We start from the raw sequence: 72,089 nt of genomic DNA, 5'->3' as shown, positions 1-72,089 counted from the left end.
AGGTTGTATGTTAGGAGATAGTTGAGCATATTTCTACTTCGCGCCAGAATGAGGCTAGTCTGATAGGTTTTTGTCTTAAACTGTTAGTGGTTAATGTTGTGTTCACACTATTTTTCCGTTTTATATAGTGCCAGGCCTTATTTATTGGTTACTGGTTATTGTTTTGCTTTTCATATATTTACTGGTTCTTGTGATGCTTTTATTTTTTCTATGATTTCTGTTCATGGTACTGATATGTAGCCTCTTTTTCTCTTTTTTCCTCTTTTCGTCTTTTTGAGCCGAGGGACTATCGAAAATAGCCTCTCTACTCTCTCGGGGTAGGGGTAAGTCTGCATACACACTATCCTCCCAGGCTCCACTAGTGGAATTTCACTGGGTCGTCGTCGTTATTGTTGTTGTAACCTCTAAGTTTGTTTAAATATACTTTGGCCCTATTTTAAAACTATAAATACCCCATTTCATTCTTTTAATTTTCACACAAAATTCTCATATATCTCTAATTCTCTATCTCTAATTACAATTAACGTTCTAGCACTCATATTAATTTTTGCATTTATTTTTATTATACTTGTGTTGCTATTTGTTATAATTTTAATTATTATTATTATTATTATTATTATTATTATTATTATTATTATTAAAAATAGCTCCTAAACTGGTAAAAAAGTGTGTAATAGATTGACTAAGGGCACTCTTAAGGAGGGGGCCCTCGTTTTGAAATAAATCCTAACCAGTACGGCTCTAGACGTTATATATAAGAAACGTATAATCCTGATTTTCAAGATTTTCCTAGAACAACCGTTAGAAATAATGTTTGCGATGATGAAGTAAATGAAGACTTGCTGAAATATTGGAAGGGATGAAACTTGGCCTTCCATAAATAATTCAAGAAGACGATGATGCCTATAGTGAAATACTATCTATCGGAGATAGCAGGGACGCAGAAGAACAAATGCTATCAATTTCAAGTGAAGAACCAATAGAAGTTATTAAAAAAATTCGTAAATTGTAGTTTTATTTTAATAAGTATTGAAATAAAAGTATTGAATTTTTTCATCTATTAAAGTTTGTTTGTATTTAAATATATTTTTTATTTTTAATTTAAAATTACCCTTAAATACCGGTACCACACCCTTAGTACCGGTAGGGGTACTGGTAGGTACCAGTAAAAGTACCCTTACCCCATACCATTAAATCCCCTTAAGAAAAGTACCCTTAAGGAACTCTTCCCTTACCCTTACCGTCTGTGTACCCTTAACCCTTAAGAACCAGTACACTCCCCTTAGACAACTTTATTAACACGTATTTGGTCAGATCTTTGTATTTCGGGCCATAAAGGGTAATTTAGTCCTAGGGTGATTTGTACACGGTATAAATACATACACAATTTTGAAAGGGGATTCAACCTAAGAGAGTACTGAGAGAGCTACTACAGTTTGAAGACACGATATTTCATCAATTTTCTTACCAACAATCGGTGCAAAACAAAAATTTGTATCGTAACGCTATTTTTGATGTTTTCCTTTTCTTTAAACTTATATATGATGAATTTCTCTATATTTATGGAGTAATTTACCATAGGATTTGACGAATATGGTATTTTAATTGCTATTTGTGAATTTAACTCTAGTTTAATTTTTTGAATACGTCTATGGAGCTTTAAACTGATTGCAATTTTATTCACCGGGTTATTTAATCGAAAGAGGAATATTTTGGTGATTATCTTTGCATTATTTGGTTTGATGTAATTTAGTGATTCTTCTAAGTAATCAAGAGAGATTCTTGAATAATAGATTAAACTAGTTATGAGAATATTCAAGAGACGTTTTCCTAAAGACTGACTCATTAATGTGTTCTAGCATATCTTCACAGTGCTTCATATTAGTTTATTTCGTAGATTTCAGATTTAATCGAGAGAGGAATATTGACCTTATATTTAAGCTAATCATCGAGTGAATTCGTGAGGATCGTTAAAACATTAAAAGTGAATTTAAAAAGAGATAGATCCCGAAAAGGTATCATACACCTATTCTGTCCTGACCCTTATTTTTCATTTTGCTTACAATCCGTTTTAACTCAATTCTCACTCTATGTGATCAAGTCTAATTAGTCATAATATTAATTTAGTAGTTAACTATAGTTAGTAATTACCTCAAATTAAAGGTGTTTAACGGGCCGGTTTGACCCGGTTATGGACCGAACCGACCCGGTAGTAAGGGGCTGGCCAAGGCTGGGTTAGGACGGGGACCGGACTTTGCCGGGTAAATTTTTGGTACCGATTAATCGGACCGGTATGACACGTTATAGTCTAGTCATATGTGTATCGGTTAACCGGACCGGCCCGGACTGCTCCAAACCGATTTGGCTGTTTAATTATTTTAACCATTTAAGCATCGACCACGCCATAATTACTATATTGTATTATATTATTATGTTTTTGTAAAATAATTTTAAACTCAATAGTCCTCTCCAAGAAGTAGTGTCTATATTACTAAAATAATGTTCAAACTTTAGTAAGTTTAGCTTTTTTTAAAGTTGCGTGTCCCCATAAAGTCATAAGGATATGTCCAATCTAAGATAAAGCACGCTTATCTTTGTATTTTAAGCTATTTTTTTTCTTGAAAGTGTAAAAGCCTGCTAATTATGGCTACTGAATTAGAATCTCCCTAATTACGAGATAATTTAGAAAAAAAATTTGAACACAGTGAGTAATAGCAGACTTCTTCAATCGTGTTTGAGTTGGAGTTGGCAGTAGGGGTGGTCTATGCATCCTTTATTCAAACACTATTTTTATAAGATTATTTTTTTATTTTTTATTTTTACTTTAGTTATATATATATACACACACAAAATTATACCCAAGCCCGGCCCGACCCGGTAGGCCCGAAACCATTCCGGTACATTTTTGACCGGATGGGGCCGGACCCGTTAAGCCCGGTTTGTCGGGAGAAATTTAAAAATAGCCAGATGTACAAGTGGTCATTCAAAAATAGCCACAGTTTCAAAAGTCATCAAAATTTAGCCACTTTTCATGTAAAGATAAATCTGAACGAAAATACTGTTCAAAATTTGGAAAATACTCTAGTATAATATACTGGAATTTCAATATACTTTGCTGGAACTCCAGTATTACAGCAAAATATACTGAAACTCCAATATATTATACTGGAGCCAGCAACGTATACTTGTTCAGCATAATATGCTGGAAGTTCATACACAGGTGCACCTAACTCTAGTATATTATGCTGGACCGGTCTTTGTTGCAGTAAAATAGTGCCTATTTTTCAATGACTTGGCAACGCCGGCTATTTTTGAAGACCAGTCCAAAAACTAGCTAGCCCGTGCTATTTTTACCGGTTCGTCGAACCCCGAACCCAACCCAGATTGGTGACCGACCGGTCACTTTTTTTCTCGACCCGGTCCACCCGTTTGTCACCTTTACCTCAAATCAAGCATTGATCATCCTAAATAGCAGTAAATCAAAAATTATTTGCACATTGTTCAAATTCAATCATGTGAAGACGATAATTATACGATACTATCTTTGACTGGCGAGCATAAATTTTCTTATGTATATTGCGCTCGTCAGATTTTAGCGTTGTTGCCGGGATTTGGCAATTAATTATGTTCAAAACAGTTTTTGGTGCTAATTTAAGAGTTAGGTTTTATTTTATTTTTCTCTTTTTTATTTATTAACTTGTCTTCAAGATTTTTTTTGTAATACTTAACAAGTGCCATGGAGAAAACTTGAAGAATTATTCTTGATATTGAACTCTAAATATTGTGAAGATGGAACACAACCACCTTAAGAAAACGGTTGCAGAGTTAACAGATGAACATTATCACAAGTCTGTTGTATGATTTAAATGTAACAGAAATCATCAATGGGTTGACTGCCAAGCAGGTAAGTATTCCTCATATGGTTTATTTTTTGAACAGTTCACTTTGTTTCTGGTATTCGCATGTTTCGTTGTGCACAATTTTAACTCTGGATGAAACGAATGCCCTTTTTATGACTGGAATGAAAGCGAAACGAGACAACCACCTCAAGAGAAGAATGGTAGTATACAAAAACTTATGTATAAATTCATGAATAGTATTGAAAAGAGATTTATACAAAATACCATTAAGAACCTAACGACAAGTGAGTCAATTAGTAAGTATACTATCAAAAAACGCATTGCTTTGTGATGGTGAATATATGGAGGTGATACCCTATGAGAATGAGTCTACCCAAGAGGATGCGCTTTTACAAAGAGAAGTTGTCGCTCTACAAGAGGACTTTGATTCAATTGAGACAACTAAAGATGACACTTTGGTTGATTGTGAAGCAATAAAAGAAGAGTTCGAACCTCCATCCACCTTTTCACATTTACAACTTTTATTAGAAGAGAACGAGAAATAAATGGTCTTGGACATACTAGAGGAATATTCTTATGATCTTTCTTCTTTGTTTTCTTATTATAACTTTGATCATGTGAACTTTATTTTTGGAGATTTATAGGAATATGCATAGATTGATCCTATGAAAGAATGCAAGAACAAGTTAACATAAATAATTGACCGCTCAAAATGGGTCAGGAAAGAAAGAATAGCAGCCCTTGCAAATATTCACAAATGAATTTGGTCTAATGAGCTCCATAAAAAAATTTCAAAGAGCAAAAACGAGGAATGAATTTAGAATTAGGGGTTAAGTTCATAAGTTATCGGAAACGAAAAAAATACAGGAAAAATTTCTTTACCTCTTACTTTTTACTTGTATGTCTTGGGGACATGCCACAATTTAAAATGTGGGGTAGGAGATGTAAATATGTGTGTATTTTTTTTCGTGTGTGTTTTTATTCTTGGTTAAAAAATTTAATTTTTTTCCGACGATGAATCTCCTTAACCGTTCTCTTGAGGGGTTAACGTCAAAATAAAAACGAAAATAAAAAATAATTAAAAATCCAAAAATATGTCTCTTATTTTATTTTTTCATAGGTAGTATAATAATTTCCTCATTATTTTTTCTTTGTGCCGCAAGATCGAACCACATCTAGTTGAGGTATCTTCATATCCCATAATTAAAATATAAAGGAGCACTTCCCCTACAGAAGATACCAGGATTGAAGAATCCGGCATATATATTGACTAAAATTGTTGATGTTGACAAACTGAGACTATATACTGCCTCAATTAGCTTTCAAAATTAATAATGTAAAGACACCACATTAGAGATTAGTTATTTTATTTTTCTTTGTGAAACTGAGAGGGAGATTGATGGGACAATTCTTGTACATTGTGAAAATAAAGAAAGAAAAAGTCAAAAAAAGAAGACAAAAGAAGTAAAAATAGACAAATATAATAAGTAAAGTCAAACAAATATTAACTTTGTTTGTCTGCAAAAAGAGAAAAATGTAGTATGAAGTAGATTGTGAGGCGGAAGAATTCATCTTCGAATTCCTTTCCTATGTAAGTAATTACATCAGCATGGTATTCAAATGTCTATAAAAAGGCCTCTCCCATTTCATTTGCATATCACCCATCACACCTTCTTCTCTTCTTTCAGTAATAAAAGAATGTTCTCTATGTGGCTGTGGAGTAGGCAAATATTATCGAACCACGTAAATCTTGTCTTGTTTTGTCTTTTAAAATTTATTGCTTTTATCTTTTAATTATTTTCCCCTTCTATTAGCCTGACACACTTCTCAACATTTAAAAATCATATTCTTTAGTCTATCCTAAAGAGAATGTCATACTTTCTTATTTAGAAATAATATATTTTTTATTTTTTATTTTATCCTTAATGAGATAATTTATAGTCACACAAATATTTATGGCTTGTTTCATAACATAAGTTTAAAAAATATTTTTTTCTTTTTCTTAAGCTACATGCCCGATCAGAGACTGCCATATAACGAAACGTATAGAGTAATAAAGTACATAGAGGTGCAAGATAAAAAGTATTTATGTTTGATGTATATATATCATATCTTTTACTATCTATAAAAGAAGGAAGACTCCAATATAATGTCTGTATACGGTCAAAATAGATTTCGGCCTTCGTACGATTGATCGAGGTCGAAATATAATGGATCGAAGAAAGACTTCGTAATATCGAGATGGGTTCCGAAGATGGTACAAACAAGTTTCAGATTTCAGGTATAGGTCAAACACCGAGTTCGAAGTCATTATCGAGTTCGGGTCCGAATCGAACTATGATGAGATAATTTAGAGCTTAAGGGGCAGAGGCCAACCGGGATCGAGTCCGAATCATCACCTGATCCCGAGTCCATATCGAGTTCTAGAAGCAATACTGACCAGCACCGAGGCCGATCGAGTTCGAGCTCACAAACAAGAGCCGTTGCAAACACACTAAGGGAGAGAATCTCGGCGAAAATTAGAGAAAAGTTAATTTATCATGGGTTCTCCACTATGTATTTTTAATTATATCTAAAGTAGGATTCTCCACTATAAAGAGGATGGCTACATTCCTGTAGAGGGCATTTTTTGCTTACATTATAATTCAAGCACCATATTCTCCTATATTCAAGGATTATTCTTTTAAGCTTCATTAATTGATTCACTGTGCTTAGTCCTAAAAATCATCTTCTTTCCAACATTGTTTATTTTGCATTCTTTGCAATGCATATTTGATATTTCTATTTATCCTTACGATTTATATCAAGTTATACCACATATCCTTAGAACTACGTACAAAAATTTAACTTTATCTGTTTTTCGGGTAAACAGTTTGGCGCCCACCGTGGAGTTAAGGATAACAGTGGTTATTTGATACGAATCTGCAAAAACACACTGTTTTGCGCTTGTTTCCGAAAGTATCTTGGATTTCGGATTAACAACGACTAATTACCAATCAAATGGCCTCACCTATCGACAACGAAGTTGGTCTTCAAGATGAGAACAACAACTTGACACCCAGTACCAAAAGATCATTTGTCAACACCGTTGGAGCTCGAATCGAAGTGCCGATGGATATCAATTCGCATGTGGCCATTGAGGCAAACCTACATTATGAACCTGAAAATAATATTCATGGCGGCACTCGGTCTGCAGCTCGAGATACCCATAACGTCGAGGAAAACACGTCAGTTTGCGTATGATTTTCGAAATATTGCAAGCTCAACATGCAGCAATAGCTCAGTTGCAGATCCAAACCCAGCTACCGAGCAGGCCGAAGCCCAGTCCACCTTGAGAAATTGCCCACAGAACGGAGCCAACCATAGTGAGGTCAAATGAGCAAGAATCGGGGACTACTCCCGAAATTGCTAAAATACTCGAGGAGCTCACAAAGCGAGTCGAAGTCAACGATAAAAAAGTAGAAACATATAACTCTAGGGTCGATCAGATCCCGGGAGCTCCACCAATGATAAAAGGGTTGGATTCCAAAAAATTCGTACAAAAACCTTTTCCCTCGAGCGCAGCCCCAAAACCAATCCCCAAAAAATTCCGTATACCCAAAATTTCCAAATATAATGGAATGACCGACCCCAACGAATATGTCATTTCTTACACGTGTGCCATCAAGGGCAATAATTTAGAAGATGATGAAATCAAATTTGTGTTGTTAAAACAATTCGGAGAGACCCTCTTGAAGGGAGCAATGATTTGATATCACAACCTACCACCGAATTCCATCGACTCGTTTTCCATGTTAGCAGATTCTTTTGTAAAAGCACACGTCGGTGCCATAAAAGTCGCAACAAGGAAATCAAACCTTTTCAAGGTAAGACAAAAGGATAACGAGATGCTAAGGGAGTTCGTATCTCGTTTTCAAATGGAATGAATAGATATGCCACTAGTCACAGACGATTGGGCTATTCAGGCTTTCACTCAAGGTTTGAACGAACGAAGTTCGATGGCTTCACGGCGGTTGAAGCATAACCTGATCGAATACCCAGCCATCACATGGTTCGACGTGCACAATCGGTACCAATCAAAAATTAGGGTCTAAGATGATCAGTTGGGGTCTGAACCCGCTGCTCGAAGGGATATTAATCGAGAACAAGGTCCGATCAGGGATCGATACCGACCGTATAACGGAAACCACAGAATCGGTGAATCGAGACATAACCCCGAATAAAATAACAAAATAAGTAATCGAGGTCAAGGGTCTCAGGAGCTGATGAACAGAAGTAGGTTCGACAGGCATGTCAGATCTAAGGAAGCGCCTCAGTTATAGGAGTATAACTTCAGCATGGATGCATCCGCCATCGTGTCGGCCATCGGATGCATCAAAGACACTAAATGGCCTTGACCCATGTAGACCGATCTTGCCCAGAGGAATCCCAATCAAATGTGTGAATATCATGGAACCCATGGCCACATAACGGAAGATTGCAGGCAACTAATAGAGGAGGTAGCCCGATTATTCAACAAAGGGAACCTTCGAGAATTTTTAAGCGATAGGGAGAAGAACCATTTTACAAATAGGGATTTCGGCAAGCAAAACGAACAAGAAGAACCACAACATGCCATTCACATGATCATCGGTGGCGCCGATACCCCTCAAGGACCGGTGCTTAAATGCACTAAGACATCGATTGTGAGAGAAAAGTGATCTCGAACTCAGGATTACGCACCCATAGGAACTTTGTCCTTCAATGATGAAGATGTAGAAGGAGTCATACAACCTCATAACGATGCACTGGTAATATCCGTACTTATGAATAAAACTAAAGTTAGGCATGTGTTAATTGATCTAGGTAGCTCGGCCAACATCATTAGTTTGAAGGTCGTGGAACAACTCGGTCTACAAGACCAGATCGTACCCGCAACCCTGGTTCTAAACGGATTTAATATGGCATGTGAAACCACCAAAGGCAAGATAATCCCACCGATAAATGTGCCTGATACCATCTAGGAAATGAAGTTCCACGTAATCGAAGGAGACATGAGGTATAACACCCTTTTTGGAAGGCCATGGATCCACAACATGAGAGTTGTACCTTCGACCCTACACCAGGTCCTTAAATTCCCAACATCAAGGGGAGTCAAAGCAGTGTACGTAGAACAACCATCCGCAAGAGAAATGTTTGCCGTTGAGGAAACGAATCAGATATCCTCGCCTTCGCCAATAAAGGGATCAGGCTCGAAAGGGTAACGATATGCCAAACAACAATCACATACATCAGCTTTAACCCAACCAGAAAATTAGAAGATCAATGAAGATGATGATCAAAGGATCCCTCGATCCTTCGTGGTTTCCGGTGATTCCAACGCTACTAAATCAACGATTGAGGAATTGGAGCAAGTCACACTAATCAGGCACTGGCACGAACGAAAGGTATACCTGGGAATGGGGTTGACCCCCAAACTCAGGAAAAAACTTATTCAATTTCTTATCGATAACATAGATTGTTTTTCCTGGCCCCATTTAGATATAACAGGGATCCCACCGGATATAACGACACATCGGCTAAGTTTGGACCTTAGGTTCAGACCGGTGAAGCAAAAGAGAAGACCCCAGTCCGAGGTAAAGCACGCATTCATAAGGGACGAGGTAACCAAACTTCTCAAAATAGGGTCTATTCGGGAGGTGAAATATCCTAATGGTTAACTAATGTAGTTATAGTGCCTAAAAAGGAAACAAACTTAGAATGTGTGTAGATTATAAGGATTTGAACAAAGCATGCCCCAAAGATTCCTTTCCGCTGCCCAACATCAATCGCATGATCGATGCCACGGCCGACCACGAGATCCTTACTTTTCTTGATGCCTATTCTGGGTATAATCAAATCCAAATAAACCCGGAAGACCGGGAAAAGACTTCAGTTATAATGTGATGCCCTTCAGGCTAAAAAATGCAGGAGCTACTTACCAACGCCTAGTAAATAAAATATTCGAGGAACAAATAGGTAAATCAATGGAAGTTTATATTGATGGCATGCTAGTTAAGTCCCTTCGTGCAGAGGACCATTTGACCCATTTGCAGGGAACATTCGAGATTTTAAGGAAATACAAGATGAAGCTCAACCCCGAGAAGTGTGCTTTTGGGGTCGGTTCGGGCAAGTTCATCGGCTTCATAGTGTCAAATTGTGAGATCGAGATTAACCCCGATAAAATCAAGGCCATCGAAGACATTGCCATCGTGGATAGCGTAAAAGTCGTACAGAGGCTAATGAGACGGATTGCAGCCTTAGGCCGATTCATTTCAAGGTCGTCAGATCGAAGTCATAAATTTTTCTCTCTACTAAAAAAGAAGAACGATTTCGCTTGGACCCCGGAATGCCAACGTGCATTAGAGGAACTAAAACGATATCTATCGATCCCACCATTGCTTCATACTCCAAAAACAGACGAAAAAATTTGCTTGTACTTGGCAGTATCGGAAATTGCGGTAAGAGGTGTCCTAGTTAGAGAAGAGCAAGGTACGTAATTTTTCATTTATTATGTAAGTCGAACCTTAGGAGAAACAGAAACTAGATATCCGCACCTAGAAAAATTGTCACTTGCACTGATAAGCGCCTCTAGAAAGTTAAAACCGTACTTTCAATATCACCCCATATGCGTATTAATCATTTACCCGCTTCGTAATATTTTGCACAAGCCCGAACTATTAGGCTGATTGGCCAAATGGGCCATCGAACTCAGTGGGTACGATATCGAGTATCAATCCCGTACGGCCATCAAGTGTCAAATTTTAGCGGACTTCGTGGCCGATTTCACATTGACCCTCGTACCCGAAGTCGAAAAAAAACTCTTATTAAAATTGGGTACGCCATCGGGGGTATAGACCCTTTTTACGAACGGTGCTTCGAACATGAAAGGGGTCCGGGCTAGGCATCGTTTTAAAGCCACCCACGGGTAACACTATTAGGCAATCTATCAAAACTACTAGGTTGACTAACAACGAGGCCGAATATGAGGCCATGATTGCAGGACTCGAGCTAGCTAAAAGCTTGGTAGCAGAAGTCATTGAAGCCAAGTGTGACTCTTTGTTGGTGGTAAATCAAGTAAACAAAACCTTCGAAGTTCGAGAAGATAGAATGCAAAGGTATTTGGAGAAACTGTAGGTCATTTTGCACCATTTAAAAGAATGGACTTTACAGCATGTTCCGCGAGAGCAAAACAGTGAGGCTAATGCACTTGCAAATTTGGGATCATCGGTCAAGGAAGGCGATATAAGCTCGGGGACTGTCGCTCAATTCTCGAGATCCGTGATCGAAGAAGGCCATGCCGAGATAAATTCTACGAGCTTAACCTGGGATTGGAGGAATAAGTATATTGAATACTTAAAGAATGGAAAACTCCCATAGGACCCTAAAAATTTAAGGGCCCTACGAACCAAAGCTGCTCGATTCACATTAACTGCAGATGGAACGCTATACTGAAGGATATTCGATGGACCATTGGCAGTATGCTTAGGTCCAGGAGACACCGATTACATCCTAAGTGAGGTGCACGAGGGCACTTGTGGAAATCACTCCGGTGCCGATTCATTAGTCTGAAAAATAATCAGGGCAAGGTATTATTGGATCGATATAGGCAAAGATGCAAAGAAGTTTGTTCGAAAATGTGACAAATGTCAAAGGTTTGCACTAATGATCCATCAGCACGGAGAGCAACTTCACTCAGTCCTATCCCCATGGACATTCATGAAATGGGGAATGGATATCGTCGGCCCTCTGCCATCGGCCCCACGTAAAGCTAAGTTTATTTTATTTATGACTAACTATTTCTCGAAATGGGTTGTAGCACATGCGTTCGTGAAAGTAAGAGAGAAAGAGGTTATAGACTTTATTTGGGACCATATCGTATGTTGATTCGGGATACCCACCGAAATAGTATATGACAATGGGAAATAGTTTGTCGGCAGCAAAGTGATGAAATCCTTCGAAGACCACAAAATAAAAAGGATATTATCAACAACGTATCACCACAGTGGGAATGGACAGGCCGAATCAATGAATAAAACTATCATTCAAAACCTAAAGAAGAGGCTGAACGACGCTAAAAGAAAATAGAGAGAAATCCTACCCGAAGTCTTTTAGGCATATCGAACAACATCAAAATCTAGTACGGGGACAACCCCGTTCTCCTTAGTATATGGCTCCGAAGCCTTAATTCCAGTCGAAGTCGGGGAACCCAGTGCTAGGTTTTAATATACAATAGAAGAGTCAAATAACGAGGCTATGAACACTAGCCTCGAATTATCGGATGAAAAACGAGATGCTCTCGTCCAATTGGCCGCCCAAAAGAAGTGAATCGAAAGATACTATAATCGAAGAACCAAGCTTCACCATTTTAAACTCGGGGACTTAGTGCTAAGGAAAGCCACCCTCAGTACCCAAAATCCAAATGAAGGAAAACTAGGACCGAATTGGGAAGGATCGTATCAGGTTCTCGAAGACGTCGGAAAAGGATCATACAAGCTCGGTATTATAAATGGCAAACAACTATAAAGTAATTGGAATGTGTCGCACCTAAAACGATACTACTGCTAAGGTACGACCCTCCCATATTCATTTACATTTCGAAACTAACCCCTGCAGGAGTCCGATCAGGAGCTAGGATGGATCCTTCAATACGAAGCCCTAGGTATGGAAGCACGCGTTGTACTCTTTTTCTCTTAGACCGGTTTTATCCCATATGGGTTTTTCGGCATGTTTTTTAATGAGGCAACCAATGATCGTGTTAAACTTAGAAACAATTCGACAGTATCTGAGGCCTCTTTATAATCGACCTCGAATACTGATGGGGCATTAGCCCTCAAACATATCAAGTTCTGATGCAAGAAAGTTATTTCGTAACAACAGGGTTCCAATAGGAAAAGTTGTAAGAGCCAAATGGTCAAAACGAACCATGCTCATGTAGTTGGCCCAAGTCCTGACGCAAAACATGAATACATGTATAATGACTTGCAAAGAAAGTTCTCTTCTTTACCGATATTTTATATCCAAGAAAAATTCCTCTATTTCGAGATTTATTATGCAAACAGGATTGAGATAAATCTCCGAGTCTGAGCAAACACTCACTCTACTATTACGTCTACGGGCTACATTACTTCGAGTTCGACTCATTCACTCGACCATTACGCCTACGGGCGACATTACTTCGAGTTCGAAACATTCACTCGACTATTACGCCTACGGGCTACATTACTTCGAGTTCGAAACATTCACTTGACTAATAAGCCTACGGGATACTCTTATTCCGAGTTCGAGCAAACACTCACTCGACCATTAAGCTTACGGGCTACATTATTTCGTGTTCGAAACACTCACTAGACTAAGCCTACGGGCTACATTTCTTTGAGTTCGAAAACATTCACTCAACCATTACACCTACGGGCTACATTACTTTGAGTTCGAAACACTCACTCGACAATTATGCCTACGAGCTACATTACTTCGAGTTCGAAACACTCACTCGACCATTAAGCCTACGGGCTACATTTCTTCGAGTTCGAAAACATTCACTCGACCATTACGCCTACGGGCTACACTACTTCTAGTTCGACTCATTTACTCGACCATTATGCCTACGGGCTACATTACTTCGAGTTCAAAATATTCACTCGACTATTACGCCTACGGGCTACATTACTTTGAGTTCGAAACATTCACTCGACTAATAAGACTACAGGCTACTCTTATTCCGAGTTCGAGCAAACACTCACTTGACCATTACACCTGCGGGCTACATTACTTCGAGTTCAAATCATTCACTAGACTAATAAGCCTACTAGCTATATTACTTCGAGTTCAAAACATTCACTTGACTAATAAGCCTACAGGCTACTTTTATTTCAAGTTCGAGCAAGTACTCACTCGACCATTACGCCTACGGGCCATATTACTTCGAGTTCGAAACACTCACTCGACCACTAAGCCTACAGGCTGTATTACATCGAATTCGAATTACTCACTCAACTAATAAACCTAAGGGCTACATCATCTCAAGTTTAAGCAATCACTCAACTCGACTACTAAGCCTATGAGCTACCTTATTTAAAGTTTGAGTAATCGCTCACTCGGTTATAAAGGCTACGAAGTCCAAATTCGATCAAATTGCCTAAATCCTTGTGAAAACATTCACAAGGCATGAATAAAATCTTCACAAGGCAGGAAACAAAATAGAAGCAAGTCGGTAAAAGAAAAAGATATTTTTATATATAAAAGATTGTTTACATGATTGATTGCCACGTAGAAACTAAGGGCTAAGTTTCTTGGTTATCTCCGGGGGTGGTCTCTTCTCCACCGGGCTCCCCTCCATTCTCGTACCCGCTCTTACTACCATCATAATCATCAGAACCCAAGGCTTTAGCATCGACTTCGAGTTCTTTAGCCCTTTTTATCTCTTCAGCGAGATCGAAACCTCGAGCATGGATCTCCTCCAGTGTCTCCCTCCTAGATCGGCACTTAGCAAGTTCAGTGACCCAATATGCTCGAGTATCGGCGGTCTCGGCTGCCTCTCTTACTTGGACCTGGGCAGCCTCAGCATCAGCCCGATAGACGGATACGAGTGCATCCACATCGGTCTTTGCCTTTTCGGTGTCAGATTTGGCCTTGGCAAGTTCAGAGGCCAACCGAGCCTCGAGCTCCTCTATTCTTCTTGCTTGAACCGAGCCTTTATCCTTCATTTTTTGAAGTTGGTTTTCGACCGATGATAATTGGGCTCGAGCAGCTTCTTTCTCTGCAGCAAAGCGGTCTATACCTTCTTTCCACTTCAAAGACTCCGCTTTTATCACATCGACTTCTTCACGGAGTTTTTCGATCATCTCAATTTTCGGCTGTAGCTGTGAGACCGAAACATTAGCCATCGTTCCGGTATCGAGCCCATAGGCTTTTAAAAGTATTATTACCTGCTCAGACAGATCGGTCTGATCTTGGTGAGCCTTGGCCAACTCAGCTCGGAGGTCTTTTATTTCCTCTCCCCTTTTCCCTAAGAGGGGTTTTAGGGAATTTCTCTCCTCCGTAACCCGTTGAAGGTCGGCCTCGTATCGACGTAGTTCGGTTCGGGACTGAGAACATGCTTCTCGATGATTTGTCGCAGCCTGCAAAGAAATAAGAAACGAAGTTAGAAAAGAAAAGCAAACATAAAGGTAATACCAACAAAATAATTTAAGGCTTACCTGATTCAAAGCCTGTTACACCCGTGAAAAAGATCTGATGCATCACTAGTACCGGCAACATCCTCGACACCAGTAAACAAGTCATGAAAAGGATCCTCTCCATCATGAGGCTTTTCTAGTTCGAGGGTCCCCAAAGCTTGGGCTTCCCGAATCGCCCCTGCGGAAAAAGCAGGGAATGTGGGCGAGTCTTCGATTGCTACTTCCCCAAGTGAATTACTTAGAGCATTCTCTTCGGTTCGAAGAGATTTGAGGAGAGCCCCTTCAGACATATCCCCATCTATTGGCTTCGATGGAAAGCATCTTCGATCTCTAACAACTCGGGGACTCCACCCGAATCTTTCTCCGATGTATCCTCAATTTGAGGCGGAGCCTTATGAACCACCATCGATCCAGTTGCCTGTGGAACGTCGGTGGTCTTCTTCGTTCGGGCCGCCAGCACGGACCCATCATTTTCTTCTTCTTCTTCTTCTTCTTCTTCTACTACTACTTCTTCTTCTTCTTCTTCTTCTTCTTCTTCGTCTTCTTCATTTTCTTCTTCTTCTTCTTCTTCTTCTTCTTCTTCTTCTTCTTCTTCTTCTTCTTCTTCTTCTTCTTCTTCCCTTAGATGCAGAACTGATTTTACGGTCAAAGGAATGGTATTCTTGTTTGGCTTACAAGCCTTCCTCTTCTTCGGTTTTGGATCTTCGGGAACGGAGGCTCTTTTCCTCTTATTATCTTTCACCGGCTTTGGGACAGAGGCCGAAGCCTCTTTCTCGACGGATGAAGGCCTCAAAACCGCATCTTTGCCCACACCTACATATGAAAAAATTTATTAAAGTATATGGAAAACATCTCGTTCGAACTACCAAAAGTACGAGAAAGGGGCTTACCATAATTTTTGGCTTCCCATCTGCCCTTTGACTAATCACGCCATGAGCGCTCGGCGTATGTTGAGGTCGAAGCCAGAGCTCGTACTCAGTTCTTGAGATCGAGAACTGCTCCGGGCATCCAAGGAACCGTTGCATTGCAAAAAGAGGAATATTAGTGAGAAAAGAAATGAAAGGGAAAAATAGAAGGAAGCAACAACAGAATTACACTTACGTTTCATATTCTACTACTCAGGAAAAAGGCATCTTTTCAGTCGAAATCAGGTCCGAAGTCCTTACTCGAACGAACCTGCCCATTCAGCCTCGATCCATGTCCTCGTCAATGCTCGAGAATAGAGCCTTGGTAGCCCGACGCTGGAGTTTTATTAACCCTCCTCAAAAAAGGCAAGGACGGTACAATCAGATTAGATGGTCGAAGGTGAACGACATCCCCTCGATTTTGTTCACAAAGTATCGAATCAAAATAACGATCCGCCAAAAAGAATGATGGACCTGGCCTAGGGTTATTTGGTATTGACGATAGAAGTCAATAATAACAGAGTCGAGGGGACCTAACATGAAGGGTAAGTATACGCACTTAAAAACCCTTTCACGTAAGTGGTGATATCTTCGTCGGAATAAGGGATTATTATTTCTTTGTTCTCCCACTTGTAATCTTTCTTTAGTTGTTTTTATCAAGCACATGTACCTCGATACTGGCTTACATCGCCCGGGAACCGATGAGCCTTTATCAACCTTAAAATCAGAGGTAAGAACACATGCCCCAGGAACGCACTCCTCAGGCCGTGGCTCTACCGGTATTTTGTCGGCGGCAGACTGTGAAAATAAAGCTTTCTCTTTCTGAGGAATAGTTTGTGATGTTTTCGCCATTTTCGAATTTAAAGGTCGAGAATAGAAGAAAATGGCAAAGGTTTGGTAATTTTGAAGAAGGGCTTTTGCAAAGAGGAATCACAGATTTGCGAATAAACTCAGATGATATGAAAAAGAACTTGGAAAATTTGGAATATTGAAGATGTAAAAGTGGTAAATGGTAAAAGGAAAGGCTATTTATAGATTAAAGCACCGTTTGACATGCATTAAATGCCTTAAAAAACTAAATCGACGGGACAGCTATCACGTGCGTCATGATCGAGTCCAATGTGAACGTCAACTTATAATCCAATCGAGCCATTGAGAAATCATATCGTCTCTTACCACATCCTTCCCAAGAAACGAGGGGAATATCTGTATACGGTCGAAATAGATTTCGGCCTTCGTATGATTGATCGAGGTCAAAACATAATGGATCGAAGAAAGACTTCGTAATATCGAGATGGGTTCCGAAGATGGTACAAACATGCTTCAAATTTCGGGTATAGGTCAAACACCGAGTTCGAAGTTATTATCGAGCTCGTGTCCGAATCGAACTATGATGAGATGATTTCGAGCTTAAGGGGCAGAGGCCAACCGGGACCGAGTCTGAATCATCACCTGATCCCGAGTCCATATCGAGTTCTAGAAGCAATACAGACCAGCACCGAGGCCGATCGAGTTCGAGCTCACAGACAAGAGCCGTTGCAAATACACTAAGGGAGAGAATCTCAGCGGAAATTAGGGAAAAACTGATTTATCATGGGTTCTCCACTATGTATTTTTTAATTATATCTAAAGTAGGATTCTCCACTATAAAGAGGATGGCTACATTTCTGTAGAGGGTATTTTTTGCTTACATTATAATTCAAGCACCATATTCTCCTATATTCAAGGATTATTCTTTTAAGCTTCATTAATTGATTCACTGTGCTTAGTCCTAAAAATCATCTTCTTTCCAACCTTATTTATTTTGCATTATTTGCAATCCATATTTGATATTTCTATTTATCCCTACTATTTGTATCAAGTTATACCACATATCCTTAGAACTACGTACAAATTCAACTTTATCCATTTTCGGGTAAACAATGTTGATAGACCATAATGCCATGTAAATTCCATGGAACTTTTTGCCTTTGAAATGCCTTACTTAACATTAACGTACAAATACAAATAAAATATTTTATAATTACTTAGTGTCAAATAGTGTAAGTACATGAAAAATATTTAGTAGCATTTAATAATAATGCGAAATAAAAATATATTTTAACAACTATTCATTAGCATGACACTTATGTCAATCTAAACTTCTAATTCTACGGCCCATAATAGAAATAAGAGTTGCAACTTAGCTCCATAATTGACAACTACAACAACGATGATTTAGTCCCACACTTCCACTAGTATCGAATACAATTCATCAAGATATGCGTAAGAAAAAAATAGTTTTCAATTCGTTGTGTTGCAATATACTGCCTGATTTTATAATTCTATCATAACGCATAACTGTCATCTAAATATTAAACATTTGATTGTAGTAGAGATCTAAAGATTGTGAGCAGAATTTTGATGTTTAACTCATACTTGGAGTAGAATCACTATAAGTTGATGTCCCGCTATATCTTGCATATATGTTTCTAAACCAGTTGTAGCATCATAGATAATAGGATTATTATTCTGCTAAAGAAAGAAAAAATATATTAGCATCAAAGTAGTATAGAAAATACAGCACCTCATCTAATAGGATATTTGCTAGTTTTGTGTACAATATGAAGAGCATATACAAGACTTTTCAGATTTTTTTTAACTTGATCTCAAGTTAAATCTGTAGTCAAGAAAACACATGTGAATTAATATTGCAAGATGTAATTGTCATCAAATTTGAACGATTTTTTACCCTGCAAGTTAAGCGTTACTCCAAGAATAATTTTTGTACAAATATGTAAATATACACTATGATAAAAGTAAGAAAAAAAGGTAAATATTTAAGAAGAGTTAACCCAAATAAACACCCACCTTATATCTTAAATTAAATTACATATATAATTTATATATAATATATGTATAACTATGTATAATCTATGTATACCGATTAAACAAAATAAACATTGAATCTCACACACTATTTGTGTAATAATCCCAATGTTTAATCCCTACATCACATGTATAAATTACACGTATTTGCTTTCAGGCATAATAATTTTAAAAATAGTTCAGGACTTTCGATAAGCTTTACCAAGGGAAATGGATTTCAATGAACCTTCTTATGCATACGGATTTTGGAAGCTAGGACTTCAAAAAGTCAGATGGAGGATTTATTGGCTTTTAATAAATAAAAAATTGAGAGTTAATTCGTTGGACGATCATTAAGTTATGAAAATAACCTACCAAATGCATCTTTATTTTCTTTAGGACAATGAAGTCAACCAACTACTATTACTCTTTACTTCGGAAAAACACAAATATTTATTTAATCCGCCACGAAAGAAGAATATATAGGATTTTGGTCTAGAATGAGCGAATGGAAATTAGGATAAGGGAAACTTCATCCAAATATTAATTACTATATGATGGAATAAGAGTGTAGAGAATTTTTATAGTATACGAGTATTAAGGGTGTGTTTGGCATGGGGAAAAATGCTTTCCATGAAAAATATTTTCTTAGGAAATGCTTTTATGGAAAATGAGTGGTTTTATGACTTATTTTCCCTTGTTTGGTTGGTCAAAAATGGAAAATGAGTGGTTTTATGACTTGTTTTCCCTTGTTTGGTTGACAGAGTGAAAAAACATTTCCGGAAAATATTTTTTAGTGTTTGGTTAGAGAGTAGAAATATTTTTTAGGAAAATATTTTTTATGCTACTTTCCCCACTCACCCCTTCCCTCAAGTTACCATGTTTCCTGTGCTCTGACTGCTCTCCTCCCCCCTCCAGATACCCAACATTTTCAGAACTATATTTTTCTTTAAGATTTTTTTATTCTTCTATGAATTCACACAAACCCAAAGGAACTAATGTGCTGCATTACTTTTTTACGCAAAAATAACGTTGAAATTTGTGCTCCATAACTAAAAAAAAAATACTATTTTTTTGGGTAAAAAAAGTACTCTTTCTACAACATAAAATTAAAGTACTTATTTTGTTGAAATAAAAGGAAATATTTTTTCTACATCATGAAAATACTCATTTTGTTGAAATGAAATAAAATACTTTTTCTACATGAAAATAAAATACTTTTTTGCTGAAATGAAAGAAAATATTTTTTCTACATCATGAAAAAAAAAAATTTGTTGAAATAAAAGAAAATACTTTTTACTACATCATTTTGTTAAAATAAAAGAAAATACTTTATTTACATCATGAAAAAGTACTTTTTGTTAAAATAAAAAATAAAATACTTTTTTTATATCATGAAAAGAAAAATACTCATTTGTTGAAATGAAAAAAAGTACTCTATCTATAACATGAAAAGAAAGTATCATTAATAATATTCTATTTAGGGCGGGGGTGGATTGGGGTAGATGGGGTGGTGGGGTTGGGTTGGGTCGGTGGAGATGAGAAATAAGGTGGAGAAGGTTAAAAAAGAGTTTTGGAAAATATTTTCCCTTCTCTCGATAGGAAAAATATTTTTCCTCCAATTGAAAGAAAATGAGTTAATGAGAAAAATATTTTCCAAAACATTTAATCCAACCAAACATAAAAAAAATTAGAAAATATTTTCAATTCGTACCAAACATATGTAAGCTTCAAAATGCACTGCTTACCGTGAGTAAAGTTTTTTCAAATGACTTATGTCTTAAAATCTTAGTAGATTTGTCAAATAACCTAACATATGGGTGTGGACTGTAATTATATGTAATTCTCTCTAAAAAAAAGTTTAAAGTAGATTGTTAAACAAACTTTAAAACTTAAAATTACAAATTGTAACGACCCGATCGCTCATTTTGAGAGTTGTAACCCCATTCCCCCGTTTACTGCTCAATTTATGCTTTATAATTGTTGTGTGACTTGCCGGGGTGATTAGTTTGGGTCTGGTGAGATTTTAGGAATGAATTTGGAACACTTAGTTCCAAAATTTAAAGTTTAAGTTGAAATAGTGACCTGATGTTGACTTATGTGTAAACGACCCCGAAATAGAGTTTTGATGATTCTAATAGCTCCGTATGGCGATTTTGGACTTGGGAGTGTGTCCGAAAAATTATTTGAAAGTCCGTAGCTAAATTAGGCTTGAAATGGTTAAAATAGAAATTTAAGTTTGGAAGTATAACCGGGGAGTTAACTTTTTGATATCGAAGTCGGAATCCAGTTTTGAAAATTTTCATAGCTCCGCTATGTTATTTATGACTTATGTGCAAAATTTGAGGTCAATTTGACTTGATTTGATAGGTTTCGGTATCGAATGTAGAAGTTGGAAATTCTTAAGTTTCATTAAGCTTGAATTGGGGTATATTTTGTGATTTTAGCATTATTTGATGTGATTTGAGGTTTCGACTAACTCCGTATGATGTTGTAGGACTTGTTGGTATTATTGGTTGAGGTCCCGAGGGTCTCGGGCGTAATTCGGATCGTGTTCGGCGCATTTCAAAAACTTGAAATTAATGAACCTGCTGCTACTGGTTTCCTTCTTCGCGTACGCGAGGGAGGTCTCGCATTCGCGAAGAGTACCTGGAAGCCAGCGGAGTTTTGTTCTTCGCATTCGCGTACGAGGGTTTCGAGTTCGCGAATGCCTGGACTCAGCACGCACACGAACGACAAGCTCGCGTTCGCGAAGAGAAAGAAGAGGCAGCTGGGACCCCACACATTTGGTCTTCGCGTTCGCGATAGACGTCCCGCGTTCGTGAAGCTTAAGATCTGATAGGCATCGCGTTCGCGAGAGGAGCCTCGTGTTCTCGAAGAAGAAATTTTGGCAGGCACATTTTTGTGCTTCGCGAACGCGAGGCAAGGGCCGCGTTCGCGAAGAAGAAACCACTAGACATAAACTTTAAGTTCTGTCCCATTTTCCATTTTTGATAAATTGGAGCTCGGGAAGAGGGGATTTTCAAGAAAAATAACGGGGTAAGTGTTCTTAACTCCATATTGGTCAAATTATCCGAATCCATGGTTGTTTTTAACATTTAATTGAGGATTTAAGTTGGAAGATTTAGAAAACCTTCTTGGTTTAAATTGAAGATTTGAGGGTCGAGTTGATGTCAGATGTTAGTAAAAATTGTATGGTTGGACTCGTGGTTGAATGAGCGTTCGTATTTTGTAACTTTTGTCGGGTTCCGAGATGTGGGCCCCACGTGCGATTATTTGGGTAAAATTTCGGATTTTTGTTAGAAAATTTATATTTTCATATGAAAATTATTCCTATAATCTGTATTGATTGAATCGAATTAATTATGACTAGATTCGATCCGATCGGAGTCAAAAAATCGAGAAAAAGGCATACTACATGACTGATTGAGCGTGGTTTGAGGTAAGTGACTTGTCTAATATTGTATGGGGGAAATTCCCCTTAGGATTGGTATTGATATGAAAATATTAAGGTGTTGAAAGTCATGTACATGAGGTGACGAGTGTGTACACTGCTAAATGTGAAAGATTATGTCTTTAAATTGTGTAGAGCACTATTGTATATTAATTGAATTATTTTAATATGTTATATTCATCATCATTGATATATTTTCGTATTTTAAATTTGCGTGACCTATTCCTGCTAAATGTTTGCTCGATTTTTTTTGTTCCGTGCATTATTTGAAGGTTGGATTTTTTAATTTAAATATTATTAAAAATAAAGTATTTTACATTTAAAAAATTTGATGTTAAGTCAAGATGTTAAATTTGTGAAATATGTTTTTTGCTGAATATTTTGTGAAGATTTTTGTATTCATTGTGATTGAGTCGTGAGCTTCGTATTGTGGAAATAATGGATATTATTCTAATGAATATTTTATAAAATTTTGTACTCATTGTGATTGAGCTGTGAGCTCCTTATTGTAGAAAATATCACGACCCAATTTCACTTATAGGTCGTGATGGCGCCCAACACTACAGCTAGGCAAGCCAACTGATAAATCAAACGTATATTGATTAAACTTTTAATCCAAGAAAATAATAAAATACTAAATTCTACCAATGTGTGTGCCAAGACCCGGTGTCACAAGTGCATGAGCATCTAGTAGATTATAACTCCAAATACTGTCTGAAATGAAATAGACAGAATGTAAATATAAGAAGAGACACTGGTAGCTGCAAAACGGCTCAGAAAGGCAGCTCACCACTATGCCTCGGGATGACGTGGATATGTGATGATAGGTCCTCCACTAGTACCTGTCTCAGATCCTGCATAAAAAGTACAGCAAGTGTAGTATGAGTACGTAAACAACGTGTACCCAGTAAGTATCAAGCCTAATCTCGAAGTGGTAGAGACGAGATGGCCGACTCTGACACTCACTATGGGTCAATAATAATAATTGAAATAAAACTAGAATATTTAAATCAGCATAATTCACAGAATATAACCATAATTTATTTAACCAGCAGAAATAATTAAATTCCTTCAAAAAGCAACAATTCTCAATATATGTATTAAATCCTTCAATTTCACTAAAAATTCAAATTTATCAAATAGCTTTACAAGATGCAATTCAATTTATATGAATTTTTAATTTATCAAATAGCTTTACAAGCTGCAATTCAATTTCAATGAATTTTCAATTTATCAAATAGCTTTACAAGCTACAATAAACCGTCAAAGTATTGTGTAATTATTATTATTATTATTAAGCACGATTTCTGCCGAGGTCGTACGACCCCATCCAGAGTGTCGTGTACTCTACCGAGGGACGTGCGACACGATCCATAGATGCATCTATCTTGCCGAGGCGTTCGGCCCGATCCACAAGAAAGGAGGACATTTTCTTATGTACCTCCGGAATAGGAGTATTTATTGTAAAATTTATTCGAGAGGATAACAATTTATTTCAACAATTAATTAATCTAAACAAAAATTAAACATATGAAAATTTCATATTTTTCTACCTTTCATAACAATTCACAATATATACATCAAATATTTTAATTAATAAAGAATATAATTTACACAAGTAATTCATGCTTTGAGTCCTAAACTACCCGAACTTTAGCATTAATAGTAGCTACGCACGGACTCTCGTCACCTCGTGCGTACGTAGCCCCCGCAATTAGCAATAATTATTTAATTTAATCACCTATGGGGTAAATTTCTCCCTCACAAGATTAGACAAGATACTTACCTCGTCTTGCTCTAATTTAATCAACTAGAAGGCCTTTTCCACGATTATCCAACTCTGTCTGGCTCGAATCTAACCAAAATAATTCGATACAATCACTAAAAATTATAGGAATCAATTCTATAAGAAAATACTACATTTTAATTCGTCTGTGGGGACCACCTCTCGGAATCCGGCGAAAGTTATGAAATCCGACAACCCATTAAATTACGAGTCCGACCATACCAGTTTCACTCAAATCCGACTCTGAATCGATACCGAAATCTCAAAAATTCGTTTCTATGAGATTTCTAAACATTTCCCAAATTTCAATCTCAAAACACTAATTAAATGATGAGAACAATGATATATTTATGTTTATAGACCAAATCCAAGTTAGAATCACTTACCCCAATATTTTTTTCCTTGAAAATCTATCAAAAATCGCCTCTACTCAAGCTCCAATTTGTTAAACATGGCGAATGGGACGAATGCCTTCTTTTATAATTCTGCCCAGGCAACCCTCGATCCTCAGCCTCGATCCTCGGCTTCGATCTTGGGAGCTCGATTTTTGGGAGATCGATTTTGGGCAAGAATTTCCAGCAGAAAGGAAAAATTGTAGCAGTTGTTTTAAGTCCAACTTTTGATGCGTTAACCATCCGAAACTCACCCGAGGGCCACGGGACCTCAACCAAATATACCAACAAGTCCTAAAATATCATACGAATTTATTTGAAATCTCAAATCACATAAAATGACGCTAAAACCACGAATTATGCTTCCGTTCATGCTTAATGAAACTTAAAATTTCCAACTCCTACATTTGATGTCGAAATCTATCAAATCAACTCCGATTGACCTCAAATTTTACACACAGTCATAAATGACATAATGGAGCTATTAACATTTTCGGAACTTGATTCTGACTCCGGTATCAAAAATTCAACACCTCGGTCAAACTTCCAAACTTAAATTCTTGTTTTTAGCCATTTCAAGCCTAATTTAACTACGGACTTCCAAATATAATTTCGAACACACTCCTAAGTCCAAAATCACCATACGGAGCTGTTGGAATTATCAAAATTCTATTCCGGGGTTGTTTTCACATAATTAGACATCCGGTCACTATTTGAACTTAAACATTTTAATTTTTCATCAAAATTCCATATCTCGGACTAGGGACCTCGGAATTTGATTCCGGGCATACGCCTAAGTCCCAAATCACGATACGGACCTACCGGAACTATCAAAGCACTGATCCAAATTCGTTTGCTCAAAATGTTGACCAAAGTCAACTCAATTGAGTTTTAAAGCTGTAATCCATTTTTTTCACATAAAAACTTTCTATAAAATTTTACGGATTGCGCATGCAAGTCGAGAAATGATAAATAGTACTTTTCAAGGTCTTAGAACACATAATTAATTATTAAATTTAAAGATGACATTCTGGGTCATCACATTCTCCACCTCTTAAACAAACGTTCGTCCTCGAACAGGTTTAGAATTATATCTGAAGTGCTGAATAAGTGTGGATATCTGCTCCACATATTTTCCTCTGCCTCCCAAGTCTCTTCCTCGACTGGTTGTCCCCTCCACTGGACTTTTACTGCAGAAATCCTCTTTGACCTCAAATGGCGAACCTGTTTATCAACAATGGCAATTGGCTCCTCTTCATAACCCAAGCTATTATCTAGCTGAACTGTGCTGAAGTCTAACACATGTGATAGGTCGGCATGATACTTCCGGAGCATAGATACATGAAAAACCAGATGAACTCCCGATAGACTGGGTGGCAATGCAAGCTCATAAGCAACCTCCCCAACTCGTTTCAACACCTCAAATGGGCTTATAAACCTTGGGCTCAACTTGCCCTTCTTCCCGAATCTCATAATTCCCTTCATCCGCGAAACCTTCAAGAGAAATTTTTCACCTACCATAAATGGTATATCACGCGCTTTCTGATCCGCGTAACTCTTCTATCTGGACTGTGCTGTACGAAGTCGCTCCTGAATCAACTTTACCTTTTCCAAGGCATCCCTTACCAAATCAGTACCATATAACTTAGCCTCACCTGGCTCAAACCATCCGATAGGTGAACGACATCGCCGACCATATAAAGCCTCAAATGGAGCCATCTCGATGCTGGATTGGTAACTGTTATTATAAGCAAACTCGGCCAAAGGCAGGAAACGATCCCACTGACCTCCAAAGTCAATCACATATGCCCTGAGCATATCCTCCAAAATCTGAATTGTCCGCTCTGATTGCCCGTTGGTCTGCGGATGAAAGGCTGTGCTGAGCTCTACACGGGTCCCCAACTCACTATGTACTACTCTCCAGAAATGTGAAGTAAACTGAGGGCATCTATCTGATATGATGGAAATTGGCACACCGTGCAACCGAACTATCTCCTAAATATAAATCTGGGCCAACCTCTCTGAAGTATACGTAGTCACAATAGGAATAAAATGTGCCGACTTGGTCAACCTGTCAACAATGACCCAAACTGCATCAAACTTCCGCAAGGTCCGCGGCAACCCAACTACAAAGTCCATAGTGATGCGTTCCCATTTCCATTCCGATATAGTCATCTGCTGAAGTAGGCCACCTGGCCTCTGGTGCTCATATTTAACTTGCTGGCAATTTAGACAATTAGCTACATACTCAACTATGTCCTTTTTCATTCGTCGCCACCAATAATGTTGCCTTAAGTCACGATACATCTTCGTAGCACCTGGATGAATAGAGTACCAAGAACTGTGTGCCTCCTCCAGGATATTTTTCCTTAGTTCATCCATATTAGGAACATACAGACGATCCTGGAGTCGCAAAACACCATCCGCACCAATAGTAACTTCCTTGGCACCACCTCGTAGTACCGTTTCTCGAAAAACCATCAAGTATGGGTCGTCATATTGGCGAGCCTTGATCTGTTCAAATAGTGAAGACTGAGCTACAATACATGCAAGAACTCGGTTGGGCTCTAAAATATCCAGTCGCACAAGTCTGTTGGCCAAGGACTGAATATCCAAAGCTAATGGCCTCTCCTTTGCTGAAATGAAAGCCATACTACCCATACTCCCCGCCTTTCTACTCAAGGCGTCTGCAACCACATTTGCTTTGCTCGGATGATACATGATAGTAATATCATAATCTTTTAGTAACTCCAGCCATCTGCGCTGTCTCAGATTTAGGTCCCTCTGCTTGAACAAATGCTGCAAACTGCGATGATCAGTGTAAACTTCACAAGACACTCCATAAAGATAATGCCTCCAAATCTTTAGAGCGTGAACAATCGCAGCTAAATCCAAATCATGTACTGGATAATATTTCTCGTGGGGCTTCAACTGACGTGAAGCATATGCAATAACTCGCCCTTCTCTTCATCAATACACAACCCAAGCCAACGCGTGAAGTGTCGCAATACACTATATATATTTTTGAACCAGAAGGTAACACTAACACGAGTGCTGTAGTCAATATTGTCTTGAGCTTCTGAAAGCTTGACTCGCAATCATCGGAACTGAACACCCTTCTGGGTTAATTTGGTCAAAGGTGCTGCAATAGATGAAAAACCTTCCATGAATCGACGATAATAACATGCTAAACCTAGAAAACTCCTGATCCCAGTCGCCAAAGTGGGACGATGCCAATTTTGAACTGCCTCAATCTTTTTGGGATTAACTTTAATACCTTCGCCCGACACAATATGTCCCAAAAATGCTACAGACTCTAGCCAAAACTCACATTTAGAGAACTTAGCATATAGCTTTTGTTCCTGCAATGTCTGAAGCACTACTCTCATATGTTGCTCATGTTCCTCCTTACTGTGCGAGTAGATCAATATGTCATCAATGAAGACAATGACAAACGAATCAATATATGGCCTGAATACCCTGTTCATCGGATCCGTAAATGCTACCGGGGCATTAGTTAAACCGAAGGACATCACCAGAAACTCATAATGACCATATTTAGTCCAAAAAGCAGTCTTCGGAACTTCCGAATCCCGAATCTTCAACTGATGGTACCCCGACCTCAAGTCGATCTTAGAGAATACCCTAGCACCCTGCAACTGGTCAAATAGATCATCAATACGCGGCAACGGGTACTTGTCCTTAATAGTGACTTTGTTCAATAGGAGATAATCAATACACATCTGCATTGTTCCATCCTTCTTTTTCACAAATAATACTGGTGCACCCCAAGGCGATACACTCGGTATGACGAACCCTTTGGCTAGTAACTCTTCAAGCTGTTCTTTCAACTCTTTCAATTCTTTCGAAGCCATGCGATATGGTGGAATAAATATAGGTTGAGTATCTAGAGCCAAGTCAATACATAAATCAATATCACGATCAGGTGGCATACTTGGAATATCTGAAGGAAATACATCGGAGAACTCCCGAACTACAGGCAATGAATCAATAGCCGGAGTCTCTGCAGTAGTATCCCGAACATAGGCTAGATAAAACAAAAAACCCTTCTCAACCATGTGTTGAGCCTTTATAAAAGAAATAACTCGATTAAATGAACTAACAGGCGAACCCTTCCACTCCAGCTTAGGCAATGCTGGAATAGCCAAGGTAACAGTCTTGGCATGAGAATTTAGAATAACATGATATAGAGATAACCAGTCCATGCCCCGAATAATTTCAAAATCGGTCATCTCAAGCAATAGGAGATCTGCTCTAGTTTCATAACCATAGAATGTAATAATACAGGATCGATAGATCCGGTTCACAACAACAGAATCGCCCACAAGAGTGGACACATAGACAGGAGTACTCAAGGACTCACGAGAAACACCCAGGAATGGAGCAAATAGAGATGACACATATGAATACGTAGATCCTGGATCAAATAATACTGAGGCATCTTTGCCACAAACAGAAATAATACATGTAATCACGACATCTGAGGCCTCTGCATCTGGTCTAGCTGGAAAAGCATAGAACCGAGCTGGAGGGCCAACTGGCTGGCCTCCGCCTGACTGACCTCCACCTCTAGGATGACCCCTACCCACATACCCTCCACCTCTTGGTGGTGGGACTACTGGTGGAGCAATTGGTCCGGTAAGCATAGGCTGTTGACCTTGGTGTACTGGTCTACCCCGAAGCCTGGGGCAAAACCTCCGCATGTGACTGGGATCCCCGCACTCGTAACAACTCTTCGGTGCGATAGGCTGCTGACTAAGTGTCTGGCCCTTGGGGACCTGAATACCCACGGGAAGAACCCTGAATAGCTGGTGGGCGATAAGAACTCTCTGGTATAGCACTGAAATAAGGTCATACTGGAGCACCCCGAGGAGGCGGGGGTGCTGGATATGGGGGCCTGCTGGACTGCCCTCTCATGAACTGACCTCTGCCCCCAGACGAAGCACCTCTGAACTCTCCAGAATACCTAAACCGCTTATCTCTAGTAACCTGCTCTCGGCTACGCTGACGTACACCCTCAATCCTCTGGGCTATCTCCACGACTAGCTCATAAGAAGTACCCATCTCAACCTCTCGAGCCATAGTGGCCTGAATGCCAGTATGTAAACCCGCAACAAACCTCCGCACTCTCTCCGCCTCAGTGGGGAGTATCATAAGTGCATGGCGAGATAATTCAGAAAACCTCGCCTCATAATCAGTCACTAACATCTGACCCTGTTGGAGCTGCTCAAACTGAAATCGCAACTCTTCCCTCTGGGAGGGTGGAATATACATGTCCAAGAAGATACGGGTGAACCTGTCCCAAGTCATGGGAGGAGAATCTGCTGGTCTGCCAAGAGTATAAAACTGCTACCATCTACGGGCTCTGCCCTCTAGCTGAAAAGTAGCAAAGTCTACCCCACGAGACTCTAATATCCTCATGTTGTACAGTCTATCCTTGCAACGATCAATGAAATCATGTGGATCCTCATGTCGCTCACCCCCGAATACATGAGGATGTAGTCTAGTCTATCTGTCCAATAGTTTATGAGGATCGGCGGCTACAGCTGGCCTGGGCTCAGGTGTAGCTGCTGTCACTGGCTGGGCTCCACCCACGGGTAGTGCACCCTGAGTCTGATATACAACAGTTGCATGTCCATGAGCTTGCGCGGTAGGGGTCTGTGCTCCCCCGCCCACCTGAGATGTGGCTGGGTCTGCCAGAAATAAACCGGCCTGAGTCATATTGTCCATGAATCGAAGCATACAACCCATGACATCTTGAAATCCCGGTGCAGATATGAAATCCATCGGAGCTGGCTCTGCCACAGGCACCTCACCCTGCTCCTCAATAATGAGATTCTCTGCTGGACCCACTGGCGGCATAACTGGAACAGTCTTGGGACGTCCTCGCCCTCTACCACGGGCTGGAGCCCTCCCTCGGCCTCGGCCTCTAGCAACTGGGGGAGTAGCTCTTCCCTGGTCTGGAACTTCATTCGAGCGCGTTCTCACCATCTATGAGAAAATAAGAGAAGGATTTTTAGTACTACATTAATTGCACGATGGAATATGAAGAAAGGTAATTTCCTAACACCCTATAGCCTCTCGAAGATAAGTACAGACGTCTCCGTACCGATCCGCAAGACTCTATTAGGCCTGCTCATAACTTGTGAGACCTACGTGAACCTAGTGCTCTGATACCATGTTGTCAAAATCCAATTTCACATATAGGTCGTGATGGCGCCCAACACTACAGCTAGGTAAGCCAACTGATAAATCAAACGTATATTGGTTAAACTTTTAATCCAAGAAAATAATAAAATACCAAATTCTACCAATGTGTGTGCCAAGACCCGATGTCACAAGTGCATGAGCATCTACTAGATTATACAAAACTCCAAATACTGTCTGAAATGAAATAGACAGAATGTAAATATAAGAAGAGACACTGGTAGTTACAGAACGGCTCAGAAAGGCAGCTCACGACTATGCCTCGGGATGACGTGGATTTGTGATGATAGGTCCTCCACTAGTACCTGTCTCAGATCCTGTACAAAAAGTGCAGCAAGTGTAGTATGAGTACGTAAACAACGTGTACCCAGTAAGTATCAAGCCTAATCTCGAAGTGGTAGAGACGAGATGGCCGACTTTGACACTCACTATGGGTCAATAATAATAATTAAAATAAAATTAGAATATTTAAATCAGCATGATTCACAGAATATAACCATAATTTATTTAACCAGCAGAAATAATTAAATTCCTTCAAAATGCAACAATTCTCAATATATATATTAAATCCTTCAATTTCAATAAAAATTCCAATTTATCAAATAGCTTTACAAGCTACAATTCAATTTTAATGAATTTTCAATTTATCAAATAACTTTATAAGCTGCAATAAACCGTTAAAGTATCGTGTAATTATTATTATTATTAAGCACGATTTCTGCCGAGGTCGTACGGCCTGATCCAGAGTGTCGTGTACACTGCCGAGGGACGTGCGGCACGATCCATAGATGCATATATCCTGCCGAGGCGTTCGGCCCGATCCACAAGAAAGCAGGACATTTTCTTATGTACCTCTGGAATAGGAGTATTTATTGTAAAATTTATTCGAGAGGATAACAATTTATTTCAATAATTAATTAATTTAAACAAAAATTAAGCATATGAAAATTTCATATTTTTCTAGCTTTCATAACAATTCACAATATATACATCAAATATTTTAATTAATAAAGAATACAATTTACACAAGTAATTCATGCTTTGAGTCCTAAACTATCCGAACTTTAGTATTAATAGTAGCTATGCACGAACTCTCGTCACCTCGTGTGTACGTAGCCCCCGCAATTAGCAACAATTATTTAATTTAATTACCTATGGGGTAAATTTCCCCCTCACAAGATTAGACAAGATACTTACCTCATCTTGCTTCAATTTAATCCACTAAAAGGCCTTTTCCACGATTATCCAACTCTGTCTGGCTCGAATCTAACCAAAATAATTCGATACAATCACTAAAAATTATAGAAATCAATTCTACAAGAAAATACTATATTTTAAATAAAAATTCCGAAATTAATTAAAAATTCGTCTGTGGGGTCCACGTCTCAAAATCCGGTGAAAGTTATGAAATTCGATAACCCATTAAATTACGAGTCCGACCATACCAGTTTCACTCAAATCCGACTCTGAATCAATATCGAAATCTCAAAAATTCGTTTCTATGAAATTTCTAAAAATTTCCCAAATTTCAATCTCAAAACACTAATTAAATGATGAGAACAATGATATATTTATATTTATAGACCAAATCCAAGTTAGAATCACTTACCCCAATGTCTTTTCCTTGAAAATCTATCAAAAATCGCCTCTACTCAAGCTCCAATTTGTTAAAAATGGCGAATGGGGCGAATGCTCTCTTTTATAATTCTGCCCAGGCAACCCTCGATCCTCAGCCTCGATCCTCGGCTTCGATCTTCGGCTTCGATTTTGGGAGCTCGATTTTTGGGAGCTCGATATTTGGAGCTCAATTTTGGGCCTCGATCTTGGGCCAGAATTTCCAGTAGAAAGGAAAAATTACAGGAGCTGTTTTAAGTCCAACTTTTGATCCGTTAACCATCCGAAACTCACCCGAGGCCCTCCGGACCTCAACCAAATATACAAACAAGTCCTAAAATATCATACGAATTTATTTAAAACCTCAAATCACATAAAACGACGCTAAAATCAAGAATTATGCTCTCATTCAAGCTTAATGAAACTTAAAATTTCCAACTCCTACATTTGATGTCGAAACCTATCAAATCAACTCCGATTAACCTTAAATTTTACACACCAGTCATAAATGATATAACTGAGTTATGAAAAATTTCGGAACTTGATTCCGACTCCGGTATCAAAAAGTCAACTCCTCGGTCAAACTTGCAAACTTAAATTCTTGTTTTTAACCATTTCAAGTCTAATTTAACTACGGACTTCCAAATAAAATTTCGAACACGCTACTAAGTCCAAAATAACCATATGGAGTTGTTGGAATCATCAAATTCTATTCCGGGGTCGTTTCACATAATTAGACATCCGGTCACTATTTAAACTTAAACATTTTAATTTTTCATCAAAATTCCATATCTCGCACTAGGGACCTCGGAATTTGATTTCGGACATAAGACCAAATCTCAAATCACGATACGGACCTACCGGAACTATCAAAATACTGATCCGAGTCCGTTTGCTCAAAATGTTGACCAAAGTCAACTCAATTGAGTTTTAAAGCTCTAATCCACATTTTAATCTATTTTTTTACATGAAAACTTTCCATAAAATTTTACGGATTGCGCACGCAAGTCGATGAATAATAAATAGTATTTTTCGAGGTCTTAGAACACATAATTAATTATTAAATTTAAAGATGACATTCTGGGTCATCACAGAAAATATTCTTGTTGTTGATTTATTTTGGCAAGTTGAAATATTTGGGTACTTGAGGTGTAAATTGTGATATTGATACGCATGCGGTGGTATAAGGTCTGGGTGTTGAAATACATGCGGTGAGATAAGGGTGGCTTGAAACGCGTGGCTAGTATGGGAACTACTGGATACCATGCGATGTGATAAGGGTGGCTAAAACGCGTGATGCTATTTCGGGAAAAATATTTTCTTTAAAATTTAATGTGAAGGCTCCCGCGGTGATATAAGAAAATAAAATATTGTGAATTTATTTATGATTTGGGACTACGAGGCAGTACCTCGGGAGTTCCCTTGTTGATATTTCTTTATGGCTGCATTGCCTTTGGTGATTTTGGTGAATTTCCTTAAAGTTGTAAATTTCTGTTTTTCCTTCCACGAGGTATTGTTTGCCCTTATTCTGTGTAGTTAAATGATGACATACTACTTACTTGATTCATCCCCATTGTCATTATTATTATTATTATTATATTATTAAACTGTTCGCCATGTCTTTTATTATTTTCAGTAGGGCCCTGACCTGACCTCGTCACTACTCTACAGAGGTTAGCTTGACACTTATTGGGTACCGATGTGATGTACTCACACTACACTTTTGCACATCTTTTTGTGCATATCCAGGTACTTCCTATCAGACCAGGCATCAATGAATTAGACTGTACACGGAGACTTCAAGGTACATCTGCCAGCGTCCGCAAACCCCGGAGTCCCCTCCTATTCTTATTATGTCATTTTTCTTATTTTCTTTAGACTCTGATGTATAAAGATACTGGGATAAATTCTTAGAAACTTGTGACTTATTCCTACCGGGTTTTGGGAGTTGAAATTGTTAAATTGCAGTTCTTATTTATTCGACTGTTAAGGATTAAATTTTATTTTATATTCAGTTATATTTCGCATTAGTAAGTGCCATTACGATATCGTACGAATTTTTTTTTGGGTTGTGACACAAATCTATGTAAAACAAAATTTAATGAAATAATATCAAATGTAACTTATAATATTTGTTTCCCCCTTAATGTTGACTGTAGAGGATAGAAGGTGCGGAAATGGTCGAGTCAATCCCTAGTCTTAAACCTTAGTTGCCTCATCTCATTACTCTCCACTAAGGGTCGCAATCGGGCGGGTCGAGTCGGATATTCGCGGGTCGAAAACGGGTAATTCAAAAGATGAATAAATTATTCGATCCGATCTGTATTTGAGAAGGATAAAAACGGGTTATCCGGCGGATAATATGAATATCCATGACTTCTTGAATATGATCACTTATGGGTGAATTTCTAGTCTCTCAAACTTGAGGAACCTCCAATTTAAGGATTTACAAATGTAATTGATTATCCATTTGATTAACCATTTTATAAGTGGATAATATTATTCTTATCCACACTCAAACTATTTTTAAAAAGTTGATTATCCAACTCTTTTTTAATACATAATATGAGTGTATAACTGTTTTACGGGGCATTACGGAAAAACTTAAGCATACCCCAAATGAAAGCTGTAAAAAACAGTCTAATTTCATCCCCTATACCTTATTGAACTCAATCTCAAAATCCCCGATATCCAGTATACTCCACGCAGTCATTCAATTTAACTAAAAAAATGGCGTGCAGAGTTCAACACTCCATTCATAACAGTCTATATTTCTTATCTTCAACCCCTTTGCGCAATTCTTTAAATATAAGAAAGTCCTATTTCAAGAGTCGAATTAACTTTGGTAAAACTTTGTTTTCATCTCCTTCTTCTTCTTCAAGAACTGCACTTTACTGCACTTGCAGCAGCAGCAGCAGCAGTAACAGTGGTAAAGATAGTCTTTTTACAAATGGGAGTGATGCATTTGTACTCACAACTCCACTTTATTACGTTAATGCCCCTCCTCATATGGGCAGTGCTTATACCACCATTGCTGCTGATGCCATTGCCCGTTTTCAGGTTATACCCTTTTTAAAATTGTAATTCTAGGTCCTCAAAGATTTGACCTTTATGTTTAAATATTATGCAATATTTTAAAGTGTAATTTTATGGAGTTGTTTTTAGGTTGGTTATAGGCTTGTATGCCACTACAGGGAGAAGTGTGAGATTTAGAGAATCTCTAGTTTTAAAAATTGTCAGTAGCATTATAGCCTCTTTTATAGTGTTATCTCATCACAATTAGTATGGGGATGGTGACATAGATGAGCTTAGCCATCTCTAATGTTTTTGGTGGCCAATTATAATATGTATTTGAGAGGAATGAACTCTTTCGCATACTTAGTTTGATAGGCATAGATGGTAATTGGAGCCTCCTTTTTCACTTTTGTATAAAACTTCCTTGTGGTTATGATATGATTCCCGAGTCTGTAAAATAATCAAATGCGTCGACCCCGAACTAAATCCCCTTTAACTTATGAGATCAAATTTACTTATTGTGGATTGGTAATCGTAGTATGTAATGAGCAAATGGAGTGGATTCATGTGTCGACCCCAAACTAGTCTAGGCTTTATGTGTAGTAGCAGATTTTAGTGTTTGTAGTCCTAGTATGAAATCTAGAAGCGACGGAAAAAGACATCACTTAGAAAGAAGAAGGAAAAAACTATATAGCACACCTCCGTCTCCCACCCCGGAGCGGGTGCAGGAGGCCAAAGTATAGAAAATTTGAAGAAAAAGTGCCTCCCTTAATAGATTGCCACATGATATGGTTTTAGCTTTTAAACATAATAATAAAAATATGAGCCTCCTCTAAGTATTTCCTAGTGTGCAGTTTTTATAGGCTGATGGTTACAGAGTTCCTTTTCTTGCAGAGGCTACTTGAGAAGAAAGTTATATTCATCACAGGCACAGATGAACACGGAGAGAAGATTGCTACTGCAGCTGCAGCTAATGGTTCCAGCCCAAGTGAACACTGCGATATTGTATCACAAGCTTATAAAGCTCTATGGAAAGATGTATATTCTTCAAGTAGTGCTTATTCATCTAATTTTTGCTCTTAAGGATATTATCAGGAACGCTGTTTTTTGATTGGGTGGGTAGGCAGAACAATGCTTTATATTTATTTAATTGTTACTGCAGTTTGACATAAGTTATGACAAGTTTATCAGAACAACTGATCCAAAACATGAAGCTGTTGTGAAGGAATTTTACTCTCGGGTTCTTGCCAATGGCGACATATACAGGGCTGATTATGAGGGACTTTATTGTGTCAATTGTGAGGAGTACAAGGTGAGGACTCAATTGTTATTCGTTTTGATTAAATCTTGTCCCTTCCCTTCATATGATGTGCTTGTCCGCATAATCTACTATACAGGATCATAAAATTTTACAACATTTTCCCATGTCTCAGTAGTCATTCTAGGCACGAGGCATTTGAATCATTTGTTCTTTCATATGAATTTGCATTCATGGTGGAAGATAGTAACCCTGACTACGCGGTTTTGAATGACTTCCATGTGACTTTGAGCCCTATTCCACTGTGCATTGAGGCTTGGCTTAATGTGCTGCAGGCCCTGAGCCTCACAAATGTCATCTCTTTCCGGCACTGCGTCAGTGCCTTTTAACAATAAAGTTTTGGATTATAATATAAAATAGAAATCATTTTCCATCTTTTACTTTTTCTAGCAATTTCATGGTGATTGATTGCAACACTGCCTCTTATTTAATAGTATATAGATAGTCCAATGTTTGTGTATAGTTGAGATAAGATAAAAGGATGCATGGCATAATAAAAATGTCCTATAACTCAAACAACTCATATTATGCAATATCCAACTAAGCACATGCTGCTATGGCATTTATGCATGGCTAAATCTAGTTTGTTTATTATTGGGCAGTCCATTTGTAACATTGGAAGAGTTGCAGGACGAGAAGGATTTGCTGGCTAATAACTGTTGTCCTACGCACTTAAAGCCATGTGTGAGAAGAAAAGAAGATAATTACTTCTTTGCTTTGTCAAAGTATCAACAACAGTTGGAAGAAATTTTAAGGCAAAACCCTGGTTTCGTGCAGCCATCTTATCGTCTAAATGAGGTAAGCTGATCAGAAATATATATTTGGTTTAGAATTTTACGATCTGTACCTTATTGGTTCGTAATATCACCTGGAGGAAGCTAGAAGAGATTCATATCAGATTGGCTTCGGCGAAATACGTAAACATTATCTATGTTCGGAGAATATCTCATTCCTGTAATTTGCTCTCACTTCTCATAAATGATATGGTCACTAGCCGAATATAGTTAGCTGTGCCTTCCTGTCCAAAGCATCAATCAATTTACCTAGAGGTGAAAATTCACAATTTTCATTGATATGACATTAGTTCAGTTAAACTAGGTTCGCTAGAGATGAATCATATTATTTCTTTAATCACAAAAAAAAAAGATATGAATTTTATTATTAAATAAACCAAAAGATATTCATCCTGCAAAAAATTTCATTTCAGCTGTAAGAAATCTGTAGGCAGGTTATGTAGCATCCCTCGATGCTAAATATAATGCTTAGAAATATAGACACGTGCTCTATTGTCATTTGCTAAATGGGACTGCTTTCTGATATACTAGTCTTATTTACTGTTTCAATTCACACTCTGGTCATTCCTGTTTAATTCAAATGACATGTTTACTTCGTTTCAAATTGATATGAAATAATACTGACATAGGCTATTTAAAGGTCCAAGGTTGGATTAAAAGTGGCCTGAAAGATTTCTCTATTTCTCGAGCATCAGTAGATTGGGGTATTGCGGTTCCTAATGATCCTAAGCAGACTATATATGTGTGGTTTGATGCTTTATTGGGGTACGTCATCTATTTCTCTAGCACTTGGAACAACTTTAGATGTTTTGACCTTTTGATATTTTCTGTCTTTGTTTGGATTCAGTTCAATATGTTATTCAATAGTGTTAGCATCTTTTCCTTAACTCCTGAGTGCTTAGCGCGAAGTCAGAAGCACCTCTAGTCAACAAACAACAACAACAACAACCCAGTATAATCCCACTAGTGGGGTCTGGGGAGGGTAGTGTGTACACAGACCTTACCCCTACCCTGGGGTAGAGAGGCTGTTTCCAATAGACCCTCGGCATCCTTCCCTCCAAGAACTCCCACCTTGCTCTTGGGGTGACTCGAACTCACAACCTCTTGGTTGGAAGTGGAGGACGCTTACCATCAGAGCAACCCACCTTGTCCAGCACCTCTAGTCAACATGTTTCAGTAATTGAACTGTTTTATGAACATAGTAGCAAGTGGCTCTCATTGTTACGTATCCTGGTAATGATGTTTCATTCTTGCGCTGTCTTATCTTAATCTCCCTCGTCACACTCTTCTCTGTTTTCCATTTTCTGGGTCAAACAGTTATGTATCTGCACTTTTGGAGGATAACGAGCTAGCTAGTTTAGAAACTGCAATTTCATCTGGATGGCCTGCCTCGCTACACTTAATTGGCAAGGTATGCCATGCTTTTAGTCACATTTAAATTCGGATGAGCTAACCCTTAATTTGTGTTCTGTTTGTGTGTGTGTGTGTGTGGGGGGGGGGGGGGGTTATTCCATCAACTTCCTTGGTAAATTGTGACGGAAAACTAATCTGCTTTACAGATAAGGAGATTACTCATACTAAAGGGAGAAACTAAGCACATAGTTGAACATATAAATTATGTTCTAATGCTATTTCAAGTTTCAACTCCGAGCCTAAGTATTAAGTGGAGTTGTGCAATTCTTTTTGGTGTACGCCAATTTGTATCTTCTCGATCTTTGATGTTAGTTGTTGTTCCTCGGTTAGCCATGAAGAAACTCAGATGTTTGATATTAATATCTTTTCTGTATTACGTTCTAAGTTCTCATTTTGGATGCTTCTTTGGTTAGACCTAAAAGTATCTTGTTATCATTACTTAGCAATTTTGGCAAGCTAAAGTTCCTTTGCATTTGAATTAAAAAAGAAAGTTTGTATAATTCCTGTACTTTTGTTGCTAGAAAACTTTCTCAAAATCCTCTTATTGATGAAAAAGTAGTACTAGTATGCATATTTTCCTTTTCTTTAGCTGAATTTCGTCTAATCAATGTGTCTTCGTAACAATTTTGACAGGATATATTACGATTTCATGCTGTTTATTGGCCAGCGATGTTAATGTCAGCAGGTATTGGCCTTCCTAAGATGGTATTTGGCCATGGATTCTTGACCAAGGTATGTATGTTTTTGAAAATTTTACTCTTTATTTGTCTTGATCCTGGAAGATCTGGCTCTTCTACATTGTTTGAGTTGTAGTTTGTTATTACCTATTCCATCTCATTACCAACCACCCCTCCAAAAAACAAAAAAAAGAAAAGAAAGGGCAGCCCGGTGCACAAAGCATCTTGCGTTCACGCATGGTCCGGGGAAGGGTCGCACCCCAAGGGTTGTGATGTAGGCAGCCTACTCTGATGCAAGCATCGATGGTTGATTCCACGGCTCGAACCTGTGACCTATAAGTCATACGGAGACAACTTTACCGTTGCTCCAAAGCTCCCCTCCCCAAAAAAAAAAATAAGGAAAAGCAAAACACTAGAAAAGAAGATGAAACAGTAGATGAAGTTCTTATATGTTTGAGGAGTTTCTTACTAATGCACCAATATTATATCTGCTGCGATGTAGTTCTGATTCTTCTTTCATATGAAACTTTGGATAAGCATGCAGCAAAATGTTTCTGCGAATGATAAAATTCTGTTCAAATGCAAAAGTCCTCCGGTGGAGATAATTTTGTATTTTTCTCTCTGGACTGCATTAACATTAGTCCATAATGTAATAAACTTAGTCCCTATAAAGGTTAAACTTAAGAATTGCATTCATATGATTTACTATTTCAAGCTATGTAACTTAGATAAAAGCATATAGGCAAGCGTGCAAGTTATGCTAATTAATCTTACAGACTATTACATTTCATGATTTCATGTAGCTGTGCTTCTATTTTTGAAATTTTAGGATGGCATGAAGATGGGTAAGTCACTGGGAAATACACTTGAACCAACAGACTTGGTTCAGAGGTTTGGACCTGATGCGGTGAGGTACTTTTTCCTCAGGGAGGTAGAATTTGGTAATGATGGTGACTACTCAGAGGAACGGTTCATCAACGTCATAAACGCACATTTAGCTAATGCAATTGGTACTTAATTTGTTCTGAATATGTTGCATTGCCAGTTGATTCTGATTAAATCACTTTTTGGAGCTTAGGCATGGATATTATGTCTGATCCTAGCATTATTAATGCAGGTAATCTTCTAAACCGCACACTCGGACTACTGAAAAAGAACTGCCAATCAACTCTGGCGGTTGATTCATATGTTGCGGCTGAAGGAAACAAATTCAAGGCTACGGTGGAAAAACTGGTAAACACATCTCTATTTTCATAAGATGAGAAATCTTCAAAAATGTTTCTCTGGCATGATCTGTTTGTGAAAGTTTTCAACGCTGAGTAGTCTTTTTCTTCTCTTGGCGAATTTGCTTTTTAACTATTTTGTTCTAAAGGAGATAGTTAGGATCTTCAAGAGATGTTCCTTAAGATTATAAAATATGGTGGCTAGCCCAAAAGTTGTCTGAACTATGAGAAATTACGTGATCTATGCTGGTATCAATAACAGTTGGTATACATCACTAAATCTAATCTAAAACTAGAACTGCAACGCAAACTCGCAAAGTCTTCTATGAAGCTAGATGATTATATGCACTTCTTTAGGACTTCTATTCCTTGAGTTTGAAGCAAAACGAAAACAGCGGACAAGAAAAAACCTAATTTTTCTTTAAGTTTGATGATATCATGTATTCTATTTATAGGTAGAGAAGGCACGCGTGCACTATGAAAATTTGGAGTTATCAGCAGCTTGTGAGACTGTGCTGGAGATTGGTAATGCTGGAAATTCGTACATTGATGAACAAGCACCGTGGTCTCTTTTCAAGAAAGGGGAGACAGCCTTTGAAACTGCAGCAAAGGTACTTTTCCAAGTGTTTTTGGTCTTGGAATTCATCTTATTGTATTTTAAAAAAGACGAAGCACAATCTATTTTTTCTTGAATACAATCATGATAAGATCTGAGCCATGCCCATTTTCTTCATTTGTTTCCTTAAATTTCTCCACTACGGAACTGATTGATTATTTATTAGGATCTTGTGATTATATTGGAAGCAATGAGAATCATAGCAATCGCGCTATCCCCAGTAACGCCAGGCTTAAGCTTGAGGATATATTCACAACTTGGCTACACTGAGGACCAATTCAATGCTGTTAACTGGGTACATTGATCTTTCTTTCGTTATATTTTTTTTCCAATTTCTAGCAAACCCCGAAACATCTTTGGAAGTGATCGAGTGTATCTTGTTTCAGAGTGATACCAAATGGGGCGGGCTGAAAGCTGGTCAGGTAATGGCACAGCCAACACCTATCTTTGCCAGAATAGAAGATGCAACTGAAGCAGAGACCAAAGGTGCAGCAACTAAGAAAGTTAAAAAAGAGAAGGTGCCAAAAAGTAAGAGTCCTGTGGAAGCTTAGAACTCTTTTTCATTGTAGTCCTTCTAATGCCTTTTTACTTCCTCTCTGAAATGTAAGACGAAGATTCTTTACCGACCAATAGGTATCTAGTGATATTCATTTACATAATTAATTCTTTTTGATGAAGAATATAATCATTTACATAAATATATTGTGTGATACTGCTAGTTCTCAGATGCCTGGAGTTTTAACCAACACCATTTAATCTTTACAGTTTATATGTTCCAAGGCAAAGTAGCAACATTGCACGTTTTTGGGCTTAATCTAGTGATAAGAGCGCAATGCGTGATGTTTGAGTTACACACATTATGAGTACGCAATGCGTGATGTTTGAGTTAGATGCACATTATGAGTACGAGCCATAGACAAATAGTTTGGTGTTTTAAATGAGAATGTTAGAGCTCATCATCCATAGAGTTTCAAATCTGCCGCCATTGTCATGTGGAATTTTTTTGATTATTATAAAAAATGTTTTATGAAACAAAGTATCAACATCTCAACTTTTTTTTTTTTAAGGGAAAGAAAAGTTTTACCAGCAAATTAAGACCAGGTTTAGACGGATAACTTGCAAAGTTTTTCGAGTTACTCTTTCATCTTAATGATTAAAATATTTATTATGAGAGGCTTTAATTAAAAAAATTATTTTCATTTAACTAAACCATAAAAGATAAAACTGCAAAATAGAGAGGAAGCACGTATATGAGACTTTGGTCATAAATGTGTTGCCAGTAATGCATGAGATTAGTTTTTGTCCATATTGTTCGAATAGTTAAGTAAACACATATTTTTGCCCATGGTATTTTTGTCCATATTGTGGGAATAGTTTAGTACTCATATATTTTTGCCGGTGGCATTTTTGTCCTTCCAAATATTTAAAACTTCTTCTTCTACTTCTAAGAAGAAGCATGTTATTTCTTTCCACCTTTTCTCCGCAACTTAAATGTAACTTCTACTACTAATCAAAAGCACCTAGAAGCTTGATCATACATCTTTAATTTTCCAAAATAATTACCTTTTTAAATTTGAATAAGCATTTTACTTTACTAAGAGAAAGAGGAACCTTGGAACAACTGTCAAGTTATCTCTGTGTGACCTATAGGTCACGGTTTCGAGCAGTGGAATCGCCACTGATGCTTGCGTCAATGCAAGCTGCCTACAGCATATACCCCTTGGGGCGCGTCCCTTCCCCGGATCCCGATGAACACAAAATATTTTGTGCACCGAGCTATCCTTTTTTCACTTTTATTTTCCTAAGAGCTTGGTCAAACAAGCTATAAGTCCTTTCTCCGCGCCCTTGGGGTGGCGCCCAGTGATGTACATAAGATTTTGTACGAGCAGTGTCAAGTACTGTCAACCTTGACACTATCACACCTCAACTTGTATGTGAGTCTAGATCTGGAGCAATAGATGTTCTAAAACTTGTATCAAAATAGATGTTTGTGTGCATTATTTTTCAGTCATTATTTTTAAGTCAGTGTCTATCTATTATAGACCCTTGTGATCCGGCCCTTACCCAGAGCCCACGCATAACAGGAGCTTAATGCACTAGGCTGCTCTTTTGAAATCATTGGGGGGAAACAGAAAACCAACCATTTACCAAGCAAAAGCTATATGGAACAAAAATATTAGATGATAAAACATGTATGATAATCAATAAAAGCAAGAAGGCACACTGGCGATAGTTTATTCTCCATTCAGAAGATAAAAGCACAACAAAATTGAGAAAACTCTATAAAACGAAGCAAAAGATGCAAAGCATCTGTAATTCTTGAACTCCCATTTTCCATCATTTTCAACCATGTATTAAACTGTTTACTTCTTTCTTGAAATTCCAAGCCTGCCGCGGAAATCTTCCTCCATCAGAGGAATACCATCGCGCAACTTGATCTTTGGTTCCCAGCCTATTAACTCTTTTGCCTTTGTGATGTCCGGTTTTCTCTGCCGAGGATCATCTGGAGTGTTTTCCACTGTGATAATTTTCACTTCCGGATTGATGAGCTGTCGCAGAACAACAAAATTTATGTCAATTACCATCTAATGGTAATACTACTTAGTACAAAGTACAAATTTGTAAGGGATTGAGGCATAGTAATTGTTGTTGTACAGTGCAATTTTTTAACATGTCCCTTTAAATAGTGAAAATAAAATGATTACCTCCTTCACATTCTCCGCGAGTTCAATCATCGTGAATTCACCTGGGATGAGGAATCAAATTAATAATGACCAATGCAGTATAATTTTTGAGTTTAACTTCTATACACTAAAAAGGCAGCCCGGTGCACAAAGCATCCCGCATTCACGCAGGATCCAGGGAGAGGTCGCCCCCAAAGGGTGTGATGTAGACGGCCTACACTAATGTTTCCTCGGCTTGAACTTCTATACATTGACACTACAAAAGAATTTTATGTTATCGGGCCTAAAAGATAACTACAAGTAATCATACATGATAAATGGGACTAGTAATTTGGAAAATAAGGCACGTAACTTGCTACTACAAGTTAAAATATACTGATAGTGTAGACGTTAAAATATACTGATAGTATAGACGTTCTTTACACTGTCAGTGTATATAAGTTAAATAAAAAACGAACCTGGATTTCCAATGTTAATTGGTCCAGTGTTATCTCCCTCCATAAGCCGAATAAGGCCATCAACCTATTCAGAGAGAAAGGAAGGTAAAATAAAAGGCAACTGTTCTGAATACCGAATTCATATTTAAATGAAAAAAAAAAAGATTTCAAATTTAATGGCTCGAATATTTTCACTTACCATGTCAGAGACATAACAAAAGCTGCGTGTTTGTGTTCCTGGCAACTGGACAGTCAACGCTTCATCACTGCAGAGTGCAAGAATTAGGTTGGTTCGTTGTTATCAAACTAATTTTAGGCAACAAAGTTGAAGGGAATTATTAACAGAAACATTCAGAATATTACCGAATTGCTTGGGCAATGAAGTTGCTGACAACACGACCATCATCAATATTCATTCGAGGACCATAAGTATTGAAGATTCTAGCAATTCGGATTTCTGTTTTCGGATCATGTTAAAAGAGAAGGAAAGAAATGCATGAGCTGGAGTCCAAAGCAAAAAATGTAAAATAGATTTATGCATACACAGGAAGACATTGTTTTACCAATTCCATGTTGTCTGTGATAATCAAACATCAAAGTCTCAGCCACTCTTTTCCCTTCATCATAACAACTTCTAACTCCTGAAATTTGCATACAATTGTTATCATACAAAATGCTTGCGCAGATCCTTATAGTGAAAGGTAAATAATCATGGGATAACTACAGTTGGGCCGCCCAAAAAAACATAGCCGGCAAATGTATATGTCTTGTAAATGTAGTATAAATATACAAAAATATACATATATACATATCATATACATGTCATATACATAACCAGTGTATATGTTTTGTATATTTGGGCTACCGCCGGTAATTATTTTGGGCCGCCAGGCCAAAAATGAAAAAAAACCTAATCATTTTTGGTAAAAGAGAGAAAATATTCAGCCAGCAAATACTGAGAATGACACCATTCAACATTTCAACTATATTCTTATGAGTTTCTCATAGAGAAGAAACCCCTTTATTGTTATATATGATTTCAGGCACCTGGAACTTAGATATTCAAGGCCTTTTTGCCTTTTAGACAGAAGATGGTTCAGCGTTAGAACAAAAATCTGATACTGTAATATCATAAAGCTAAAAGTATACCAATTGGATTAACATTGCCCCAATAGCTTTCGTCTTGAGGGTGCACGAGTGGATCTCCATAAACCTCAGAAGTCGATGTGAGTAAAATCCTGTTTGCACAACAGATATTATGAGAATGAAGATCTACATTACCAAAAACCATTATTAAGAGAAGCAGATTCTGACCTTGCCCCAGTTCGCTTGGCAAGTCCCAACATGTTCATTGTTCCAAGTACATTTGTCTTAATTGTCTACAAATAAACCAACAGATCGAGACCGTAAATGGTACTATTGTGGAAATCTAACTTCACAACGACTAGTTTGACAAATGCAGATAAACGAAGGAAACTTATGAAAAAGAATAATAATGTCGATTACTAACCTTAACAGGATTATACTTGTAAAAAATAGGGGAAGCAGGGCAAGCAAGGTGATAAATTCGGTCAACTTCAATCAACAATGGCTCAGTAACATCTGCATAAGCAGAAAAAACGTTACCACGATATAAACAAGTTGGTTATTGAAAATAACGAGTCGCTCAAACATATCGATGAAATAAGAATCACAAAAAGAAGCTTTACCATGGCGAATTAGCTCAAATCTTGGATGACCAATCCATTGCTTTAGATTATCCTTTGATCCAGTAAAGTAATTATCGACAACAACCACCTGAACATAATGCAAAAAAGTTTATTTAAATGTACTCATATTTTAACCCTCCGTCACTGATTTATGAGGATGCAGTACCTCGCTGAAAACGATAAAACCAAGCCGAAAAATCTGTACCTCATTCTTCTCATTTTCCATCAATTTGTCAACAAGGTGAGAGCCAATAAATCCAGCACCACCAGTCACCAGAATCCTCATGTTAGCCTGTGATTCAAGCAGTTAACAAATAGTACAGAATATTAACCAATATCATTCGATCAACTATGTCAATACCGAACTAGTAGGGAAACATTGACCAATATCCAAAATCAAATGAGGTTCAACGAAAACCGGAGGGTAAAACTAATTAAGATCCAATCAAGCAAATCCTACATTAGGGATCATTTGATTTACAGTATTACCAAAAACAATTCCAACATAAAATTCCGCATAAGTTATAAAATGTTTGGTTGGTCATATAACGAAAAAATCACCGCCATAACTTAATTCAGTGTTTAGTTGGCCTTATCAAAGCTCCACATTGCTACCGGCATAAGTGATACAAGAACATGTGCATTATTTTATGCATGATCGAATGTGGAATGAAAATACATATATTAGCAATACTCGTATAACAATCCCTACATTATTATTCACAGCATAAACACTTGTTGTGTTACATAATTACTACATGAACCAAATAACCTCTACTGGATTACCACACAAGATTGGCTATGTGTATTACCTGGAAAAATTTTGCCTTTCGCAATGGTGAAGGCTCTGGTGGTGGTTTTGTTGATACATGATTGTTTCCATTGGAAGCCATTTTCAGATCACTTTAATTCTGTACCCAAGATCAATCAAATAAATAAAAAATATAAGATTCAAGATAATCTCCCCGAAGCTGAACTGAATTCAATCGAAGTCATTACTATACAAGCATTCAAAAGGGAGAAACCATATAAAAAAAAGATCAAAACTTTTAATTTTTTTTATATCCAAATAGCCAGATTTTACATACCAAATTAAACCCCATGTTCAAAACACATGAAAAACTCTTTCCGGAGAATCAATAACGCGCACACACAAAAAAAAATAAAAAAAAAAATTGTAAAGCAGAAAGAAAAGCTAAAAATTTTGATTCCCTAATTGAGAAGAGAAAAGATACAGAAGAAAAAAAAAATGCACCTAAATTAACTCCAATCACCTTGTAGTCCTTAAATGGTAGTGAAAACTGAATTGCAGAAGGGAAAAGGCTGAATACAAGTATATATAGTAAAAAATAAATCATATAAAATATATAAAGAACATGAAAAAATATGTAACCCCACATCACACCAAACGTTACCAACAAGAGAGAGAAATTTGAGAAACCAAAAAAAGAAAAGAAAAAAAGAGGCAATCTTTCAAAATAAGCAAACTCAAAAAACAAAACAGAAAAACAGGCAGAGTGATAACAGGAAGATTTAGAGTGAAATCAAAGCTTCCTAGCAACTGTAAAACAGACCCACAAAGAATGATTACAGATCTGAATCTAATTCTTGTTAAATCAAAATTAGCAAATAATTAAAAAATTCATTAGCAAGAAAGCAAAAAATGGAAAACAGAATCGATCTTTTTAATACCCATTACCTAGTGAAACTGAAATTTATGAATCTAATTCATTGAATATCAAACAATTTAGTCAAAACAAAAGTATCAGATAAATTCCTTTGTTAAATCAAAATCAGCAAATAAATAATTAATTCAGCAGCAAGAAAACAAAAACAAAAAAAAAGATCTTATTTTTATACCCTTTACCTCTTGAAACTGAAATCTTTCAATACACTAGCAAACAAAGAGAGGATATATATATATATACCTGTAATATATATATACACAAATACACAGTGCAATAAGGTGAAGAGTTTTGGGGAATGAGAGGTAATTAAATCCAAGATTATGTTGGGATTAGGTTAATAATTAGGGGGGTTTTAATACGAAAGTTGAGATCTTGAAATTAATTACTTACTGTTATGGATTGATTTGTTTTGAGTAAATAGTAAGTAATATAGTGCACGTAGGATACAGGTCGGTAGTTGTCTTTTGTTTCTTAGTAGTAGATTTTTACTAATCCTATTTGCTGACGTAGGACTTACGTAACGTATATGGCAATTCAGTGTCCGATAATGTATAATTTATTGCGTGAGATACACAAAGGAAAATCAGCGTAAGGTGTTATAATAAATAATTTATCTTATTATGGCCAACTAATTATAGTTATTTTTTAATTGATTTAATAATATAAAAATTACTATTTATAATGTATATAAGTTAAACTTGACTGGTGTTACCAACAAAACAATTTTTTTTTGGTAATTAAAGTATTTTATTTACCAATGAACTAATATGTACAAGATCAAAATTTGAAACAAGACTGGACAGCCCCGAGTCTCAATCCTCCTCTATCTACTCATTTACATTCTTGCCAGAAAAGAAGAAACAACTAGCCGATAGAAGTTAAGATCCTCGATCTTCCTTACAAGCTTAGCCCTCAAAGTACCCCTACATACTACTTCATGTATGATTAATCTAACAAGAACTTCAGCTGGTCGACTCTCCCCCTGAAAGGTCCTCTTGTTTCTCTCTTGCCATAAATGGTGTATACATGCTGTGAATGTCATTCTATAGATTTCTACGACAACTGTTCTCCCATTCATATGTGTCTCCATAATAATCCATCATACCAATGTAGTGGTCTTCTTGATGTACCTTGCCATGTCATCAGTTTAGTCCAGATAATGCTAGATAGCGCACAACCAAAAAACAGATGGTCTGTTGACTCGGCAGCATCCCTGCACAAGAAGCAGTCAAGATCTTGAGTAACCCCCCACGTAGCTAGTCTGTCCTTAGTGAGTAGTCTCCTCTGCAGTGGCTCTTCTGTATATCCAAATTTATTATAAAGATATATTTGGGAGCTCCTACATTATTGCAGATCAGTTTCTTCCAGGCTACTTTCTGGAAACTACCTCACATTTTTAGATAAAGCTTCTTAATGGAGAAGTGTTCCCAACTAATCAACTCATTCATGCTTAGTCCTACTTCCTCAATATAGCTTTTAGCCTTAAAAATCTTCAGAACCACCTATGATACTTGTGTTGGAATAGCATCCCAGATTGGATGTATCTTCCCATAGTATATATAGAGCCATTGCACCCACAACCTGCCTTTCTTCTTGCATAAGTTCCATAAACCTGCATATGGCTGCCTTGTTCCAAGTATGTAAATCCTATACATTGAAGCCCCCTGCATTCCTTGGATAACACATTTTCCCCAAGCTAGTAAGGCCTTCCTTGAGTTCTCCACTTCATCGGTCCATAAGTAGGTTCTACATACAGTCTCAATCTTCTTAATGATCTTTTTCGGCAGTACAAAGATCTATGACCAGTAAATCTGAATGAAAAATAGCACAGTTTTAATGAGCTACAGTCTGCCTGCGTAAAACAAGTACTTGGAAGTCCAAGAGTTGATTCTTCCTAGAATTCTCTCAATTAATGGTTGAAATTATATGATCAAGATCCTATTTGTACTCAGGGGCACCCCTAAAATACTTAAAAAGGGAGTTCTCCTCTAGAGAATCCCAATGAATCTAGGATCTCCTGTTGTACAGTTTGGCTCATACCACCAAAATAGATTGAACTTTTCTAAGTATTTGTTGTCAAACCCAAGGCCATTGAAAATCTTTTGAAACAATCAAACATCATCTAAACATATATGGTATCTCCTCTGCAAAACAAAGAAGATCATCTGCAAACCCCAACTGCACTATGTTCAGTTAATCAAATTTAGGGTGATGATTGAAGTCTGGTTTGGTTTGTAGGGTTTTCAGCATCCTTGATAAGTACTCCATGATTAAAACAAACAGATAAGGTGACAAATATGGATCCCTTTGTCTTAGTCCCTTCTTGGCTCTAAATAGTTATGTTGGGCTGCCATTTATCAAGATAGAGTATGAGACTGTGCAAACATATTTCATGATCCAATTGACAAACACAGTAGGGAAATTCAGGACTGTGAAGATTTTCTCTAAAAAAGGCCATTCCACAGAGTCATAAGCCGTATGCATGTCTAGTATGATCATGCATCTAGGTGATACCCCTTTCCTACCATAGCCTTTCACTAACTCATGGTTTAGTATAATGTTGTTAGTGATAACTCTCCCTGGAACAAAAGCTGATTGACTATTATCGGCCAATGCATCCATAACCTCATGTAGTCTTTTTGTTAGGATCTTAGATATAATATTATACAGTACTGTGCAACATGAAATAGGTCTGAATTCTTTTACACTTGAGGGATATTTTACCTTTGGTATCAGAGAGACTGAGGTGACATTGATTGGCAAGTGCATCTCTCCGGCAGCAAAGAACCTGGTAACTGCATTTGTGATTTCTTGCCCAATAGTCGGCCATGTCCTTTTAAAAAATAGGGAATTAAACCCATCACATCCTAGAGCTTTCTTATCATCAATTCTACACATTGCATTGTAAACTTATGCAGCAGTTACAGGTTTAATGAGCTACAATTGTTACTTCCTTTCTAGGATGTTACCTTCCTTCATCACCCCCGGTTGAATTGCTAGCAAGCCACAGGCAGAAAATCCCAATAACTTTTTGTAGAAGCCTATAACTTTATGTTCAATGTCCTTTTTAGCTTGGATAATTTCTCCTTATGAGCTTATCAGCTTTCAGATGTTGTTTTGACTAACTCTATTCTTCATGGAGGCATAGAAGTATGCAGAATTAGAGTCTCTAAGTTTTAATCATTGAATCCTAGACTTATGTTATTAAATACATTCCTCAATTGAGCCCCATTTTTCAGCTGCTTTCTCAGCTCTTTTTCTTCTTCAAAGATGTTGTAAGGTGCATTGCTATCTCTTTCTTTTCCTGGACGTCTTTCAACCTTTGTCTAGTATTATTAACCTTTGCATTTGTACCCTGGAACTCTGTGGTATGCAAGGTTTTGATGGAATTCTTCACCTTCTTTAGTTTTTCTCATATTGCCTTCATACACTATGCTTTGGAAGTCATCATGATCTGCAATGTGATTGAAGAATTTGAATGGTTTGGCCTTCTTTGGGAACTCTTCCGTTTGGGTACTCAGTGATGAGTGATCTGAGAAGTAAGGATCCATTACCAACATATCTAATTGAGTCATCTGGATCATCCGTTCTGCATTTTCTAGTGCCCTGTCAATTATGCTAAACACATGACTATTTGTCTAGGTGTAGTTCCTCCCCACTGCTCCGATCTCATCCATGTTTGTATCATCAAGGAACTCTTGAAAGTCTCTAGTTTCATTATCCTATACAGGGTTTCCATTTGTTCTGTCTGCTATATGTAGGACACCATTGAAATCTCCCATGCATCGCCAAGGTCTCTGTTATTGTTGATGCCAACTTTTTAGGCTAGACCATAATCTCTTCCTATCTTCAGTATTATGTAATCCATAAACAACTATGAAACTGAATTGCTACCTTGGAGAATATACTAGAGTTTCACCATGTATAGATTGCTCCTATAGATCTAGCACATTGAACTGTACTTGATCGGGATCCCAAAGGATCCATATTCTTCCTTTCCAATTTGCATTATAGTTATTACACCAGTGCCACTGTGAGGCTATTTCTTTATTATTATTGTGCTAGCATATTGTTCCTTAACCTTATGCTCTAGGATTGCAAGCATCTCCATATTATTATCCTTTATGAACTTCTTTAACTCCCTATGCTTATAACTCTTATTAAGAACTCTCACATTCCAAATAGTAAGCTTTATTTGCAATTGATTGGTACACTTCCCCTATCTCCCATGTTGCTACTCGTACCACATATCTCTGTACTTGAACAGCTCCTTGTATTCAGTTGCCCCTTATTCCCCTTGAGCTGATTGATCCATTCATTACATCCATCGATTGCTCAGTGTTTGGTTGTGCATTTTTTGCCGCAGACCTGCTTTTAACAGCCTGCCATCCTTCCTCATTGTTTGTATTGATAGTTGGAGCTGGTGACTCTGGAATCTTATGCTTTGCAATTTGCATTTGGACCCTTTTTCATTTTGTCTACTCACTTCAACTTGCTGAATCACCTTGTCCTCTTTTTGGTGCCCTCACGCCCGCAGGATCACAATTTGCTCCTGTGTTGCTGCCAATTTTGAAGATCCAACCTCTTTACCTTAATTTACTTTTCATTCATGTGTTTGCTTGTTGTGCCGAATCTGTTGAGGTTGTTGATTTGTTCTATTATGGCAGCTATGCCCCAACTACATACACGTGGTACAATACGTTGGTTTCCAGCCATTTTTAACCACCTGATCAAACTATTTCCCATTGAAATCCATCAATTTCACCTTTGTGGGCAGCGTCCTAATGATGTCCATTTCATCCGCATCTAATATATAGCATGTATTATTTCTTAGGTAAATTTGTATACCGTGGTTAATTAATGGACTATATCTTTTGGACATAATGTAAAACGAAAAATGTATATAAAACCCTTCTATTGTTTATTATTCCTTTTTGTTTATATTAGTCTCAGAATATGCGTGTTACGCGTATATCTCATATGAATGTTGAGTATAAGATTTTAAAAAATTATGTAAATAATATTAAAATTTTAACTTCTTTACTAAAAATTAAAATTTTGTGTGGTCTATTATTATTATTATTATTATTATTATTATTATTATTATTATTATTATTATTATTATTATTATTATTATTATTTGTGTGAAGCCAACACAATTTATTAATACTCCATATGATGTGGCTAAACTACACTAAAACATACTTACGTGTTATTTAGTACTTATATTTATTCTAATTTGAATTTCTATAGTATATTAAAACTGTCTGAAAAAATATTTATGTGATAAGTGTCATAAGGAACTATTCATCAAATATGATTGTCAATTAAAAATTTTGTTATTCAATCTGTATTGCTGTAATAAACAATAAAAAACATTAAACTTTCTGAAATAGAAACAGAAACAGAAAGTTAGTAGAACCAGTTTGACGAAATAAATTCTGAAAAATAATATTGGAATAAATCGAGACCACTGAATGCACAGTGTGTCCTTAAGGAAATTATTCCCCTCAAGTACCCGAGGTGCTGGAATATTATCCTCCCAGGATAGAGTGATTCAACTCACTAGTATATTGATACAAAAAACGCAGGTGAACTTCGAACCACTCAATGATCGTAAAACACACTGAAAAATATTGTGCAGAAGAAGAAGATAATTAGAAAATTTAGTAAGTAAAGATTCTCGGATTCAAGGCATATTTATAGACTATTTGGCACTGTTTCTGAAAAGGGTTGCAACCTTTCAGAAATAGCCATAGCTGTTGGAACAGGTGGGAATATTTCAACAGAAATATTGCGGGAAAACAAAAAACGTATTTAAAATAATCCGGGAAAGAAAACGGACCGGACCGGGTTGCGTTGCGGGTCCTGGGTTAATCCGGATTGAATTTTCGTTAATTAATTAAACAATTGAAAAGAATTTTATCCAAAAAATTTAATCAATCAATCGTTTGACCGAAGCCGAAGCCGAGCGAGCGACGACGACGACAGCGCGAGGCTTGCCTTCTTCTCAACTCTTTAAGAGTTAGAAGAAGAGCAATTGTATATATACCCATCAAAAGTTTTTTCTTCCTCCAATATGGGACAATGTCCCTTTGCCAAGGAGAGAAACTCAAATATTTTATTTTCTCTCTATTTTTCATTCACCCTCCTTAAGCTACACCAAGCTTAAAAGCCCAACAATCTCCCACATGAATGGGGAATGGCTATAAAATAAATGAATGCACGGATGCGTGTGTGTTTTACATGCAAGAATTAATTGCATCTGGATAAGTAGGTTTCCCTTTGAAATTTCTGTAGTGAACTTATATCGGATATACTCGATCAATCGGTAGATTTGATATCTTTGAACCGTCGAGCTTTGTTGTATACCTAGACAACATAAGTCACACAATTAACCCTTAACAATCTATGGTTCTCATGGTTGTGTTCGTTTCAGCCATGAACACCGTCTGGTTTCATGAGTGCTTAGAGAATGGACCTTTACTTTCATTCCCCTTGAAGCGGATTACACTTCACACTCACATAGGTGATTTATAAACGTGTAATCCTATAGACACTCTATCTGGTCATATCCTGCCAGACTTAGCAAATCATTAAAAAGCTTTAAGCTTTACTGACTCATCAAAAAGCCTTAATGCTTTACCTCGATTTCTAAACATTGTCTTCATCGCGAGAATGGGTTGAGTTATTTGACGATGTTATACCGTTATTCATAACTTTGTTTGATCTCTTTGAACCTAGCTCTTGGGATCTCCAGTCTACTAGGTAGATGTCATGACCCAATTTCACCTAAAGGTAGTGATGACGCCCAACACTACAACTAGGGAAGCCAACTAATACGTTAAACATATATAAATTATTTGCGGAAAAATTTTCTAAGATTTTTTTTTATTTTTCTAGAAATATTAAAGAAATTTGAAAAGATACTGATTAAATTAAATCCAAGAAAATAATACAAATTCCGAATTCTACCAATGTGTGTGCCAAGACCTGGTGTCACAAGGGTATGAGGATCTAGTAGATTATACAAAACTCCAAATACCGTCTGAAATAAAAATAGACAGAACAAAAATGCAAGAAGAGGCACTGGTAGTTGCAGAACGGCTCAGAAAGGCAGCTCACTATTATGCCTCTGGATAACGTGGATGTGCGATGATAGGTCCTCTATTAGTGCCTGTCTCAAATCCTGCACAAAAGGTGTAGCAAGTGTAGTATGAGTACGTAAACAACGTGTACCCAGTAAGTATCAAGCCTAATCTCGAAGTGGTAGAGACGAGATGACCGACTTTGACACTCACTAAGAGTCAATAATAATAAATAAATAAAAATAGCAATATCTAGATCAACATGATTTATATAATTTACAATGATTTTCTTTAACCAGTAGAAATAATTAAATTCCTTTAATTCCAATAAATTTTTAATTTATCAGTTAGCCTCATTTACAGGAATAACAATAATTTCCTTAACAAGCATAGATAATAGTTCTTTAAATTTCAAAGATCTCCAATTTATCAATTAGCTTCATTTACAGCAATAACAATAATTTTCTTAACAAGCATAGATAATAGTTCTTTAAATTTCAAAGATCTCCAATTTATCAATTAGCTTCACAAGCTGCAATAAACTATCAAGTATCGTGTAATTATTATTATTAGGCACGATTTCTGACGAGGTCGTACGGCCCGATCCAGAGTGTCGTGTACATTACCGAGGGACATGCGGCGCGATCCATAGATGCATCTATCCTGCCGAGGCATTCGGCCCACTCCACAAGAAAGGAGAACATTTTCTTATGTACATCCGAAAGGAGAGTATATTTATTATAAGATAAATTTGGGAGGAAGAACAATTTTTCTTAACAATTAATTAATTTAAACAGAAAATTAAGCATATGAGATTTTCATCTTTAATATTATTCCCTAACAATTCACAATATATATCAAATAATTTGATTAAATAAAGAATATAATTTACGCAAGTAATTCATGCTTTGAGTCCTAAACTACTCGGACTTTAGCATTAATAGTAGCTACAAACGAACTCTCGTCACCCCGTGTGTACGTAGCCCCCCACAATTACCTTAATTTGCTCCAATTTAATCCACTAGAAGACCTTTTCTACGATTATCCAACTCTGTCTGGCTTGAATCTAACCAAAATAATTCGATACAATCACTAAAAATTATAGAAATTAATTCCATAAAAAATACTATATTTTCAATAAAGATCCGAAGTTAATTAAAATTTTGTCTGTGGGGCTCACGTATTGGAATCCGGCGAAAGTTATGAAATCTGACAACCCATTCAATTACGAGTCCAACCATACTAGTTTCACTCAAATCCGACTCCAGATCGATATCGAAATTTCAAAAATTCGTTTCTATGAGATTTTAAAAAATTTCCAAATTTCAATCTCAAAACACTAATTAAATGGTGAAAACAATGATATATTAGTGTATATTGACCAAATCCGAGTTAAAATCACTTACCCCAATGTATTTTCCTTAAAAATCTATCAAAAATCGCCTCTACTCAAGCTCTGATTTGTTAAAAATGGCGAATGGGACGAATGCCCTCTTTTATAATTCTGTCCAGGCAGCCCTCGATCATGACCTCGATCCTCGGCCTCGATTATGGTTCGATCGTTGTCCTCGATCATGGCCTCGATCATGGCTTGGATCATGGACTAGATCCTCGGCTTCGGTCGTGTCTTCGATCATGGCCTCGATCTTGGGCTAGATCTTGGGCTCGATCACAGCCCAAAATTTCCAGCATAAGAGAAAAATTGCAGCAGTTGTTTTAAGTCCAACTTTTGATCCGTTAACCATCCGAAACTCACCCGAGGCCCTCGAAACCTCAACCAAATATTCCAACAAGTTCTAAAATATCATACGAACTTATTTGAAACCTCAAATCACATAAAACGACGCTAAAACTATGAATTATGCTTCAATTCAAGCTTAATGAAACTTAAAATTTCCAACTAATATATTCGATGTCGAAACCTATCAAATCAAGTCTGATTGACCTCAAATTTTTGCACACAAGTCATAAATGACATAACGGAGCTATGAAAATTTTCGGAACTGGATTCTGACCCCGATATCAAAAAGTCAACTCCCCGGTCAAACTTCCAAACTTAAATTCTTGTTTTAGCCATTTCAAGCCTAATTTAACTACGCACTTCCAAATAAAATTCCGAACACGCTCCTAAGTCCAAAATCACCATAGAGAGCTGTTGGAATCGTCAAAATTCTATTCCGGGATCAATTTCTCAAAATGTTGATCGAAGTCAAACTTGGCATTTTAAAGCCAACTTAAGGAACCAAGTGTTCCGATTTCAACCCAAACACTTTCAAATCCCGAACCAACCATCCCCACAAATCATAAATCATTAAAAGCACATACGGGAAGTTTTATTTTAGGGAACGTGGTTCTAAAAGTCAAAATGACCATTTGGATCATTACATTCTCCACCTCTTAAACAAACGTTCGTCCTCGAATGGGTTTAGAATTATACCTGAAGTGCTGAATAAGTGTAGATATCTGCTCCGCATATTTTCCTCCGCCTCTCAAGTCGCTTCTTCGACTGATTGGTCCTTCCACTGGACTTTTACTGCAGAAATCCTCTTGGACCTCAACTGGCGAACCTGTTTATCAACAATGGAAAATGGTTGTTCTTCATAGCCCAAACTATTATCTAGCTGAACTGTGCTGAAGCCTAACACATGTGATAGGTCGGCATGATACTTCTAGAGCATAGGAAAACCAGATGAACTCCCGATAGACTGGGAGGCAATGCAAGCTCATAAGCAATCTCCCCAACTCGTCTCAACACCTCAAATGGGCCTATAAACCTTGGGCTCAATTTCCCCTTTTCCCAAATCTCATGATTCCCTTCATCGGCGAAACTTTCAAAAGAACTTTTTCACCCACCATAAATGATAAATCACGCACTTTCTGATCCGCGTAACTCTTCTGTCTGCACTGAGATGTATGAAGTCACTCCTGAATCAACTTTACATTTCCCAAGGCATCCTTTACCAAATCAGTACCATATAACTTAGCCTCACCGGGCTCAAACCACCCGATGGGCGAACGATATCGCCGACCATATAAAGCCTCAAATTGAGCCATCTCGATGCTGGATTGGTAACTGTTATTATAAGCAAACTCGTACAAAGGCAAGAAAGGATCCCACTGACCTCCAAAGGCAAGAAATGATCATACAACACATGCAAGAACTCGGCTGGGCTCTGAAATATCTAGTCGCATAAGTCTATTGGCCAAGGATCGAATATCTAAAGCTAATGGCCTCTCATCTGCTGAAATGAAAGCCAACTACCAATACTCTCCGCCTTTCTACTCAAGGTGTCTACAACCACATTTGCTTTGCCCGGATGATATAGGATAGTAATATCATAATCTTTCAGCAATTCCAACCATCTGCGCTGCCTCAAATTTAGGTCCCTCTGCTTGAACAAATGCTACAAACTGCGATGATCAGTGTAAACTTCACAAGACACCCTATAAAGATAATTCCTCCAAATCTTAAGAGCGTGAACAATCGCAGCTAACTCCAAATCATGCACTGGATAATTCTTCTCATAGGGCTTCAGGTGACGTGAAGCATGTCCTTCCTGCATCAATACACAACCCAAGCCAACGCGTGAAGCGTCATAATACAATGTATACATCCCCGAACCGGAAGGCAGCACTAACACTGGTGCAGTAGTCAATAATGTCTTGAGCTTATGAAAGCTCGCCTCACAATCATCGGACCATCAGAACGGAGCACTCTTCTGGGTTAATTTGGTCAAAGGTGCTGCAATAGATGAAAAACCTTCCACGAATCGACGATAATAACCTACTAAACCCAGAAAACTCCTGATCTCAATCGTCGAAGTGGGACAATGCCAATTCTGAACTGCCTCAATCTTTTTGGGATCAACCTTAATACCCTCGCTAGATACAATATGCCCCAAAAATGCTACAAACTCTAGCCAGAACTCATATTTGGAGAACTTAGCATATAGCTTTTGTTCCCGCAATGCCTGAAGCACCACTATCATATGCTGCTCGTGCTCCTTCTTACTACGCGAGTAGATCAAGATGTCATCAATGAAGACAATGACAAACGAATCAATATATGGCCTGAATACCCTGTTCATCAAATCCATAAACGTTGTCGGGGCGTTAGTTAAACCGAAGGATATTACCAGAAACTCATAATGACTATATCTAGTCCGGAAAGCAGTCTTCGGAACATTCGAATCTCGAATCTTCTACTAATGGTAACCCGACCTCAAGTCGATCTTAGAGAACACCCTAGCACTCTGCAACTGGTCAAAGAGATCATCAATATGCTGCAACGGGTACTTGTTCTTAATAGTGACTTTGTTCAATTGACGATAATCAATACACATCCGCATTGTTCCATCCTTCTTTTTCACAAATAATACCGGTGCACTCCAAGGCGATACACTCGGTCTGACGAACCCTTTGGCTAGTAACTCCTCAAGTTGTTCTTTCAATTCTTTCAGAGTCATGCGATACGCTGGGATAGATATAGGCTGGGTATTTGGAGCCAAGTCAATATAGAAATCAATATCACGATCAGGTGGTATACCTAGAAGATCTAAAGGAAATACATCGGAGAACTCCCGAACTACAATCACTGAATCAATAGCCGGAGTCTCTGCAGTAGTATCCCGAACATAGACTAGATAAGCCAAACAACCCTTCTCAACCATGTGTTGAGCCTTTATAAAAGAAATAACTTGATTAAATAAACTAACAAACGAACCCTTCCACTCCAGCCTAGACAACGCTGGAATAGCCAAGGTAACAGTCTTGGCATGACAATCTAGAATAGCATGATATGGAGATAACCAATCCATGCCCAGAATAATTTCAAAGTTGGTCATCTCAAGAAGTAGAAGATTTGCTCTAGTTTCATAACCACAGAATGTAATAATACAGGACCGGTAGATCTGATTCACAATAATAGAATCGCCCACAAGAGTGGACACATAAACAGGAGTACTCAAGGACTCACGAGAAACACCCAGGAATGAAGCAAATAGAGATGACACATATGAATATGTAGATCTTGGATCAAATAATACTGAGGCATCTTTGCCGCAAAACAGAAATAATATATGTAATCACGACATCTGATGCCTCTGCATCTGGTCTGACCGGAAAAGTATAGAACCGAGCTGGAGCGCCAACTGGCTGGCCTCCGCCTGGCTGACCTCCACCTCTAGGACGGCCCCTACCCACCTGTCCTCCACCTATTGGTGGTCGAACAACTGGTGGAGCAACTGGTTTGGTAATCATAGGCTGTTGACCCTGTTGCACTAGTTTACCCTGAAGCCTGGGGTAGAATCTCTATATGTGACTGGGGTCCCCACACTCGTAACAACTTTTCAGTGCGATGGGCTACTGACTAAGAGTCTGGCTCTTTGGGAATTAAATACCCACTGGGAGGACCCTGAATAGCTGATGGGCGATAAGAACTCTCTGGTATTACACTGAGATAGGGTCGCACTGGAGCACCTCGAGGAGGCGGCGGTGCTGGATATGGGGGCCTACTGGACTACCCTTTCACGAACTGACCTCTGCCCCCAGATGGAGCACCTCTGAACTCTCCAGAATATATGAACCACTTATCTCTCATAACCTGCTCTCGGCTCCGCTGACGTACACCCTCAATCCTACGGGTTATCTCTACGACCTGCTCATAAGAAGTACCCATCTCAACCTCTCGAGCCATAGTGGCTTGAATGCCAGTATGTAAACCCGCAACAGACCTCCGCACTCTCTCTGCCTCAGTAGGGAGTATCATAAGTGCATGGCGAGATAACTCAGAAAACCTCGCCTCATAGTCGATCACTGACATCTAACCCTACTGGAGTTGCTCAAATTGAAACCGCAACTCTTCCCTCTGAGAGGGTGGAATATACCTATCCAGGAATATACGGGTGAACCTTTCCCAAGTCATGGGAGGAGAATCTGCTGGTTTGCCAACAATATAAGACTGCCACCATCTATGAGCTCTGTCCTCTAGCTGAAAAGTAGCAAAGTCTACCCCATGAGACTCAAATATCCTCATGTTGTACAATCTATCCTTGCATCGATCAATGAAATCCTGGGATCCTCATGTCGCTCACCCCCAAAGACATGAGGATATAGTCTAGTCCACCTGTCCAATAGTTTCTGAGGATCAGCGATTGCAGCTGGCCTGGGCTCAGGTGTAGCTGCTACCACTGGCTGGGCTCCACCCATGGGTACTGCACCCTGGGTCTGATATACAGCAGTTGCCTGTCCATGAGCATGTGCGGTAGGGGTCTGTGCTCCCCCGCCCGCCTGAGATGTGGCTGGGTTTATCGGAAATAAGCCGTCCTAAGTCATATTATCCATGAACCGCAACATACGGCCCATAATATCCTGGAATCCCGGTGCAGATGTGAAATCCACCGGAGCTGGCTGTGCCAAAGGCACCTCATCCTGTTCCTCAACAATGGAGTTCTCTGCTGGACCCACTGGCGACATAACTGGAATAGTCCTGGGACGTCCTCGCCCTCTAACATGGGCCGGAGCCCTCCCTCTGCCTCGACCTATAGCAACTGGGGGAGTAGCTCTTCCCTGGTCTGAAACCTCATTAGAGCGTGTTCTCACCATCTGTGAGAGAATAAGAGAAGGATATTCAGTACTACATCAATTGCACGATGGAATATGAAGACAGGTAGTTTCCTAACACCTTATAGCCTCTCAAAGATAAGTACAGACGTCTCCGTACCGATCCGCAAGACTCTATTAGGTCTTCTCATAACTTGTGAGACCTACGTGAATCTAGTGCTCTGATACCATGTTGTCACGACCCAATTTTACCTAAAGGTAGTGATGACGCCCAACACTACAACTAGGGAAGCCAACTAATACGTTAAACATATATAAATTATTTGCGGAAAAATTTTCTAAGATTTTTTTTTATTTTTCTAGAAATATTAAAGAAATTTGAAAAGATACTGATTAAATTAAATCCAAGAAAATAATACAAATTCCGAATTCTACCAATGTGTGTGCCAAGACCTGGTGTCACAAGGGTATGAGGATCTAGTAGATTATACAAAACTCCAAATACCGTCTGAAATAAAAATAGACAGAACAAAAATGCAAGAAGAGGCACTGGTAGTTGCAGAACGGCTCAGAAAGGCAGCTCACTATTATGCCTCTGGATAACGTGGATGTGCGATGATAGGTCCTCTATTAGTGCCTGTCTCAAATCCTGCACAAAAGGTGTAGCAAGTGTAGTATGAGTACGTAAACAACGTGTACCCACTAAGTACCAAGCCTAATCTCGAAGTGGTAGAGACGAGATGACCGACTTTGACACTCACTAAGAGTCAATAATAATAAATAAATAAAAATAGCAATATCTAGATCAACATGATTTATATAATTTACAATGATTTTCTTTAACCAGCAGAAATAATTAAATTCCTTTAATTCCAATAAATTTTTAATTTATCAGTTAGCCTCATTTACAGGAATAACAATAATTTCCTTAACAAGCATAGATAATAGTTCTTTAAATTTCAAAGATCTCCAATTTATCAATTAGCTTCATTTACAGCAATAACAATAATTTTCTTAACAAGCATAGATAATAGTTCTTTAAATTTCAAAGATCTCCAATTTATCAATTAGTTTCACAAGCTGCAATAAACTATAAAATATCGTGTAATTATTATTATTAGGCACGATTTCTGCCGAGGTCGTACGGTCCGATCCAGAGTGTCGTGTACATTACCGAGGGACATGCGGCGCGATCCATAGATGCATCTATCCTGCCGAGGCGTTCGGCCCGCTCCACAAGAAAGGAGGACATTTTCTTATGTACCTCCGGAAAGAGAGTATATTTATTATAAGATCAATTCGAGAGGATGAACAATTTTTTTTAATAATTAATTAGTTTAAACAGAAAATTAAGCATATGAGATTTTCATCTTTAATATTATTCCCCAACAATTCACAATATATATCAAATAATTTGATTAAATAAAGAATACAATTTACACAAGTAATTCATGCTTTGAGTCCTAAACTACCCGGACTTTAGCATTAATAGTAGCTACGCACGGACTGTCGTACGAAGCCCCCACAATTAGCAACAATTATTACTTTAATTACCTATGGGGTAATTTCCCCCTCACAAGATTAGACAAGAGACTTACCTCAATTTGCACCAATTTAATCCAATAGAAGGCCTTTTTCATGATTATCCAACTCTGTCTGGCTCGAATCCAGCCAAAATAATTCGATACAATCACTAAAAATTATAGGAATCAATTCCATTAAAAAATACTATACTTTCAATAAAAATTCGAAATTAATTAAAAATTCGTCCGTGGGGCCCATGTATCGGAATCGGTGAAAGTTACAAAATCCGACAACCCATTCAATTACGAGTCCAACCATACTAGTTTCACTCAAATCCGACTCCGGATCGATACCGAAATCTCAAAAATTCGTTTCTATGAAATTTCAATATCAAAACACTAATTAAATGGTGGAAACAATGATATATTCGTGTATATTGACCAAATTTGAGTTAGTATCACTTACCCCAATATCTTTTTCTTGAAAATCTATCAAAAATTACCTCTGCTCAAGCTCCAATTTGTTAAAAATGGCGAATGGGACGAATGCCCTCTATTATAATTCTGCCCAGGCAGCCCTCGATCATGACCTCGATCCTCGGCCTAGATTGTGGTTCGATCATGGCCCTCGATCATGGCCTCGATCCTCGGCCTCGATCATGGCCTCGATCCTCGGCCTCGGTCATGTCTTCGATCATGGCCTCAATTTTGGGCTCGATCACAGCCCAAAATTTCCAGCATAAGAGAAAAATTGCAGCAACTGTTTTAAGTCCAACTTTTGATCCGTTAACCATCTGAAACTCACCCGAGGCCCTCGGGACCCCAACCAAATATACCAACAAGTCCTAAAACATCATACGAACTTATTTGAAACCTCAAATCATATAAAACGACGCTAAAACCACGAATTATGCTCCAATTCAAGCTTAATGAAACTTAAAATTTCCAACTTCTACATTCGATATCGAAACCTATCAAATCAAGTCCGATTGACCTCAAATTTTTGCACACAAGTCATAAATGAAATAACGGAGCTATGAAAATTTTTGGAACTGAATTCCGACCCCGATATTAAAAAGTCAACTCCCCGGTCAAACTTCCAAACTTAAATTCTTGTTTTAGCCATTTCAAGCCTAATTTAACTGCGCGCTTCCAAATAAAATTTCGATCACGCTCCTAAGTCCAAAATCACCATACGAAGCTGTTGGAATCGTCAAAATTCTATTTCGGGGTCGTTTTCTCAAAATGTTGATCGAAGTCAAACTTGACCTTTTAAAGCCAACTTAAGGAACCAAGTGTTCCGATTTCAACCCAAACACTTCCAAATCCCGAACCAACCATCCTCACAAATAATAAATCATTAAAAGCACATATGTGAAGTTTTATTTTAGGGAACAGGGTTCTAAAAGTTAAAATGACCGGTTGGGTCATTACAGTAGAGTTACCGCCATGATGACTTGTCCTAGGCCTTAACCCCATTCCCTTTGATGATCTTTCAACTGCCTCTCCAAATAGGCCTTTTATAAGTGGATCCGACACGTTATCTCTTGACTTTACGTAGTCAATCGTGATAACACCACTAGAGAGTAGTTGTCTAACGGTATTGTGTCTCCGTCGTACATGACGAGATTTTCCGTTATACATAACGCTCCCTGTCCTGCCTATTGCCGCTTGACTATCACAATGTATACATATTGGTGCCAAAATTTTGGGCCAAAATGGAATACCTTCCAAGAAATTCTGGAGCCATTCAGCTTCTGCACCGGCCTTATCTAAAGCTATGAATTCAGGTTCCATAGTAGAACATGCGATGCATGTTTGTTTGGATGATTTCCAAGACACTGCTCTACCCCCAATTGTGAAAACATATCCACTCGTGGATTTAACTTCAGATGATCCGGTGATCCAATTTGCATCACTATATCCCTCGATCACGGAGGGATATTTGTTATAATGCAAAGTGTAATTTTGGGTATGTTTCAGATACCCCAAAACTCGTTTCATTTCCATCCAATGTATTTGATTGGGATTACTTGTAAACCGACTCAATTTGCTAATAGCACATGCTATATCTGGTCGCGTACAATTCATGATATACATCAAACTTCCCAATACTCTTGCATAGTCCAGTTGTGAGTCACTTTCACCTTCATTCTTTTGAAGTGCATAACTCACATCAATTGGAGTCTTGGCAATTTTGAAATCTAAATATTTGAACTTGTCAAGTACCTTTTCAATATAGTGAGACTGTGATAATGCTAGACCTTGTGGAGTCTTGTGAATTCTGATTCCTAAGATCACATCAGCAACTCCTAAGTCTTTCATGTCGATTTTTCTATCCAACATGCGCTTAGTAGCATTTATATCTGTCATATTTTTGCCCATTATCAATATGTCATCAACATATAAACAAATAATGACTTCATGACTTGGAGTATTTTTAATGTAAACACATTTGTCATACTCGTTGATTTTAAACCCACTTGCAAACATTGTTTGGTCAAATTTGGTATGCCATTGTTTGGGTGCTTATTTAAGTCCATAAAGCGACTTAACAAGTTTGCACACTTTTTTTTCTTTACCAGGAACCACAAAACCCTCAGGTTGTTCCATGTAAATCTCTTCCTCCAATTCTCCATTTAAGAAAGTAGTTTTAACATCTATTTGATGGATTTCAAGACCATACACGGCCGTTAGTGCCACTAACACCCTAATAGATGTTATCCTCGTTACTGGTGAGTAAGTGTCAAAGTAATCAAGGCCTTCCTTTTATCTATAACCTTTGACAATAAGCCTTGCCTTATATTTGTCAATAGTGCCATTAACTTTTATTTTCCGTTTAAAGATCCATTTAGAACCTAAAGGCTTATTTTCCGGAGGAAGATCAACCAATTCCCATGTATGGTTATCCAAAATTAATTGAATCTCACTATTGACTGCCTCTCTTCCAAAACGCTGAATCAGAAGATGACATAGCTGCTTTAAAAGTTTAAGGCTCATTTTCAAGCAAGAATGTCACAAAATCCGGTCCAAAGGAAGTAGATGTTCTTTGACGTTTGCTATGCCTTGGATCTTCTACACTTGGAGTATTTTCCTTTGGTTCTTCCCGAGGTCGTTTAGGTCTTTCACTTAACGACTCGCATTCAGTTTTATACGGATAAATGCTTTCAAAAAATTCAGCATAATCTGATTCCATTACCGTATTAACATGAATTTCAGGATTATCGGATTTATGAACCAAAAACCGACATGCTTTACTGTTTATAGCATATCCAATAAAAACGCAATCTAGAGTTTTTCGTCCGATTTTAACCCTTTTAGATAAAGGAACTTGTACCTTTGCTAGACACCCCCACATTTTGAAATATTTCAAGTTGGGTTTTCTTCCTTTTCATTTTTCTTATGGAATAGATTGCGTTTTGCTGTGGGGTAATTTGTTGAGTATTCGGTTAGCTGTAAGGATAGCTTTCCCCCATAAACTTTGCGGTAATTCGAAACTTATTAATAAAGAATTCATCATTTCCTTTAATGTCCAATTTTTTCTTTCCACAATTCCATTGGATTGAGGTGTGTAGGGGGCAGTAGTTTGATGGATAATTTCATATTCCGAACATATTTCTGCAAACGGAGATTCATATTCTCCACCCCAATCACTTCTAATCATTTTGATATTTTTATTTAATTGATTCTCCACTTCATTCTTGTATTGCTTAAATGCTTCAATTGCTTCATCCTTACTATTAAGCAAATAAATATAACAATATCGAGTGCAATCACCAATAAAAGTAATAAAATACTTTTTCCCACCTCGAGACGGTGTCGACTTCATATTATAAATGTCAGTATGAATTAAGTCTAAAAGATTTGAATTCCTTTCAACAGACTTATAAGGATGCTTTACAAACTTAGATTCAACACATATTTGACATTTTGATTTATTACACTCGAATTTAGGCAATACTTCTAAATTAATTAACTTTCACAAGGTTTTATAATTGACATGTCCTAAACGAATATGCCATAAATCATTTGACTCCAATAAATAAGAAGAAGCTCAAATTTTATTCATACTGTCAACAACTATTACATTGAGTTTGAAAAGGCCCTCTGTGAGGTAGCATTTTCCAACATACATTTTATTTTTGCTTATAACGACTTTTTCAGAAACAAATACACATTTGAATCCATTCTTAACAAGTAAAGAAGTAGAAACTAAATTCTTCTTAATAGTAGGAACATGAAGAACGTTGTTGAGCGTTAACACCTTGCCGGAAGTCATCTTTGGGAATATCTTCCCATAACCTTCAATCTTGGCTGTTGTAGTATTTCCCATGGAAAGCTCTTCTTCAGGACAAGCAGTAGAGTAAGTCGCAAATGCTTCTTTGACAGCACAAACATGTCGAGTGGCTCTAGAGTCAATCTACCACTTTTTCGGATTTCCAACTAGGTTGCATCCCGAAAGCATTGCACACAGATCATTAATGTAATCATTTTTCTCCACTATGTTGGTATGTCTCTTCTTCTTATCCTTTTTCGGGAGACGACAATCATGGGCTTTGTGACCAACTTTTTCACAATTGTAGCAGTTGCCCTTGAATTTCTTTTTGTTCTGCTCCTTAGTTTGTCCAGAAGACCTCTTCCTCTTCTTACTTTTTGGAGCAGTCTCCTCAACGATATTAGCTTCCATGATCGTTGAATTTCCACGAGACTTCTTCTCGGTTATTTTGTTGTCTTCCTCAATCTTGAGACATATCACAAGATCTTCCAACTCCATTTCTTTGCGCTTGTGCTTAAGATAGTTCTTGAAATCTCTCCACGAAGGAGGCAATTCTTCAATCATTGCAGCCACTTGAAATGCTTCATTCACGACCATACCTTCAGCAATAAGGTCGTGAAAAATAAGTTGAAACTCCTGAACTTGGGTTCCAACAGTTTTGTTGTCTATCATTTTATAGTCTAGAAACTTGGCAACCATGAACTTCTTCAAGCATGCATCTTCAGTCTTGTACTTCTTATCAAGTGTGTCCCATAATTCTTTCGAAGTATTCATCGCACTGTGCACATTGTACAAGTCATCCTCTAAAGCGCTTAGGATATATCCTTTGCAAAGAAAATCTGCCTGTTTCCATGCCTCAACAATCATGAATTTCTCGTTGTCCGGCATGTCCGCAGCAGGCACTAGAGTTTCTTCACTAGTAAATTTCTGCATACCAAGTGTGGTAAGCCAAAAGAACACCCATTGCTGTCATCCTTTAAAGTTGGCTCCAAAAAATTTCTCCGGTTTCTAGGCCGGTGGAACAGCAGTTCGGTTGACGAGGCTATCGTCGTTGTCGCAACAGTCGCAGAAGGATTTCCGTTATCAATTGTCATTTCTCACTGTCAATAACAGAAGGGTTCAATTAATAGCAAAAAACATAACAGTAAATAATATTGTAATTTACAATAAAAAATACGTTTAATAAATAAAAAACCAATATATACTGTAATTTATATATTGTTTTATAGAAAACGATGAAGTTTTTATGTTCTTCAAAATCGTTTATGAATTTCAATACTCTGATGAGGTTTTTATATCTTCAAATCAGAATAGTAAAATTAAGAAGGAGTAGAAAAATACATAGGTTTTAATCTCCACAAACAGAATACATAATACAATAAATTAATTTTCTTAATATTGTTATTCAATCTGTATTGTTGTAATAAATAATAAAAAATATTAAACTTTCTGAAATAGAAACAGAAACAGAAAGTTAGTAGAACCAGTTTGACGAAATAAATTCTGAAAAATAATATCGGAATAAATCGAGCCCACTGAATGCACAGTGTGTCCTTAAGGAAATTATTCCCTCAAATACCCGAGGTGCTGGAATATTATCCTCCCAGGATAGAACGATTCAACTCACCAGTATATTGGTACCAAAAATGCGGGTGAACTTTGAACCACTCAATGGTCGTAAAACACACTGAAAAATATTGTGTAGAAGAAGAAGAAGATAATCAGAAAATTTAGTAAATAAAGATTCTGAGATTCAAGGCATATTTATAGACTATTTGGCACTGTTTCTGAAAAAGTTTGCAACCTTTCAGAAATAGCCATAACTGTTGGAACAGGTAAAAATATTTCAACAGAAATATTGTGGGAAAATGGAAAACGAATTTAAAATAATTCGGGAAAGAAAACGGACCGGACCGGGTCACGTCGCGGGTCTTGGGTTAATCTGGATTGAATTTTCGTTAATTAATTAAATAATTGAAAGAAATTTTGTCCAAAAAGATTAATCAATCAATTGTTGATCAAATTCGAAGCCGAAGCCGAGCGAGCGACGACGACGGCGGCGCAAGGCTTGCCTTCTTCTTAACCCTTTAAGAGCTAGAAGAAGAGTAATTGTATATATACTCATCAAAAGTCTTTTCTTCGTCCAATATGAGACAATGTCTCTTTGCCAAGGAGGGAAACTCAAATATTTCATTTTTCCTCTATTTCCTATTCACCCTTCTTAAGCTACACCAAGCTTAAAAGCCCAACAAATTTAACTCAAAATTAGAGAAACCGATGGCATGGACTGTGGTTACGTGTATCTGAGATTTCTTGGGAATTCAACACTAACCTTTGAATTAATTTTTTATACAATGTATCTAATCTTATATGTTCAAAGGGGTCATTAACTGTTTTATATTTTTAAATTAAAATAACTCACAAGTATATAAAAATTTTATAAGAAAATCGAGTTTAAATAATAAAAGGCCCATTTAGTTATTGATGGGAATTTTGATATTATAATTTTTACTTTCGAGCTTCTCACTTATAATATTATATGATATGATGAATATGCCCAGATGTAGTGTCATCATATTCATTCCTAAAAGGCAAAATACATAAGTTGGCACCCGAACTATAGACCAAATCCCCGTTACACATTTTCTGTGGGCGAAAATAATATTACACACTCAATCTTTTAAAAGTATATCTAAGACATACTGCTTTTTTCTTGACCATTTTACCTAAATATGGGTAATGTCACGCACCAATAAGGTCGTGACACGTGTCATTAATATAAATAAAAAAAGAAAAATATAAAATTACACATACACCCTCATCTTCTTCAACCCCATCTCTTCCACCTCTATCTCCTTCTCCATGGACTACCCAAAATATCAGAACACACAATTCAATCTAAAAATTAGGAGCTCAAGTGATTTAATCCCAGAAAGAAATAAAAGCATCAAAAGCCAATAAGCCATGGCTCACACCACTATATCACCACCACAATAAGGCCATTCTTAAAATAAAAAAAAATGCAACGGAGGCAAAGGTAGATCGAAAATAGAAAAAAAACGGTCTTCTCTCTACAACTCCTCGGGTACCATATTTACTGAAGCTTATCTACATCAACAAAGATATAAACTGGCTATTTTCATTTATAGCTCTCTCCCAAAATTTTGTTTGTCATCTCCATGGCTGCCGCCACCATCACCAACTTTCAGAATAAAAAATTCAGACTCCTCTTCAACGTCAGAAGCTAAGAATTCTAAATCTGAGATAGATAACCGCAAAATTAAAAAAAAAAAGTATATGCACGCGATAGATGTAGCCGAAATTACTCACAAGAAAAAAATCTATACTAATAGAAAATTTTGCGATGATGACAAAAATTTATTAAACGTGAATGAAATCAAACATATAAAAAGGAGGCTAGAGAAGGAAAGAGATTGGAAGCTTGATATTAACGCAAAATTTTTATTTAAGAGAAAATCGGAGGTAATGATTTTGAGAAAGAAAAAGAAGAGAAGGGATGGGAGGAAGGGTGGGGAAGATGAAGATTTGATGACACGTGGCATTAAATAAATAATTAAACAGTATTTATATTGGTAGACGCGCTTCTATCACGGTGTTTTACACATATTGAGTCCTGGTCAAAGGAGGTGTGTATTAGACACACTTTTAAAATGTTAAGTGTGTAATATTATTTTCGCTCACAGAAAGTGTGTAACAGAGATTTAGTTCATAATTTAGGTGCCAACTTATATATTTTGTCTTCCTAAAATTTGAAATATGGTTAAAATTCAAACGTAGAAGCATTTCAGAATTAATAGAAAGGATTTATGGTCATGGAAAGAAAACTAAGAACAAACCTAGCACACCTCAATTCATGATTGTTTAGTTTAAAGTTAATTTAATTTATATGGTTTGATATATAGATCGAGTATAAGTAAGTTATCAGTTCATTTTTTTTTTCCCCTTTTGTATCCTATCTGGTGTCAATTCGCATTTGTGCCGAAAAGACCATTTCATGTTTTCACTTTCCCTAAACAGATCTAATTAGACACTTTGTGCTTTAAAAATATCGTAACTCGGATTAATGATATATAATTAACCAATTTATGGATTGATTTAAATTTAGAATGAAACAGAAATTTGTTGTTGTTGGAATTATAATGCATCTACTTGTGGAACATTTTATATCATTCGAAGAAAGAGAGGCCAAGTGATATTGAATTTAAAATGGAGTTTGGTTCAAAATAAAATTGTTAATCTACATGAGGTTGGTTTATATTCCCCTGTTATTATTTAATATTCCATGAAACTTTCACCAAATTACTTTTTCTGCTCTATACTAACTACTCTACAATTTTTAAAAAAAAAACATTAACTACTCTATAAGACTTCTTTAATAGCTTTCTTCGCACATGGACTTGTTTAATTTTAATTTAGTGAAGTTTGTAGTGTGTCAAAAAGATTTGCGATAATTTAGAGTTTTTCAATTTTGTTCAATGTTGTTGAGCTTGTGACCTATAAAACTTAATCTACATTATTATATTTGTGGAATAAATGGTATAAAATTATATTTAGCTTAAATTTTCAGAACTGTATTAAAAAAAATGAGGTTCCCGCAAGTCATTTTCCCTTTCTTTCTTCTTTGTTTAACTCATAATTGCCTGTATATACATTTCGATATCTTTTTTGGATGAACTACAATTTTCGCGAAAATACAAGTTTAAGACTTTAAGTTAATAAAAAAAATTTAACCCATTTTATATTGGTACTTCATTTAGTCTACGTT

General features: G+C 37.4%; 2 protein-coding genes across 7 annotated transcripts; one reads left to right on the top strand and one right to left on the bottom strand.

Moving 5' to 3' along the window:
- Window positions 1-34,880: 34,880 nt before the first annotated feature.
- On the top strand, window positions 34,881-42,035 carry LOC107821561 (methionine--tRNA ligase, chloroplastic/mitochondrial-like). Of its 2 annotated transcripts, none has more exons than XM_075227791.1 (12): window positions 34,881-35,341; window positions 36,191-36,334; window positions 36,459-36,608; window positions 37,245-37,412; window positions 38,049-38,173; window positions 38,726-38,819; window positions 39,455-39,553; window positions 40,328-40,508; window positions 40,616-40,731; window positions 41,177-41,332; window positions 41,504-41,632; window positions 41,724-42,035. In XM_075227791.1, the coding sequence occupies exons 1-12, from the start codon at window positions 35,012-35,014 to the stop codon at window positions 41,886-41,888; spliced, it is 1,857 nt and encodes a 618-aa protein (XP_075083892.1). In that variant the 5' UTR covers window positions 34,881-35,011; the 3' UTR covers window positions 41,889-42,035. The 2 variants fall into 2 exon arrangements, with proteins under 2 accessions (XP_075083892.1, XP_075083893.1); XM_075227792.1 differs by having other exon boundaries at window positions 34,986-35,341; window positions 36,191-36,347.
- Window positions 42,036-43,500: 1,465 nt separating this feature from the next.
- On the bottom strand, window positions 43,501-48,256 carry LOC107821562 (UDP-glucuronic acid decarboxylase 6-like). 5 transcript variants are annotated; one of them, XM_016647990.2, is made up of 13 exons: window positions 48,096-48,256; window positions 46,980-47,078; window positions 46,373-46,459; window positions 46,168-46,255; window positions 45,969-46,060; window positions 45,773-45,837; window positions 45,608-45,696; window positions 45,022-45,099; window positions 44,822-44,915; window positions 44,658-44,724; window positions 44,480-44,543; window positions 44,043-44,083; window positions 43,501-43,886 (listed from the first exon to the last, which is right to left on the bottom strand). In XM_016647990.2, exons 2-13 carry the CDS (start codon window positions 47,058-47,060, stop codon window positions 43,701-43,703), a joined length of 1,032 nt encoding a protein of 343 aa, XP_016503476.1. In that variant the 5' UTR covers window positions 47,061-47,078; window positions 48,096-48,256; the 3' UTR covers window positions 43,501-43,700. The 5 variants fall into 5 exon arrangements, with proteins under 5 accessions (XP_016503476.1, XP_016503478.1, XP_016503480.1 ...); XM_016647992.2 differs by lacking the exon at window positions 48,096-48,256 and adding an exon at window positions 48,035-48,080; XM_016647994.2 differs by lacking the exon at window positions 48,096-48,256 and adding an exon at window positions 47,867-47,988.
- Between the last annotated feature and the right edge of the window lie 23,833 nt (window positions 48,257-72,089).

Source organism: Nicotiana tabacum, chromosome 13, assembly GCF_000715075.1.
Source record: "Nicotiana tabacum cultivar K326 chromosome 13, ASM71507v2, whole genome shotgun sequence".
NCBI classification, from domain to species: domain Eukaryota; kingdom Viridiplantae; phylum Streptophyta; class Magnoliopsida; order Solanales; family Solanaceae; genus Nicotiana; species Nicotiana tabacum.
Note: the sequence above shows the minus strand (reverse complement) of the source record. Positions and strands in the feature narration are given on the sequence as shown.

Bases quoted from the DNA above. Each gene is read 5' to 3' on its own strand.
- LOC107821561 (XM_075227791.1), top strand. From the start codon at position 35,012: ATGGCGTGCAGAGTTCAACACTCCATTCATAACAGTCTATATTTCTTA. The intron at 36,335-36,458 runs GTATATTCTTCA...TTGTTACTGCAG, and splicing joins ATAAAGCTCTATGGAAAGAT to TTTGACATAAGTTATGACAA. The intron at 38,174-38,725 runs GTACGTCATCTA...TGGGTCAAACAG, and splicing joins TGGTTTGATGCTTTATTGGG to TTATGTATCTGCACTTTTGG.
- LOC107821562 (XM_016647990.2), bottom strand. From the start codon at position 47,060: ATGGCTTCCAATGGAAACAATCATGTATCAACAAAACCACCACCAGAG. The intron at 45,838-45,968 runs GTTAGTAATCGA...GTTTATTTGTAG, and splicing joins ACAAGTATAATCCTGTTAAG to ACAATTAAGACAAATGTACT. The intron at 45,697-45,772 runs GTCAGAATCTGC...TTGTGCAAACAG, and splicing joins GCCAAGCGAACTGGGGCAAG to GATTTTACTCACATCGACTT.